At 44.5% G+C, this 63,051-nt stretch overlaps 2 protein-coding genes across 3 annotated transcripts; one reads left to right on the top strand and one right to left on the bottom strand.

Annotated features, from left to right (window-relative positions):
- Window positions 1-6,332: 6,332 nt before the first annotated feature.
- On the bottom strand, window positions 6,333-18,170 carry IGFBP4 (insulin like growth factor binding protein 4). Its single transcript, XM_080924258.1, has 4 exons — window positions 17,344-18,170; window positions 11,083-11,228; window positions 10,194-10,328; window positions 6,333-8,174 (listed from the first exon to the last, which is right to left on the bottom strand). The coding sequence occupies exons 1-4, from the start codon at window positions 17,690-17,692 to the stop codon at window positions 8,040-8,042; spliced, it is 765 nt and encodes a 254-aa protein (XP_080780384.1). The 5' UTR covers window positions 17,693-18,170; the 3' UTR covers window positions 6,333-8,039.
- Window positions 18,171-34,763: 16,593 nt separating this feature from the next.
- On the top strand, window positions 34,764-62,841 carry TOP2A (DNA topoisomerase II alpha; the record flags this gene model as incomplete). 2 transcript variants are annotated; one of them, XM_080923671.1, is made up of 35 exons in its annotated part: window positions 34,764-34,784; window positions 36,084-36,236; window positions 36,600-36,690; window positions 37,272-37,335; window positions 39,455-39,600; window positions 41,093-41,190; window positions 41,389-41,601; window positions 42,729-42,902; window positions 43,022-43,123; window positions 43,252-43,389; window positions 45,047-45,185; window positions 47,254-47,411; window positions 47,653-47,778; window positions 48,108-48,218; window positions 48,349-48,454; window positions 48,540-48,649; window positions 48,913-49,005; window positions 50,670-50,784; window positions 50,885-51,006; window positions 51,840-51,988; window positions 52,986-53,217; window positions 53,355-53,489; window positions 53,605-53,805; window positions 54,225-54,420; window positions 56,304-56,395; window positions 56,603-56,755; window positions 56,868-56,951; window positions 58,293-58,475; window positions 59,115-59,210; window positions 60,053-60,191; window positions 60,874-60,997; window positions 61,135-61,178; window positions 61,487-61,624; window positions 62,260-62,456; window positions 62,710-62,841. In XM_080923671.1, the coding sequence occupies 35 exons, from the start codon at window positions 34,764-34,766 to the stop codon at window positions 62,839-62,841; spliced, it is 4,575 nt and encodes a 1,524-aa protein (XP_080779797.1). The 2 variants fall into 2 exon arrangements, with proteins under 2 accessions (XP_080779797.1, XP_080779798.1); XM_080923672.1 differs by lacking the exon at window positions 61,487-61,624 and having other exon boundaries at window positions 59,115-59,202; window positions 60,039-60,191.
- Window positions 62,842-63,051: the final 210 nt, after the last annotated feature.

Below are 63,051 nucleotides of genomic sequence, written 5' to 3'. Positions count from 1 at the left end.
CAGTTATGGCTGAGAAATGAAGTTGGAAAACAAGTCAGCCAAAAACGATTGGACTTCTCTCTTCATTTAAAAAAGAAGAAGAAGTTTTGAAAGGGGAAAAAAAAATACCCTATTGTCCAACTAACCTTCCACGATGCTAGAAAATTGCACTGATTTCCTGAGCAGTCTGGTCTAATTTCCCCTGGGTGGAGAAAGGCCCCTGCTCCCCTCCCTCCCATCTCCTCCAGCTTGGAAGGTCTGGCTCAGACTCCAAGAGGAGGAAGCAACCAAAAGTTCCCCCACTTGGCCCCTGCCTATGCCGGCCAGCTGCCTGCCTGCCAGGACCCAAGCCTGCCTTGGGCAGTCCCCTGCAGCTGCTGCAGGCCAGGGCAGCTGTTCTGCAACTGCACCTCACTCAGCAACCTGCCTGAGTTGAGCCTATTGCTTGCCTTAGTTTGTTCACACCCAGCTGGGTCACCTCAGTCTCAAGGCCCAAGGGCAAGCCCATAGACAGAAGCAACTGCTCTAAAGAATTTGTTGGTTGTAGCTGCCAGGCTTCTGAGGCAGCCCCGTGCAGCTGGGGAAGCTACCAGGCCCCAGATCTCCCACCCTGGCACCCTGGGTAAGAACCTCTGTGCCAAAGCCAAGGCAGCCAAAGACAAGGAGTATGATCTTAAGCCACACCAAGGAACCAGGGGACATGAGTAGTCAGTCCTACTTAGCAACCTGCAGCTGAGCTGTGCCTGGGGGGTGGGGGTGGGGGCATGAGATGCTGCTCCTGGAAAAGAAGACTAAGTTCACCCAAGCCTCCAGAGAAGATATTCACAGCTCCACCTCCTGCCCCCAATACAGCTGTCCTTCAGCTAACAAACACTTCTGGGTGACCAGGGAAAGGGAAGTACCATCCCCTTCTATCTCCCTGCCCCCACTTCCCTCAGGTGTCCCCTGCCCTTTCCTGGGTTTGGAGGACTGACTTTTCAGACAGGTCTCCAGTCACCGTGACAAATGGTGTCTGATTCCAACAGGGAGAACAGATTCCCAGCTCATGAGGAACACAGGTAGGGATGTTGGAGCTGGAAAGCCCAAAGGGGAAATTGAGATTTCGTTCTTGGGGGTTCTTAGTCTCATTGGTAAGAGAATTTAGGAATGGATTCAAACAGAAGCTCAAGGACAATTTTATAAGCATTTGCAAGAAAACTGTCCAGAGCAGGTGAGCTGTAAACCTCAGCAACTGCCCAGGGAATGGAGGAGGGAAAGACCATATCCTTTAAATTAGCGATGGAGGTCAGACACATGGCTGACAGGCAAGGCTCAGGTGAGAATGGAGGCTTCAGAGGAAGAGTAAAGAAGCCCAAAAGTATGGTGGAAACCCAAAGCGTTAAGGAAAGCGAGCTTAGAAAGGGGTAGCGTGAAGACAAGGGAGAAAACGCAGGCCAACGTTCAACCCAGACCATGGGTGTGTTGGGGTTGGGCTTCTGGGGAGGAAATACACAGCATCTCAATAACGGGCTAATCACCCCACTCCTTGTTGGAGGTCTCATCCTCAGCTGTAGGCTGGCCTCAAAGTTCTGATCCTCCTGTTTCAGGTTCCCAGGATGACTTCATTTCAGTTCTGACAGCTTCCTCCCTTGTCTCTGAACAAGATTCTCTGAGGACAATTGCTGATCAACCATCTAGTTATCTGTTTGTCCCATAATGTGAGATGCCAGGACATCACTCCAGGGTAAGTGAACTATCTAACCTCAGTTGCTTGAAGTGATCCTAAAGGGTTCACTGGTACTAACCCCTCAACTTTTGGTACTTACCATCCCCCAGCCTGGGATCAAAATCCTGACATCATCTTTGCCAGAAGCTGTGCTTCTATAGAATGCTACTAGATAAGTGTTTTTAGGACACAACTACCAGGTGATGACAACAGCTTAGCTACACTTCTTTTCTTTTTCTTTTTAAAGAATGTATTTCATACATGTGAATACACTGTCCCTGTCTTCATACACACCAGAAGAGGGTATCAGATCCCATTAGAAATAGTTGTGAGCCACCATGTGGTAGCTGGGAACTGAAGTCAAAACTTCTGGAAGAGCAGTCAGTGCTCTGAACCACTGAGCCATCTCTCCAGCCCCCTACACTTCTTTTCAAAAACACAACCAAGGGGCTTTGAGGGGCTGGAGAGATGGCTCAGTGGTTCAGAGCACTGACTGCTCTTCCAGAGGACCCAGGTTCAAGTCTCAGCAACCACAAGGTGATCAAGGTTCAGTTCCCAGCATCCATAAGATGACTCACAACTGCTAGTAACACCAGTTCCAAGCCTCTGTAGGGCTCAGACACACATACAGAAAAGACACTCATTCAATAAAACAAGGTAAAGGGGAAAAAAGAAGCAAAGCTATTTTGAAAATTAACTATGCAGATTTAAAACATCTAATACCTACCACTCCTTAGAGGGCTTACATAGTTGCCAGTTTGCTTGTCTGTTTGATTGTTTTAGACAGGGTTTCTCTGTGTAGCTTTGGCTGTCTAGAACTACTTCTGTAGATCAGACTGCCTCAGATTCACAGAGATCCATTTGAAGGCTTACATAGTTTAAGAGGCATCTATACACAGAGTCAGTGTCAGCAACAGTTAGCTTCGTGGCTACAGATAAAACATATAGAAGTTACTTCTTTTGTGTAGTTAGTCCCGGATGTCGTGGAACTCATTATGTAAACTAGGCTGACCTTGAACTCACAGAGATCTCCCTGCTTCTGCTGGAATTAAAGGCACACAGCACCACATTCTGTCAGAAGCAATTTCTAAAGTAAAATTTAGAACCTTTGGCTTAGAAGAATAAGTCTATAGCTCTGTCTTAGTTTGGGGTTATTATTATTGTGATGAAATACCATGACCGAAGTGACTCGGGGAGGGAAGGGTTTATTTGGCTCACACTTCCACCACACAGTTCATCATCAAAGAAGTCAGGACAAGAACATGGAGGCAGGAGCTGATACAGAGGCCATGGAACGTACTGGCTTGTCAGCCATCTTTCTTATAGAACCCAGGACCACCAACCCAGAAAAGGCCCCACCCATAATGATCTGGCCCTCCTCTGTCAATCACTATTTAAGAAAATGGCCTACAGCTTGCCTACAATCTGATCTTCTGGAGGCATTTCCTCAATTGAGAATCCCTTCTCTCTGATGCCTCTAGCTTGTGTCAGGTTGACATAAAACCAGCCAGTACAAGTACCAACAATCACACTCTTAATTCCCTTACAGGAAACACTGCTGGCCATTGTAAATAGATTGCATACACGTGTATCTTCTATACGCAAGAGCAAAATGTTTGTTTTGTCAGAGTAAACAGGCAAAAAAGGCAGCTGATGGCCCTGAAGAGGACAAATGGAGAAGGTGTCCCTGGACTAAAATTACCCCGAAGCTGATTGGAGCTTCCATCTTAACTCTCCACCTGGGCCTAGTCTCCTTCAATATCTCTGTCCTTTTGTGGTTACCAATCCTGGGGTCACAACTTGAGCTATGGCCACCTATCCTCAGTAAGCCAATTACAAGAGCCAGGAAGAGGAACAAAGAGGTGCTGCGAACTCCCCCATGTCTTCCAGGGACCTCAAATGAGATTGCAATTTAGGTAGAGGGCCAAAGATAGGCTTGTATAAGCAGGGCCAGCCAAGATATGGTTCTGCCCACCAGTAAAGCCTTCCCGGTCGGGGCTTCTGTGTGAAGTCTCTCTCTGAAAGTCAAGTTCCCCCTCTGAGTGGAATCTTTTTCTTTTCTCAGCATAAGATTCCTGGAGAAAGTTCTATTGCTTTGGAGTCCATTGTACCAATCAACTGTCCAATTGAGAGACAGAAGTATCTTTTTTAGAATATCTTCATTTCTGCTAAGCCTGTTAAAAAGGTCTCTCACCAGACCGCCCTCTCAGGGATAGTGAGTGTGACAGTTTGAATACACTTGGCCCAGGGAGTGGCACTATTAGGAGATGTGGCCTTGCTGGAGTGGGTGTGGCCTTGTCAGAGGAAGTGTGTCACTCTGGAGATGGGCTTTGAGACCCTCTTCCTAGCCACATGAGAGCCAGTCTTCTCATTTGCCTTGGAACAAGATGTAGACCTCTCAGCTCCTTCTGCGCCACACCTGCCTGCATGCTGCCATGCTCCCACTTTGATGACGATGGACTGAACCTCAGAGCCGTAAACCAGCCCCAATTAAATGTTGTTCTTATAGGAGTTGCCTTGGTCATGGTGTCTGTTCACAGCAGTAAAACCCTAACCAAGACAGTGAGTTATCTGGCCTGTCTCATTCTGGAGTCGGACTCCAAAGCTGTCCCTAGAAAGTCACCAAAAGTCAGTTCTGGTCTCCAACAATCACTACATAGCCCCACCTCCTCTCCAGGTACAGGAGCCAACGATATCAGCTTAAGGGGGTGGGGGAGCAACAACCCAGCATCTGTGGTCATAGCTGGGTGCCAAGGTCCTAATCCTGACTCTGGATTTTCATCTGGGCCTCAACCTTCCCACCTATAGAGCCTGGGCTGCCTATAACTCGGCTGAACAGTGGTACAGTTACTTCCCAACCTTCTGTTCCTCTCATCCTGAGTGTATCTAGAGCCTCCCCCCTTGGCTTGGGTGGTCTTTAGGAAGAGGGTTCTGGCCCCAGTTGCAGAATTTAGAGTTGGGAAAGGGACCAAGAGAATGAAGGGATCGAGCCAGCCATGGAAGCCGCTAATCTCCATTCTCTCCCCCACAACTCCACCCCAGGGGACCACACTGCCGCCTCCGCTGAAAGCAATTTGTCATGCCCTGAATTAAGTGGTTCCAACAAGGGTTTAATTTCAGTTTAATGGCTCTGTTTTTATGTGTAATTAAATACCGTTGCATGGTGAAAATATGTTGTTTGCACTTTAGAGGCTGTGTAAGGGCCTGGGAAGCCAGTCCCTTGGAGCTTCAACTCACAGGCTCCCGCAGCCTGGCTGGGATTGTCTACATGGGGGGTTGGGAGGTGACCTCAAGACCTGAGGAAAGAAGGAAAGGGGAGTGGTGGTCTTTCTGGCGCCTGCCACTCAGAGGAGTATGTTTCTAATTAACTGCATACCCCCCTCTTTTACCCTCTGACCTCAACCCTCCCCAACCCCTGGGGCCTCAGACATTGAATGGGCAGGATCTAATTAGATCCCTGACTGAGGACTAAGGTGCTCTCTGTCCCCCACAATGTGTGTGCCCAAAGGCTGGTTCCTTTGCCCCTCCCCCATCATTCTCCTGTGCTTGCAACTGCCTCTTCCCTCTCACCTCCCGGTGAGGACCCAGCCTCTCAAGCTGCTCCTGGTTTCCCAACTTTTCCGACCTACATCCCTACTCTCTCCTAGATCAGAGGTAGCACTGTCATGAAGGCCTGAAACACAGTGGGAATTTCTTTAGCTACGAATGTTTTTTTTGGGGGGGGGGGGTGGGGGAGGGATGGTCATTTGCCAAACAACCACATGCGTTCCAGGAAGGAGAACTTAGGAGGTGCCCAAGTCCTTGCACAGGTCATGACATTCCTGGAACAGCTTGGTGGCAGAGGGCCAAAGGGCTGAAATGATACTTTTTCTGGAAGGAGCTGGGGAATGGCAGAAGCTAAATTTCGGGACTTTTCTAGATAACAGGGCAGAAGGCGGACCCATCCTCAGCAGATCAGGGTTTGATCCCCACTGAGTGGTGGGGATGGAAATGAAGCACCAGCACATGGATGAGCTAAGAGACCCCCATGCTCAACCAGTAGTTTTATGTGTTTGTGTGTGCAAGAGACATCAAGACTGTAATGGGTGAGCATGAGTATGCCACTGCGTGCCTCTGAAGATCAGAAGACAACTTGCAGGAGCTGATTCCCTCCCTCTGCCATGTGGGTCCCAGGAACTGAACTCCGGTCTCCAGGCTTGGTGACAAATGCCTTTACCCCGAGCCACCTCGCTAGTCCAGAAAGAGTAAGTTTCTTGTGGTGGCAGAGCAGAACAGACAGGACCTCAGTTCTCAAGATGCAGTGACCCCCACAAGGACGTTCAAGTTTGGTCCTTGCCTTCTTCCTAAGATGCCAGTCCTGGGACATTCATGGACATGTGTAGGTCAGGTCAAGAGGGCATCTCTGACTCGGGAAATGTCACACAAACAGTGTTGCTTTTTTCTTTGACATAAGACAACCTACACAGGAGAGGAAGTATGACTGTATGAAGTGTGAAACCACTCCAAAGCACATAGCCTCTGTTAACTGGCACTAGACAGTTCTCTTTGAGGCCTACAGTTTATTCCATAAAATAAAGATCCACTTGTGCATTTCCGTGAGAGAAACACACTCTACAGAGGTCACATTATCTCACCTATCACACACACACACACACACACACACACACACACACACACACACACAGGGAGACAGAGAGCGACAGGTGTATACACATGTATATGTGCCCACTCCCATAAAAGCAGATGCTACGGGAACACACCTATGAACCTGAGAAGGGACAAGTTCTGAAGCACAGGCCGACACTGAGAACTTGAAGTCAAAGGTTCCCATTCTCCCAGTTCTTTGGTGTTGGAGCATGCCCATCCCCCAGCGAAGAAAACACTGGTGCCATGGAACTTACTGTGATTTCCCACCACCTTTACCACCACCGTCCTGTCCCTGAAGTGCAGTCCTCTCCATCCCCATCTAAATAAACTAAATGGAGCTGTGAACTCATCCTGTGCACACTCTTAGGTTATACCCCAGCTCCACTGAGTACCCGACTCAGAAGCCAACTAGGAAGCCGGGTGAGGCTTCTTTGGCCTCCAAAACCACAGGACCCCACTCCACTGTGAGGATAAGGACTACAGGCTGGGGTTGCCTGGGGAGAAACCTCAGGGAGAGGGTGTTCGGTGTGCAGCAGTCCTTTGCTAAGCAGGAAGGTTCCGCCTCCCTCCACCCCTGATTCATCCCCGTTTCTAATAGTAAATAAATCAACCAAACACAATTATCTGGATATTTTTTGGTTTTGTTCTGTTTTTTTTTTTTTTTTTTTTTTAAAAAAAAAGAATGAAAAGACACTATAGCCAACAAGCAGGTCTCTAAATCTATCCAGGCAAGCCAGAAAATGTCCAGGGGGATAGAAAGGGTGGGGTAGGAGGTATAAGGAAAGGGAAATATGGGGAGAGAGGCAGAGCCACAGGTGGTGGGCAACTGGAAAGATAGGGTCATCCTGGTGACTTCATGACCAGTAACCACAAACAGGAACCAGTACAGGACCTCCACAGCTTCTAATCCCCCCAGTGTGAGTTTTCCTCTCCTTCACATACACACAATCCAATCTCATATTCTTTTCTCTCCTGCCTGCTCATAGTGATGAGCCCACCTCCCTGCCCCGTCCTTCAGGCCTTCTTCACCCTCCTCCCTCTCCCATAGTGGAGATCCATCTGCAAGGCATTATCAGCTAACTGAATACCCACCCGAAGACGGGCCCTGTCCCTCAAGCTTGTGCCCTGGAGGACCTGAGGAATGCGATCTACATAGCACAGAGCAGAGGTGGGTCTCTACCCCACACCTTCCTACACTCTGGCCAGATTGAGAAGGTGGGTGTTCAATGTTCACAACTGTCTTTCTCTCTGACTCCAAGAATGAGGTTTATTTTTTCCCATAGGCCTCTAGCTCAGGTGTCACAATCAGAGGAAATCAGAATGAGGCTTCCTGGGGCTGAAAACTAAAGCTGGCACATAGTATGTTATCAATACATGTTTTCAGATGGCTGGATGAATGAATGAATGAATGAATTCAAGATTGATTTGAAAACACACTGGGGCTTCCTGTTGCTACTACACTCAGACCCCTTGGGCTATGTAAGTCCATTATGGGCACTCCAAGGCTCAGGCTTACCCTGTGGGGCACGTCCCATAAACATACACACACTCACACGTACGTACGTACACACTCACCAAAGGAAACTTTGGGTAGGGCCAGAGGCAGAGAGCCAGGACTCAGACCAAGACTCCATGGCAGGTCAACTTATAGCCCCCAGAGCATAGGGGCCTAGTAGGGGGCGCTGAGTCCCCCACCTGCTGGCAGGTCTCACTCTTGGAAGCTGTCAGCCAGTTGGTGGCAGTCCAGCTCCCCCTTGGGTTCCAAGCCCCCTGGAAGCTTCACCCCTGTCTTCCGATCCACACACCAGCACTTGCCGCGCTGTCCATCCAGGGCAGGGTGACACTGTCAAGTTAAAGGTATGGGGTCAGGTCCCAGGCGACAAAGAGCCCAGGTAGTCCCCACCAGCTCCATCCTAGCCCCCAGGTCAGACAGTTGCTCCTTCAAGATGATACCTGAACACAAGGGCTCTTTATGAGCAACAGTCCCCAGAGCTCACTGTAGCGGGGAGACTTGTCCAAGGAGACATCTACAGAGCTTCTAGAGGCAGGACCCAAGAAGGCTTAGACTTAAAGGTATAGATGATTGTAAAAGCTGAGCTCATTGGAGATGTTCCAGCTTGTGACTGGGATCTGAGGCATGAGATTACAAGCTGAGAGCAAAGACAGCATCAGGACCACAGATGAAGATGGGTTGGGGTACGGTTAAAACAGGAGCCAGGTAACATTGAGAGCCCAAGTCAGAAGCAGTTGGATCAGATGTGGTGGTACAATGCCTCTAACCCTGGTACTTAGAAAGCAGGTTGTTGCAAGAAGCTTAAATCAGAATAAAGACAGAAGTCAAGGTCAGAAGAATTGACATCAGGCTAAAATTCAGGTCAGAATTAGACTACGGGGTGGGCATAGGCAGGGCACAAAAGTATATTTCAAAGACAGACTCAAAGTTAGAATGAAGGTTGGCTCAAGACTCAGAAATGTGTTTTGAGATAAAGGGTCAAGGGGTCATGGTCTCTGTTTGGTTTGGTTTTTGATTTTTCCAGGCAAAATTTCTCTGCATAGTCCTGGCTATTCTGGACTTGCTTTATAGAGCAGGCTGGCCTTGAACTCACAGAAATCCACCTGCCTCTGCCTCCCAAGCACTGGGACGAAAGGTGTGAGTTACCACTCCTGCCCAGCAAGTGTCAGTTTTTGCTGCGATAAAAATTAGGGGTAAAAAAAAAAAAAAAATACATGTAGCATTATGTAACCGGAAAAAAAAAAAAAAAAAAAGAATCCTGGTATACATGCTGGACCTTAGTCAATAATCAACTGCATCAAATACACTCCTTTTCGGCGTTAGTAATAAAATAAGATTCAATGCAGACAACGGGATACAATCATTCTGCACTCTCTCCTCGCTGTTCCACTTCCCCGATGGCCAGGCCTGTCAGTTTTGCTTGTTTAACTAAGGATGAGGGGTATTAAGAATTGAGACGTGGAACGTGTGTTGGGATGAAGGCTGAAGATAGGTCAGGCGCTGGTTCTAAGGAGTCTCCTCTGACCCTTCTTCTCTCTTTGAATACAACTCCACACCTTCCTCTCGCCCCGTACAGACTGAGGACAGTTGTGTCATCCTCCTGATGAGGCCTCTGCTGCTTAGCTGGCAGCTCACTATGGGGATGTGTCCATAGTGGGAAAACAACATTCTTTACGCTCATGTAACCTGGAGAAGCAGGACAAGGCTCACCACGCCACATTCAGCACAAGGCACTTTAACTCCAGTGCCCTGCCCAGATCTGCTCCTCACATGACGGGCCAGAGATGAGGTGCTCTGTTCCTGCTGTACGTGAGTGTGACGTGAGTGTGACGCTGCTACCTGCTCTCTTCTCTTCTGACCCCTCTCTCCACATGACACTCTCAGGCCACCAGACCCAGCTCTACCTCCTTCTCCTCTGCACCCAGGGAGTCTGAGCTCAGCTGCAGACTGAATCTCATAACTTGGAATCCCTAAACCCAGATGAAGCTTCAGATGGTCAGAGACCGTGAGCACAACTTTGAGGAGAGGAGGAGGGGGAGGGGAAGCACAGGGAGCAAGGTTCACACCATCAATGGGGGGAGGGGTTCTTTCTGAGTCTGAGAAGCTGCAAAGGGCTCTGGAAGGAAATCAAGTTCTGCCGGGAATTCATTCTGTGGTGTGGGCTGGCCAGGGTCCTTTCTGAGTCTGTCTCTCATCTCCAAAAGGAATGAGGTGGACAGGCCATGCCAAGAGTAGAACAGAGCTTAGGGAGACACAAATGGTTGGGCTGGATTTGGAGAGCTTCCCTTCCTTTGAGAGCATCCTTCCCAGGGCTGAGGCCAGGGCGGGGTAGCAGGAAGGGAGACCCACCTGTTTGGGATGGAAGTTACCATTTCGGTCACAGTTCGGGATGGGGATGAGGAAGAGGTCTTCATGAGTACGGCTCTGAGAGGCAGCCAGTCGCTCCAAGGCCCGGTGCAGCTCACTCTGACAGGAACCTTGGGGCTGGGGACAGAAGAGCAAACTGCTCAGCAAATGAGAAAGGCAGGAAGATGAAGCTGGGGCTCTGGGCTAAAGGGGGCTAATGATCCTGAACAGAGACTCAAGAAGCAAACCCAGAAACTTAAGACTCAACACCAACAGTGGATATCAAGGGAAAGGTTTTGACACTAAGCACTCCTAAAAGAGCAGGAAGTAGGGGCACATGTCTTCACTGCCTGCCCTCTGGAAGCAGAAGCAGGAGGGTTGTTGCAAGTTCAAGGCCAGCCTGGTATATTTAGGAAGTTCTAGGCCAGTATGGGCTGCAAAAGGAAACCCTGTCTTACAATAAATAACCATCAAACAAAACAAAACAGGCTGTGGGGGTTCGTGCTTTAATCCCAGTACTAGGGAGGCAGAGGCAATCCAATCTCTCAATTCAAGGCCAGCCTAGTCTACAGAGCAAGTTCCAGAACAGCCAGGGCTACACAGAGAAACCCCCATCTTGAAAAAAAAAAAAAAAAAAAAAAACCAAAGCATCCAAACAGAAAGGACCAAGAAACACTAGGGCGATTGGGCCCCGATTTTACCAGTCAACTTGCTGTGCCAATATTCACGTGCAGCGCGAAAAAGAATCAGAGAGAAATAAGGACTCTCCTTGGGTCCCAATGAGGTCATGTTGCACACAAGGATCTTCAGAGTTTGTTGGGTGAACACAGCCCAGGACTAGTAATTGCAGCAAATCTATTAGCATACACATGTGTGGGTCAGAGGTGCTCACCACAGGACGGGGTTCCTCCCGAGGTGTCCCCACGACCTTCATCTTGCTCCGATCTCTCATTTTGGCCATATGCTTCTGCAGGCATCTGTGATCGTGGGCGCTGCAGGGGTTGAAGCTGTTGTTGGGATGTTCGCTCTCATCCTTGTCTGTAGGGCAATCCAAGGAAGGCAGAAATCAGCATCAGGACCGAAGTTTACGCTCCTTCAACGCCCCCACCACTTCCTCCACCACCTGGAGTCTTCATTGCAACTCTGAGTCTCGGGGGCAGGAAGGAAGAAATATGAGCACACCCCCACCCCATCTCCACACCGCTCCTCTGGATCTCTTTGGGAGCATAGTCCTCTTGAAGTCCTTGGCTTGTTCCTCTCCCCACCCAGGTCACCAGGATGAATCACCAACTGCAGCTGCCCAGATGGCAGGAGGGTCCCTTGGGCCCTGCAGGGAGGTCTGAGGCAGGCAAGGGGGATGGATCTTCTCCCTCTCTGTTCAACTCCTCCCACCGTCCCCCTCTCCATCTGCTCACTCTTCCTGTCTCCTTCTCCGCTCTTTTAGCATCTGGCTGAGCCTGCCGGGGATCCCTAGGGCTAAAATCATATTTTCCATGAGCAAGGAGTCTGGCCCCAAAGGTTCTCCCACTGTCTGCGTCTGTGAGCGTGTATGTCTGCATATGCGTGTGTGAACATTTCTCCAGCCTCTACCTCTTGAGTCTTATATCCTTGAACCTGAACCCCCATTCAATGTCCATATGAGTCAACCTGAAGCAGGCAATGGGTTATCTGGAGATCAGTCCCAGTCTCCACGGTCCCTGGTGAAGGTTCTATGTGAGCTGTCTCATCCAGAAGGCCCTGCGTTGTGGCCTTGCTCATTCTTGGCTGCCAGGGCCAGAACACAAGGCTGAGCTGGAGAAAGAGGCTGGAAGACTTCTCAGCACATCAGAGCCACCTCTGAAATACTCAGACTTGGCAGCTCAATGCGGGCCCAAGTGCAGAGCCCCTGCCAGCATTCCAGATGTTGGCAGGCGGACAGGAGGTTACATCTGGTTTGCGTCAGGACTTTTTTTTTTTTTTTTTCCTGAGGATTTAGCAGGTTCCTTTATACATGGCAACAGTCCCAGAGCTGCCTCTGGGTCAAATGGTATTTCTCTGCCTAGCCAAAGCTGGGGAGTTGGGTTTTGTTTTATTCTTCTAGTTTGGGGGACAAAGGGAAAGAACCACATAAACGAAGGGACGCCAGGCAAGAAGGGATCTAAACCATCCTCTTCCCAAAAATCCTAACAAGACAAAAAAACAAAAAAAAACAAAAAAAAAAAAAAAAAAAAAAAAAAAATCCGTTAAGATTCATACCAAAGTAAAATGGCCTCACTATGGACAAATTTTGTCTCGAGTGAAGTTCTTGTGGAGAATTAAAGACCAGAAATAGACGGAGCAGAAAGATACCACCATCCTGTTCGTGGTGATGAAAGGAGAGACGAAGGAGGCCCCAGAGCCACATCAAGCTTGGGACAGCTAAACTGGACGGAGGAGATTTCTGGCATTCACACGACACATCTCAGGACTGACTCTAGGTACACCATTCCAGTCAGTTTATTCTCTTTGATTGGCTGTCCTTTCAGTCAGAGTGGCATTGCCAGTCTCGGGTTCTTCTCGGGGAAAACATGAAGTCTTTTCGGCAGGAAAGAAGAATTTGAGGCTAGGCAAATATTCTACCCCTAAGCTACGATCCCAACCCTAATAAATATCTCTTTTTCTTTCTCTTTTGTTTTGAGACAGGGTCTCACATAGCCCAGGCTGGCCTCGAATTTTCTATGTAGCTGAGACTGGCCTTTAATTCCTTCTCCTCCTAGCTTTGCTGCCGAAGTACTGGATTATAGGCAGGGGCTACTGCATCTGGCTCCTGGCCATCAAATTATTATTATTATTATTATTAGTTTTGTTTTAAGAGGTTTTTAAAAGAAAGGAGATGCCTCAGAAGATAGAGAGCACCCCTACCCTACAGTCCCAGAGCTATGATACCACGAGCCCTCAAGAGTGCAGACAAATATGGCCCAGAGACTTGACCCCAACGCAGCTTCCCAGTGTGGCATTATCTGTGAATAGAAGCCAACAATAGGAGTCCTTGCAGGCTTATCCATGGGTATTTTAAGACGTTCACCATTAACGAGAACTGAATAGCTTGTTGAAACCTAGAACTTCGTAGGACACAGAGCAAGCCCAGAAGCATAGCTTATGATGATGTCAGAATTAAATGGTCCCATGTCGAAGAAGGCCTTAACTGGGCACAGCTGTGTCAGCAGCCTGCTGGCCTCTGAGTGTGCATGTTCTTCCCAGTGAGCCCTAGTTTGAATCTACACTTAGAAATAACCACCATCTTGGAAGAATAGCTCCTTATTCACCTGGGGTCTTAGGGCAGATGAAGTCCCGACCCACCCACCAACGCAGAATCACAAATGTCTCCCAACAATCACATGTCCAGACATCTGCTCATCCAGGTGTGCACATCTACACCCTCTCATGTACTCTGACCTTGCCCTGGTCAGACACACAGACCAAGCCAGGACACACTCTCATCTGGGCCTCTCTCACCATGGCTTGTTGACTCTCCATTTAATCTGTAACTTGCCCCCCCCCCCATCCATCCGTGCTTGCCTGGTACTGAGCCTTGGCGGGGGAGGGGTGTGGCACTGAGCCTCTCTTAAAACATTAACTTCCTAGCACTGTTCAGCTTCTAATGCCCTCTACTGAGGTTGCAATGACCCCCGAGAGCAGGAGCTGGGGGGCAGACCCCTTGCCCTCTTGTTAGGATTCCAAGAAGCTTGTCTAGAAGGTGGAGTCTTCTCATGGAGTTCCTGCTTAGACCTGGGCAGACCGCCATCCAGCCAGGGCAGAAGTCTTGCTTTTCACTTTACTGCAGAGCAGAACAAGGAGCCCCCAGGGAGAAGCTGTGCACAGCTCTGGCCCCAATAGGGGCAAAGTTCCCACTGCCTAATTTCATCCCCATGATTCCTCTTCAAGACCAGCCCTTGACCCCTGTAAGACACCCAGGCTAAGAACTGAGTACCTCCTGCCAGCCAGACCTAGAAGCGTCAGCCATGTTCCAAAGGGCCACCTACCTGCCCACCCCCCCCCTCCAAAATGCCTCTCTCTTTCTTCATCCCCAAGATCCTAGCTGGAGAATACAAAACGACCCAGGACAGATACCAGGCTGTTCCTTTGAGATTTTGCTCAAGGGCTGCCTCTCACCATTGTTCTCTGCTGCTGACCTCTAATGAGATGAGAGATCCTACAAAGCCAAAGAACCCCTTCTCCTGTGATTCTCCCCAACTTTGCCCCCTTAACCTATGGTTCCCAGCCTCAGCTTCTTCATCTCTATCCTCATTGTCACCCCAATATATGGACCTTGTTCTCTATCAGACACCTCAGAACCATGAGACACCTGACAGGCGGACACTGAAATCGCCTAAGTAGAGAAGATGTGCCTTTGGCCACTTGAAGCACCAAAAGTTTAGGCTATGTCCGTATTAAAAAAAAACTCTAGGCAGCCATGTTCTTCCTCCCCTCTCTCCTAAAGCACAGGAGCTCTGGGAAAGCCCAGTTCCCATGACATGACTCGATTCCCAGTACTGGAGTAGGGACAATATTTGCTATGTTAACTAAAAATTAACCCAGCCTGCCTGTTCCTTAACCCTGTCCTAGAGGGACCTAGAGCCTGGTTTAGGAACTCCCCGTCCCAAGGTTGACCTCTCCATCGAATACCCTCTGGGATTTCCAAAAGTCGAGGGTCAGTCAGTACCATGATGTAAAATTGTAGATTTATGATGTATATATCCATCCCCACCTCTGGTGGTCTTGGTATTGCCAACCTGTCAGAGGGGAGAGCAAGGCAGGCTGAAAAGAGAAGGGATAGCCTGCCCCTGGAAAAAAAATATGAAAAGCTGTGTCAACAGACAGTTCACCTAAGGGATTGGCTGAAGCTCGTCCCCAAGAGCAAAGAACAGAAATGACAGACTTACATGCCCTTCACTACTTATTATTAAAAAAAATAATGGGGCTGGAGAGATGGCTCAGTGGTTAAGAGCACTGTCTGCTCTCCCAGAGGTCCTGAGTTCAATTCCCAGCAACCACACGGTGGCTCATAACCATCTGTAATGGGATCTGATGCCATCTGCTGCTGTGTCTGAAGACAGCTACAGTGTACTGACATAAAATAAATAAATCTTTAAAGAAAGAAAATAATGCCCTTTATTTCTGGGACAGAGGTCTCAAACCTGAAGACCTAAAAGGGACAGTGGCCTGACAGTATAAGGTGTGGGCTGAGGGAGGTTCAGTAATTCCCCAGAGATCCTGCAAGGCTGAGGCACAGCTCTATATGTTTTCCTCCCATGATGCAAAGGTGTCAGGCCATGGCGAGGAAGTACTTCTCTGACGACTAGAAAACATTGGCCAGCTTGCCAGTCAAGTGTCTGTGGTCTCCAGGGCCTTCCTGTTACCGAATTTTCCCTCTTCAGATGGCTGTGACCATTGTGTTCATGGAAGACAAGGTCAAGAAGTGGGAGGGGAATTGGTGTCTTGAGATCTGGATTCCAAGACAGACGTACTGGTACCCTATTCCTAGACACCTCTTGAAGCTGGCTAGCCTCACATCCACCAAGTCATCAGAACCTGTGCCATGCCTTCCAGATCTAGGGGATCTGGTTCTCCTCCACACAGCAGGGATGCAACACAAGAAAAGGCTCTTGTAGCGGTTTTTTCTCTGGCTTGGGCTCAAGTTGGGAAGAGGGGAGATGACCAGCCATCTTCACCTGAGGCTAGATTCCCAACGGCTGGGAGGGAGCAAAGACTCAAAGTGGGCATCCTAAAAATGCAACCCTGTCTCAGGGTCTCACTGCCCCAAGATCAAGGAATCAGTCTCCCGGGACCCTCCTCCTCCACCAATGCTGGTTGCCAGCCTGGCATTTCTCCCAGAATATTTTCTGCTGACCCATCTCTCCTTGCCCCAGGAGCAGGAAGGGCAGAGAGGCACCCCTGGGGTCCACCTCCTTCCTGTTTTCCCTGCGCCCTGCTTTCCTCAGACTAACAAGCTGTTGAGGATTGAGGAAGTGGAGTGGTCTGGGACCCAGAGCAGGAAGCTTGGGGCTGAAGTCCCAGCATCCGGGCTGCAACAATGGAGGATTCAAAGATCAGGAAAGAGAGAAGCTCCACCGTGGTTTAGGGAGCCTGGCTGTCAGAGAACGGACAATAACCAGAGTCAGGGACACAGAGAGGCAGAGAAAGAAAGAGCAGGGCATACAGGAGTCACTGTGGAGACTACAAAAGAGCAACAGCAACGGAGGTGGAAGGGGGAGGACTGCAGAAAACCAGAGAAGGAAACTAACTGGTCAAGCTCAGGAGACTGAGAAAAAGAGAACTCAGGGCAGTTTGATAAAACTGGAAGTTGAGAGACACCGCAGGAAATAGAAGGACAAGAGAAGAGTCTAAGAAGAAACAGAGAAAGGTCCACGGGCAAGTGGACAAAGGAGAGGGAGTAAATACAAGATCATGCTATCCCTCCTCTCAGTCCCATATACCCAAGGACTGGCAACCAACACTTCCCTCCAACCCCCTCAAATGGCACCTGCCAGAAGGAAGGAAGAAACCTGGATGTGCCACCCTGGCAGAACGAGCCCTGCTTCCCTTCCCCTGCTTTCCGAGCCGTTGGGGAGTTTAAGTCTCCCGTTCTTCACCACTGTAGTCCTTCTGATTTGTATGTTTCCCACGTCATCACACCGTGATGAGTGAGAGGTCCAGGCCTGGCTCCTCACACCTCCTCTGCCTTTCACCTGAACCTGAGTGCGGATCAGGCTCTGGATCGAGAACAGAAAGGAACCGTCCCAACGCGCGCGCACGCGCGCGCGCGAACACACACACACACACACACACACAGAGCATCCTATAGCAGTCTTCTAGCTCTAGAAGACAAATGTAACTGAATCAGGCCATGTAGCTTACCACAATCGCCTCAGGAGCCAGGCTTACCACTGAGGCCAAGACCCCTCTTCCCAAAGAAATACTTGAGAGGTTTGAGATGAAGAGGCTCCCCTTGACCGGTGGCAACTGGTGTTGGTTGGGATTAAGTGCCAGATATCAGGCTCTGCCACGTACCTCCTTTCTCCTCAACTCACAGGGGGCGCATTGACGGGCCTTCCAGACCGGCCAGAATGGGAACCAAGTTGCAAGGAGGAGGGTGTTTGGGAAATGTGGCAGAGGGAAAGTAGGTGTACCTTACCAGAGGTCTGCAGGCTTTCCTGGATGGCTTCGATCTCGGACAGCGCCGTGCACACGCCTTGCCCGTGCATCAACGTGCGCAGGGGCTTCTCTACCCCCCGGGGCGGGTAGCAACGCAGGCCTGAGCCACAGCGTGGGGTATACACCCCGCAGGGCATCCCCAGGCCCAGGGCGCAAGTGGCGCAACAACCGCAGCCAGGCTCCCGCACCAGCTCCTCGCAACCCACTGGGGGGCGGCAGCGCGCCAGCTTCTCCTCGGAGCAAGGGGGGCAGTGGATGGCTTCGTCGCCCAGGCTCGGCCGAGGCCCTGCGGCCAGCAGCAGGACGGCCACGAGGCCGAAGGGCAGCATGGTGAGGACGAGGGTGGGGTGCAGGACGGGAGCGCGGACTCGCGACTGGGCTGCAAGGGACCCCGGAGGCAGCTCCCCGAGAGCTTAGAGAACCAGACCCGGAGAGCGAGAGGACACGGAGCGGCCCCGGCAAGCTGGGACGGAGCCGGGAAGTTAGCAAGCACACTGGAGCGGAGCAAGCCTGGCCACCGAGGCGCTGCGCTGCATCCTCGGCCGGCCCAGCAGGCGGCGGGGGGCAGGGGGCTAAGCGGCTGCCCCGGACCAGCTCCCGGGACTTTATACCGGCCCCCTGGCCACACCCCCAGCGCCGTCCCCGAGGTGGGAGAGCAGGGGAGGGCGAAGGGGAACTGGAGCAATGGAGCGGGAGAAGAGGCCGTTAGGGGGAGGGGGCGCTGGCCTGAGTCGCCGCCACTGCTACAACATCTGAAAGTCCTTTGCTCTGCAGAAGAAAGCGAGGCACTTTGGAAGCGGTGGCCCGCGCGCAGAGAGCCTCTGAGCGGAACCCTGGAGAGAAAGCAGGGCGAGGGGAGGGAGAAGGGGATGTTGCTGGTCTCCTCCCTCGACCTCGAAGAATTCCTTCCCAGACACCTCGTGCTGACACTGAGAACCTAACCTCATAGCGGACTCAAGATCCTCTCCTTCAGTCCCCATCCCCCGGTCAGAGTCCTCCGGCCACCCCCACCCACCCCACCCCCTGGCACGTCCAATCTCAACCTCTAGAGACCGCGGGCAAGGCGATCAAGCACTCTTGCAGGGGTCCAGAAGAGCTCTGGCCTTGAGGTGCTAATAGGCAGTCTTCTCACTTGCCCCGTGAACCTACCTCTACACTTAGTCCCCCGCCCCAGGTTCCATTTGGGCCTTGCTGCACCCTGCTTCCAGAACTCCAGTGCCAAGCCTCTTCCTCCTTCCTAGATGTTTTCCCCTCTACCGCCCTGCTTAGACTCTGGAAGTTGACTGCCGTTGGCTTTGTACAAGATGTGAGTTGAACAACTCCAGGGGGCACCACTCCTTGTATTCATTGTGTATTTGTTTAATTACTGTAACAGTTTCCCAGTAAATGGCAGCCAAAGATTTCCAGAAAGGGAAGCCTTCTTTTAATTTTCCCCCGACGCCACTTTGCCCCTGGGTGACGTTTCTATTGATAAACATAACCCTTCCCCTCGCAGCAATTCTGTTGGAATTGATCTAGAGTCGCGTTTGGAGGAGAGACCCTCCTCCTACCTAACCTTCCTTTTTGTTTCTTCGTACCAACCTCCCCAACCAAGGAGTTTGCTTCGGTGTCTGTACAGGCACAGACGGAGGTCTGACGATTGGGGGTGGATGGGGTCGGGAGGGGTTGGGCTAAACATCTCAGGAGCAACCAACCTCAAGACTTCCTAGACCTCTTCCGGTTCTTTGTCCCAGAGTCAGGGTCTTTCAGCCTCCGGGGAATTAGGCCACCTCCCACTTTCTGAAACACAGACTGTTGGCGCGGTTGGAGGGAGAAAGGCACCAAGACCCGGACCTGGAGGACAGACCAAAAAGTTGCGAACTGACGGCACCTACTGGCAACCTCTAAGACTGCAGGAGGCTCGAAGTGTTAGGGCCAGAGTGTTCCCTCAGTCACATCTCAAGGATAAAGATGGCTCTCTCTGTCCCATCTACCATAGAGAAAAGTGAACAGACCAGGTTCTTCAGGCTCCCGGGGGAAGCCAGCGGGGGTTAGAGGTAGGGGTTGTTTGGTTTTGGTTTTGATTCGGAAGCCAGTCCCTGCCCCGTTCTCTTCCTTAATGCACAAACTTGAAGGAAAGCTGGTGGTCATCACCTCTGCCACTTCTTGGAGCTCCTGTAGCAGAACAAGGTGGACCAGTTAGGACAGTTCTGAAGCCCAATACCCAACCTGCCAACCCGACAGCAAACCCAAGAATAACAGAAGTGGGTGCTGGTGAAGATGGGGGTTCTGTACAGGTTTCTAGATGAGACAGATGCCTCAACCCCACGACCCCAGCACCTGCTCTGTCCCCAAACCTTTCTCCAGTGTCCTCCCCATCACTGCCTAGACCCATTCCCAGGAAGCCAGAGTGGGAGCCTGGCTGTCCATATAAGGTACATTCAGTAAGCACTTATTATTACTCCAGGACTTTTGCCTCAAGGAGAGAGAAGACAGTGTGTAAGGGAAATACGTTTTCTAAGACATGGGCAGGTGCTCCGGGAGATATTTATACGGGACACATGGAGACCCAGCGGCACTGGCAGCCTTTTCTACCTCCAGGGCATGAGAAATATTCGTTGAAGAGGTGACCTGAGGCATGGTCAGACTAGATCATTGTCGAGCTCTGTCATTTGGTCCTCATTAGGGACCCTGAAGCTCTCTGAGCCGTCAGGACTCGTCTAGCAAAAGGGACTTTGCAAGCATCTGTGGGAAGTGCCTGGGAAGATATAGACACCAAACATTTTGTCCTTCCTAGACTTCCCCCTGCTAGGCACTCATCCCAGATTTCAGGAGCTCTCCTGATGGTGTGACCTGGGTCATGGTTTGGTGTACCTCTCAGCAGCAGACGCTGGTTAAGGAGCACAGGAGGAACAATTCAGAGCCAGGGCTCTGAGTGTAAGTTGTAGCAAAACACTTTGAAGTTAGACATCTGCTACTTAACATCTTTATTAAAAAAATGTGTTGGTATTTATTTATTTTGAGATGGGGATCTCATTATGTGACCTTCGCTGGCCTAGAAGTCACTGTGTAAACTAGGTTAGCCTCGAACTCTCGGAGATCCACTTACCTCTGGTTACTGAGTGCTAGCGTTGGAGACCCACAAAGGCAGAGAGGCCAGGGTCATCAGATCTCTCAGAGCTGGGGTTATAGACGTTTGTAAGCCACCTGAGAACACAGCTCGGAACTGCACTGGGGTTCTCTGGAAGCTGAGCATCTATCTCCAGGTCCCCATTTAACATTTAGATGGGTAATTTTCATCACTGAAGAAATGAAGGAAGGGAGCTAAAAAGGAAGTTGGAGGGGGGCAAAATTCTGGGGCTCAACCACAGAGAATGGTTAGAAGAAAACATGAGGTGATGATGACAGGGGTTCTGGGAACTGGAGAGATAGCTTACTTGTAGAGTACTTACCTAGCATGCATAAGGTCCTGGGTTCAAATCTCTGTAGCCCCTGAAGATCATTTTACCCAGGCATGGTTGCCCAGTACTTTAGGAGAGGACAGCCTGAGCCATACAGTAAGACTGTTTTAAATCACTACCCTCAAGAAGAAAGGAAGGAGTCTGAAACCCACAGGCAGAGTTACTGGCATTGGTTGGTTCCTCCACTTGGCTGTGCCTCCTGTGGACTGGATGAGCCTCTGAGAAGCAATTTTCCGTTTCCCTGCTCTTGCTTGGGCCAGAGCCTGGACAGCCTTGCCAGTCCCTGCTTCCTGGGACCTGGGAAGACGCTCTATGGGTCCCCTACTACCTTTCAGTCAACCTTTTCCACTCCATTCTCTCTCCAACTTGTTGTTCAGCCAGTCTCATTAGCTGTCTGCCTTACTGGGACAATTCCAGACTTCTGCTGACCCAGAAGACGATCCTCAGAGAACAGATTCGGGGACAGGGTTGGGGCTTTCAAGGCCAAAACAGACAGAGTTGTGCACGGTGGTGCATATATTTAAACCCAGTTCAAACAGAGGCAGGAGGAGCTCTGTGAGTCTGATACCAGCCTGGTCTGTATAGTGAGTTCCAGGACAGCCAGACCTACATAGTGAGACCCTCTCATAAGTAAATAAATTCTGTTATCAGGGAACTCCCAATCTGATAAGCTCCCTGGTGGGAGGGGAGCAAGCAGTCTTGTCTGATGGAATAGACGAAATGTATAATTATGAGAATTAACCCTTTAACTACCACTGGCCGTGTCACATGGAGCTCCATGAAGTCAGCATTATCAGTGTTGTCTTTTCAAGACAGGAAAAGCGAGACACATAAGGATTACATCACTTACTCAAAGTCGCATAGCAAGTAGAGGGACAAGGATGTGAGAACCTAAGCTGTCTGTCTGGCTCCAGTCTACACAATTAACTCTTATGTCTCACTATCCCTCGAATCAGCCATCAGAAACATTCTACATGGACATCAAGGGCAGAAGACTGTGACACAGTTTAAGCTGAGCATAGGCGGGGTGTCAGGTGAAGGTGGCATCGATGTGGGACTATGCCCCAAGCCTCCTTGTAAGTTCACTTTCCAGCCCACTCCTGACTGTCCTGGACTTCACTGTGTCTACACTAATCCCCTTCGTCTCCGTTGATATCCAAGTACTGATGGGGCAGCCCCATAGTTGCCCCCATGTGTGGGTCAAGCAAAAGAATATCAGGAGAGCCTTCTTCCTGCCCACCAGGGCTTCATACTTGCAGAGATGTAATCAGGAGAGCCAGGATCTTCAGAGAGGCCCCACAATGCCTAGAGACCAGCCTATCTCTAGTGATTGCATTTTCTTCTCCCCCTTCTATCCTACCTCAGGACCGGCCAAGACTCCAGGCCGGGGAGGAGGCACAAAGAGGGTGGGTGGTCAGTCCATCCACACTTGGGCTGATGGGCATCCTGTTTCCAGCCAGTTCAGCCACTTGCTAGCTTTGTGACCACTTCTTTTCCTCACTACAATTTCAGTACAGTGGATTGGGAGAACCCATTGAATTTTGAAGCCTGGCTTTTGAATTCAGAAGTCCACCTCTGGCAGTCTTGGGATATTAGAATTCTGGAGGGTTTTGTTTGCTTTTGCCCTTGCTTTTTGTTTTTTTGAGACAGGGTTTCTCTGTGCAGCCCTGGCGGTCCTCAAACACAAGAGTTCCTCTCGCCTCTGCTTCTCAAATGCATGTACCACCACCACAACTACTGGCAAAATTCTGGAGTTCTTTTGTGGAAGTAAAAAGCACCTTCTGACATAGCTCCTAACCTCCCTCCCCCAAGTCTGCAATGTCTCCAGGTCAGTGGGCAACAGTGAAATCTCTTTCTCACTTCTCTTCCTACATGGAAGGTAAGCCAAGTGAACAATGTTGTACTCCGTAAAAGCTCTGTTACCACCCAGAAAATGACAAGACTCACCCAAAGGCATGCAGGTAGCAAATGATCCAGCAAGTCCTGTGTGTAATAAGTCAACTTCCTGTGCACACTCCAACCTCTGTGCCAGAGCTGTTACCACAAGTTCAGAACTCAAGGTAGGAAGGAAGGGGGAGAAGAAAGTGCAATCTAGAAGAGTCTACAGGTTCTCAGCATACAGAGCCATGTACTAGCGAGAGCAATTGCTTTGTCTTCCCTGACCCCTGTTGTGTCAAGAGAAGGGCATCCACTCACCAGGAAGGTCAGAAACCCAGAATCAATGTGAAATTCCTGCCCTTTCTCCTCCGTACACTAGAGGGCCCCCAGGCCCTCCTAACCTCCCAACTCTGGGGAACAAAGTGCTTGTTACCTACCCACTAAAGAAACTCTACCAAGGGACCACGGAGCCAAAAAGAGTACCCCACAAAGGGCTCCAAGCTCAGAGAAACCCCCACAGAGGGTCACTGGACTCAGCAAACCACAGAGAGTAGGTTGAAATGCAGAGAAATCCCAACACCTATACACACCCATATATCCCTTATCTCATAGCCCTATGGCTTCTCTTTCCCTGCTAGCACTAGGAGTCTGCACACTGCCCCCTGCTGACTTCCAGACCTCTTCGGTCACCAACATGCTAAAAACTCTAAATGCTGACAATACCAGGCTATAGAGGAAAAAGGGCTTTTAGCTCACACTGATAGTAAGAAGATAAATCTATACAACTGCCTGGAAGCAACCTGTAATTCCACCCTGAGATGTACATTCCCAATAAAGATATGTGTGTTCTAAAAAGTGTTCAAGTGCCTTCACGAAGTGCCGTTTAAAATATGCGCAGTTGGTACCGGAGAGATGGCTCAGTGGTTAAGAACACTGGCTGCTCTTCTGTATAAGCTTCAGTTCCTAGCATTCAATGTAGTAGCTCAAAACTGTCAAGAACCCCAGTTCTAGGGGATCCAAGACCCTCTTCTGGTCCCCAGGGCACCAGGCACACACGTGGCACACAGGCATACATGTAGGCAAACCACTCATACATACAAAACTTTAGAAAATATAGTCACTAGTGGGTAGATGAAGTGCCTCATAGGTAGGGGCACCTGCCATGCAATCCTGACAAACTAGAACCACAGTGGAAGGAGAGAATAAACCCCCAACAATCCTCTGACCTCCACAGATATATATGTAGACAAAACACCCATACACTTGAACTTAAAAAAAAAAAAAAAAAAAAAAAAAAAAAAAAAAAAAAAAAAGGTTTAATGGTGAAAATTACCAAAGTGGAAACTTAAGAGTTCTTTGGAGAGTCAGTTGTGTTGGAGGACATTGTGCTGAGGCAGGGCACATGGGGGGCATGTGTGATGGTCGGAGGGTATAAATAGGACTCCAGGGAGGACTCCATGGGGTGACAGAGACAGAGCTTGGCTGTACCAGGCTGTGTGTCTCACACCTTCACTGATCTTCGCTTCCCTGAGAGACACAGCTGTGAACTTCTGGTGTTCCTATTAGTCCCTCCTGCTGAGGCCTGGCGTCTCTGCTAGGTCATGTCACTGCTGTTGCTAACCCGACTCTACTGAAATGGACTGCCCTTGTGGTGTATCCGTGAGGTGTTTGAGAGTAGATGGAGCTGCTGCAGCTAACGGTGAACCAAACTGCCGATTTCCAGCCAAAGAACCTTTCTAAACAGGTTTACTTCCCCCCATATCCTTTCTTTTCAACTACCACTGGTGGGTAGTGGGCTAAAGGGAGGTTAAAACATTTAAGAACCATCATTAAAAAGAGGATTTGAAAAAATTAAAGTTACAAATTACCATCAGGAAAAAGAATGGGGACAAACTTATTAACAACGATCACTTATTTATCTGGTACAGACACTCACTGTGTGAATATTCACTGAGCTAAACGTTTTTCCATTTCTGCACACTTCTCTGAACATACACTATGTCGGAGCACCCATTGATACACGGTGAACAATGCCTTGGGGAACTGTGAGAGAGGCTCCAGGAGAAAAGAAAGGGCCTTTCCTCAAGTTCCTCAAGTTCATTTTGTTCCCTGATTGTTCTTGGACGTGGTTTTGTGCTCCTGCGGCAAACATTTACGTTCAGTTTACAAGCCATGTTTATTCTTGTTGGGTGTCGGAACACAGCTATGGAATGCAGTCTGGTGAGAGGCTGTGCTGAGTGCTGTCTTCAGTGTGCCCTGGATCTGGATCTGGCCTTCTGCCTCGCTTCGCGCTTTCCCAGACATAATCTCTAGCACGTGCCAGGCAATCGTGTTTAAGTTGGTCTGCCGTGAGGACGTTCTGGGAATGGGCTGCTCTGTTAATATTTAGTATGTTTTTACTGGCATTTATTTACATGGCTTTCTGAACTCAACCTTCCTTTGGATCACAACTTTCTTTGTCCCACTCATGTATAAATGCACACTGGAACCGGAGTAAAGTTGCCTACAGTATTACAGACTGTAGTCCACCACATTCTTTAAAGTCCTCAAATCCTGGGTCTCACAGACACAGGTCTGCATAGGTTGAAGAAAGTCGACAGGTGCTATACTTTAATGGTTTGGTGTACATATGGGTGTATCATATGTGTGTCTGTGATTGCAATAGCATGTGTGAGCATGCAGCACTCTGCTGAAAGGGTGCATGTTGGTTAAGAGCATGCAAAAGCAGAGGCTGGTATCAGCTGTCTCCCTCTCTCACTCTCCACACTAGCTTTTGAGACAGGGTCTCTCCCTGAACCTGGTGTCCACTGATGGCTAAACTGGCTGGTTAGTGTGGTCAGGGGATCAGCCTACCTACCCACTGTTCACACCACCTAAGGTTAGAGATGCAGGTGACCACACCCAGCTTTTACATCGGTGCTGTAGAATCCTAATGTGTGTCCTGATGTCTGTTCAGGTACTTTACCCACTGAGCTAGTCCCTCAAACCTTATACTTCATTAAAAAAAAAAAAAAAAAAAAAGAGGTTAATGAGACAGCTCAGCTGGTAAGGATGCTTGTTGTCAAGTGTGAGGACTTGAGTTCCATCACCCAAAACCTGCCTGGGAAAGGAAGAGAACCGATTCCTGAAAATTGTCTTCTGACATCCACTACACACGAGTGCACCTGGACACGTGTTTGCATGCGCACGCATACACATACATACGTGCACCTGGACACGTGTTTGCATGCGCACGCATACACATACATACACACACATACCCCTAAATAAATCGTTTTGAAAATTAAATCTTTTGTTTGCTGTTTTGTAGGGATGACTTTTAAGTCAGCCTGCTGGGGCTAGATTCCTGTCAACAGAATCCAAATGTTAGCCTGTGCCTCAGTGTCCCTGTCTTTTATAGGAAGTGAATGTCACCTAGGGTGATGAAGACTATTAAATTTAAAAAAAAAAAAAAGAGTTTGGGCAAGGCGGTAGGTGGTGCGTACCTTTAATCCTAGCACTCAGGAGAAACAGATAGATTTCTGTGACTTCAAGGTCAGCCTGGTCTACAAAGTGAGCTCCTGGACAGCATGTTACACGGAGAAACCCGGTCTCAAAAAAAAAAAAAAAAAAAAGAAAAAGAAAAAAGAAAAGAAAAGAAAAGAAAAAGAAAAGAAAGAATACTCAAAATGGTACCCAATACATAGTAAGTGCCCAGTGAGTATTATTAACTATGACTGGCCAAGCCAGTTGGAAGCCAAATGCCTAAAGTGGTCTTGGATCTGCTCTTAACCAGCTCGGAGATTTGGCAAAGTGATGTCTTCTCTCTATCCTCGGATGCCCTCAGTGGTAACTGAAGGATAGTGTCAGCACAGCCCGAGCAGACTGGGCAAAGCTGCAGGATGACACTATATCTGGCAGGGTTGCTGTTAGTACACTAGCCACTGTGGTCATAGTTACCATGGTAACCCTATAAACCCACTTATAGGTAGAGCTCCAGGCAATAAAAAAACTGGCCTAAGGTCATTGCAGCTAAATGTGATTTAACCTTTTTGTGAGACAATGGAGCTTAAACTCCATTCACATCCGGCCTTCAACACATACACATATAAGTGACATACACATGCATGCATATGGGCACATACACACAGACTTGTATGCACATGGACAGGTGCACATATACATACACATTCATGCACATGCAGATGCATACACATGACACATACACACACAAACATGCACACATACATACACACACAGAGGTACCATAGCAGTGTCTATTCCATCATTGGGCAAAGCTGTTAAGTGTTAAGCCCCTGCCCCTGGCTGCAACGACCAAGGTCCCTGTGTCCAGGGCTGATGTGTCTTCCCCATGAGCCAGCTGTTAGAGCCAACCTGACAGTTCTGATACTCTCAGTCAGGGTGCTGAAGACACAGCCCTGGAACCAAGATCTAAGCCCAACTGTAAAATCAGGCTCTCGGAGAGAAACCCTAGGACTCCCCTCTCACACTGAAATCTCTTCTAGTCTTGTCCTTGGCCTAACAGAGGAGCCATACTCTAAAGCTGGAACTGGAGGGTTAAAAGCAGAGGACAAGACTTTGTGGCCCCAGAAACAAGACCTACTGTGCCCAATTCCCTAATCATCTAAGCCTGTTCATTCCTGAAACCTGGCTACGCTCCCTCAGCCCATTGTGTCTCCAGAGACTTGATGTTTGGGGATAGCAGATTTCCAGATCTGTGCAGCCAGCCAGATTCTCATCCTACCAAATCACAGTGCCAGAAGGGCATCAGAAACTGGGCCCAATGCTAGAGGGAACGCAGAGAGCCAATGACAGAGATCTCTGCTCCCAGATTTGTATGCCCTAGTTGTAAGATTGAGGACCTTGGTGTCCCGCAGTCAGAGCCAGGGTTGCAAGGCCAGCTTGTGCCCTGTGACCTCCCCTCTTCAGGGTGGTTGACCTCAGTTTTGACATCTGTAACAATGATTCTGATCTCTAATTCACTCTGTAAGACTGTTGAGAAGGACCAAAAGGGGGCTGGAGAGATGCCTCAGAGTTAAGAGCAACAGTGCTCTTGTAGAGGGCCCTTTTTAAGGGAATACAACTCAAAATTGAATTGTCTTTTTACATAGCCTGACAATATAAAATATATTTACTATATAATCTCGAGATATGGGTATAACAATTTGATGTTAACAAAAATATGTATTGTCCCATTTCTGCATACTAGATATGGTCATTTAAGGTAATAGTCCTAATTTTTAAAATTTCACTTTCTCAAATTGTTTCTAACCAAAAATGATGTTTTACTTAAAATGCTGCTTTTAATTCACTAAACAATTGTTGGTATTAATATTTTAAACAAATATACAGAGTTCATCATACTTGGAAACAAGTAATACCACTTAGACACTCTGTTCAGATCCATCCCATAGGTACAGACCTTAATTCTACAAAGTTCTCAGGTGCATGTTCCTTAAGTAGGAGTCTGACACAAACGGTTTATTACAGTGACCTACCTTATCCTTCTATAGAACTCTGGTAGGTGGTCCAGCCAGTTGTACAATTGGCTTTAACCTGATGTTAACTTAATATTGAATCTTACTTTATACTGACTGATGTTAATCTTGATGTAAAAGTTTTCCTATGCCTCTTAATGTTACCCACAAAGTTGCACAGTTATTACTTCCTGCTTATATTCTGGATTTTTGCCAACTGTTAAGTTTTGTCATGACCACTTGGATGGACCCTCTCCTGCTGCTCCCCTTGTCCTCTGTCAGCCTTAAAGAAGTTTACTAAGGAGCCAGGTGGTGGTGGCACACACACTTAATCCCAGCACTCGGGAGGCAGAGGCAGGTGGATCTCTGAGACAACCTGGTCTACAGAGTGAGTTCCAAGACAGCCAGGACTACACAGAGAAACCCTGTCTCAAAAAAGAAGAGGAGCAGGAAGAGGAAAAGAGAGGAGGAGGAGGGAGAGGAGGAAGAAGAGGAGTAAAAGGAAGGAGGAGGAGGAGGAGGAGAAGATGTTGTTCTTAGTTGTTACTTGGAGACCAATACCCCTGACCCCCAAATCCCTGAAAGCAGTTCAGGTAGCCCCTGAAAGCAGACTAATAAGACCAACTCATCCCTCTTCTATCTGCCCAGGGACATGGACATTGTTTTCAGGATTCAGAACTAAAACAGCTGGACTGAAGCCTTCTTTGCAGCAATTAACTTCTCTTTTTCACCAGCTCAGATCGGCCTAACAACCTTGGGACCAGCTGGACTCCTTGGCTGCTGCAGTGTTCCACAATGAAAAGGGACTAGCTTTGATTGCTGCTAAGGATGGGACCTGTGTGCTCCTCCAAGAACAATGCTGCTTCCACGCCCGACTGATCCTAACTGGTTTGAAATGGGTCTAAAGACACAGAACTAGGCAAAATTCTTTCTGGTTCCCTCCCACTCTGGCTCTTCCTCCCGTGGGAATCTCTCGGCCTCCTTATCCTCATGATGGTGTTTTTACTCTGTCTTTTAAACATTTTACTTACTGAACTTCACCCTATACACAAACAAAATGTCCCAGGCAAGCTCTCCCAATAACTCCCATCCTACAACAGTCTGCTTCTGAAACATCTGCAAAAAGACCTTTTAGATGCTGTGGAGTGAGTCAAAGGGACCCTCTTCCCTTTCATCCTGAGCCAAATACAATTCTTTACATGAGTCCTCTATTTTTCTTGTTCCCTTCCTTGGATGCTGTGGCTCCCTGCCACTTCTGATAGCTCATTTCAGTGTAGTAGTCCTAGTAATAGGACTAGTCACGGTCACCCTGAATCACCTGTTTGCTCTGTTTCTCCAGCCTCTGTTCCTCCCTCATCCCTAGTCTTCCCAGAAAAAAAAAAAAATCTCTGATTTTACTTTGTAACCAAATTACACAGACCCGTGGGGGGCTTGAATAGGAATGCCCCCCAGAGATTCATGTGTTTGGGTGCTTGGCCTTAGGGAGTAGCACTATTAGAAGGTATGGTCTTATTGGAGGAAGTGTGGCCTTAGAGGAAGTCTATCACTGTGAAGGCAGAGCTTTGAGGTCTTAAATGCTCAAACTCTGCCCAGTGTGGCACACATCTAGTCTCCTCCTTACAGCTTTCAGATCAAGATATAGAACTGTCAGCTTCTCCAGCACCATGTCTGCCTCCATGGTGATAATAGACTGAACCTCTAAACTGTAAGCCAGCCCTAGTTAAATGTTTTCTTTATAATATTGGTGTGGTCGTGGTGTCTCTTCACAGCAGTGGAAACTCTAAGACAGCTCTCTAATAATTATTTCTCATTATCTTCAGGAATACAGGATGGTAATCACCTGACTCATTGCAGTCAATCAAGTTTTGGTTTGGTTTGTTGTTTTTGTGGGTTTCGGCTTGTTTTTCAAGACAGGGTTTCTCTCTGTAACCCTGGCTGTCCTGAAAATCTGTAGAACAGGCTGGCCTTGAACTTACAGAGATCCATGTGCCTCTGTCTACTGAGTCTTGAGATTAAAGGATTTTGCCACTACCACTTGGCTGCAATCAATCAATATTCTTCACCTGTTACATGGCCAGAGGAACCACCCCCCTTCAATGGACTCAGAACTACCCCCTCTGACAAAGACCCTCCCCAGCAGAAAACAGCTTATAATACCCCTGCTCTGCATTTTTATCTCCTCTTGGTGTTAAGAATGCTTGCTTCCAGGCTGAAGAGATGGCTCAGAGGTTAAGAGTACTGTCTGCTCTTCCAGAGGTCCTGAGTTCAGTTCCCAGCAACCACATGGTGGCTCACAACCATCCATAATGTGATCTAGTGCCCTCTTCTGGCCTGCAGGCATAATGCAGGCAGAAAACTGTATACATAATAAAAATCTTAAAAAAAAAAAAAAAAAAAAAAAAAAACCAAAAAACTAAGAATGCTTGCTTCCTGCTGCAAGACTACACTTCCCAGCTTTCCCTGTGGACTACGGAAGTCATTTCTGCCCCCGAAAGAAGCAGCATCTTCCCCAGCAGACATTTTGACCATCCACACATGTGGGTGACAAAGACACTCCTTCACTGTGGGATATGTGTGAATAAACACGATCCCACTTAAGCTTAGTGTCTCTTTCTACCTTCCATTTTCCTTCAGCTGTTTTAATACTCTAACATAAACAAAAAGAACTACAGCTCAGCAAGGTTGCGGGACTGAATTCATGATTCCCAGACACTGAATTGCTGAGTATATGCATACCGCCAAAGGGAACTGCTCAGTGGACTTGAGAATTAATGGTCCTGAGTCACTTCCCTATGGAACCTCCCTTATTCTTCTCCCAGGTATGTGGTCCTCTATCTCCCTTTGGGGCAGGCCTCCCAGAGGTTGAGCTCTGTAGGAGATCTGGGGATCCAACTCCTGGGTAGTATTCTCAGTAAATGGGGGAGGGAGGATACAGAGATGGAGTGGGGGAGGTAAAAACAAAACAACCCCCCCCCCCCAAGCTCTCACTCAACCAGCTAGTTAATCTCATTGATGGGAGGAGAAAAACTACCAACCCAAATCATCATGACCAAATTAATTAAAGCAAGCTTTTTAAAATTCATATACACCGGCAGCCTCCCCCTTAAGGCAGGGTTTGAGGGGTCAGCCTTGGATGTGAGGAAGACAAGGTTTTTATAGCTCAGGAGTAGGAGTTTCCAAATGGGGGATTCAGTGGGCAAAAGAAGTGGAATTACAGGAGCAGAAAACAAGTATAACAAGTTAGTCAAGTTCCTCCTGGAACCAAGGCAAGATTGCAAGATGGCTGAAATAGCAGGTAATCACAGCATGGCAGCTATAATGACCCTTTTGAAACAAAGGTAGGGTCACAAGATGGTTACTAACTTTAAAAAAAAAAAAGATTTATTTACTTATGAGTACACTGTTGCTATCTTCAGACACACCAGAATTGAACTCAGGACCTCTGGAAGAGCAGTCAGTGCTCTTAACCACTGAGCCATCTCTCCAGCCCAGTTATTAACTTTTTGAAACAAAAACCAGATTGCCTTTCTTGGAACAGGCAATATAGAACCATTTTCTGTCAAGGTTACAGGTAGAGGTTTCTCAAGCCCAATCCTTGAGAAACACAAGTTTAATCATAAACAGAAATAAGCCTAGTTTGTCTTTATTGTAAAGAGGGCTTTCAAGCCTAAGATGGAGGCAGGCTGGTTCTGCACAGTCCACCACAGGGAAGAAGGGCAGCTCCTTCTCCAGGAATGCCCCAGATTGATAACGGAGACACAGATAACTTTGGGACCTCCTAACCTCTTGTTGCTGCACTGGAAAGACCAGAAACACACAGGGGAAAATAGCCACACCCCCCTTATTAAAGAAGTGCACATGCTTATGCAATTACACTTCAAGAGAATCTAACTTCCATCTAAAAAGACCGAGAAACTCCCTAGACACAGGACTGTTAAGGCAGGATTGGGAGAAGGGGAAACCAGTCCCGAAGAGGAGCAGAGGTGAGCATTGTGGATATATGTCAAGCAACTCACCTTTCCTAGGTTGTGCATGGAACACTTTATGAGTCTTCACCCTAAGAGGAGGAGCTTTCAGCACCATTTTAGATGAATAACCAACCCACAACACAGCAAATCAGCACAGCAAGATCCAGTGGCTTGCCCAAGTCTGAATATCTAGCAAGAACTCAGTCACATCCCTACAGGTGGACAGACACAGGTCTGAGGCTGATAAGAAACCAGTTTAGGCCCTGTAGAGTCAGGAGAGAGAGGATAACACGGATGGTAGCCTCCCCCTCTGCAAACACCACAGCAATCTGGAACTGAGTCCCAAAGCCTGACCTCTCAAGCATCTAGGGGCTGGAGAGATGACTCAGCAGTTCAGAGCACTGATTGCTCTTCCAGAAGTCCTGAGTTCAAATCCCAGCAACCACATGGTGGCTCACAACCATCTGTAGTGAGATCTGATGCCCTCTTCTGGTGTGTCTGAAGACAGCTACAGTGTACTCTCATATAAAATAAATAAATCTTTTTAAAAATTAGCATCTAGCTAATTTTGGAATTCTCTTTGTGGGCAATGCCTTTCAGTTCTGTCATTCCTATAAATGCCCTCTCCCCCATCACCTACTTCCATCTTCAGTGGATGCTATAAGTCCTGTAAGACATCCTAACGGACTTCTAGGAGGAGGGAGTTCTGGCAGAAAAAAGGGGAAAAAATAAAACAAAACAAACAAAATAAACAAACAAAAAAGTGTGTGCTTGGAAGAGAAAGAAGGGAGTTAATAACTAACACTAAGCCAGCACTTGGGAGGCAAAGGCAGGGAGGGGAATCTGAGTTCGAGGCAGATCTGAGTTCAGGAAGATCTTGAGTTCAAGGCCAGCCTGATCTACAGAGCAAGTTCCAGAGCAGCCAGGGATACATAAATGAATTAATTAATATCACTAAGTGCCTCCATATCTCATTTAGCTCTATGTGCCTTCAACAATAGATAATGTCACTGGGTGGGGGTGTTTGGGGGTTGGTGGTGTATTCAGTTGGTGGAGTGCCTGTCCAGTATCCATGAAGATCCTGAGCACTGCATAGTCAGGTGTGGTGAGGTTAGCCTGTGATCTTAACACTCAGGAAGCAGAAGCAAAAGAATCAGAAGTTCAAGGTCATCATCCTTAGACACAGCAAGTCTCAGGTCTAGTTTCTTGCAGGCTTGGAGTTGGGATGAAGTACAGGACAGAGGACAGGGGTGAAAGAGCATCCTTGGGAAGCATATCCACCCAGCTTCTGTGCTCCAAGATGGGGGGAGGTAGCATGCTGGCTTCTGAACAGTTTTTCCGCTGGACAGAAGTCCTAATTGCTGAGTCTTTGAGGAAAAATATTTCAATTTACCAAATTCCTTGTTGATAATAGTTTTTTTTTTTTAGGGTGGTGGTGGGGTTAGAGACAGGGTTTCTTTGTGTAGCCCTGTCTGCTCTGGAACTCGTTCGGTAGACCAGGCTGGCCATAAACTCTGAGATCCGCCTGCTTCTGCCTTCCAAGCGATGGGATTAAAGGTGTGGAGGTCACACACTAGCTTCTTATTTTATCATTCCTATGTCTTTTTTAGCACAGGAAATTTAAGCTTTCTCCATTGAGAAGTCACCAGGCCCCAACCTCCCATGTCAAACTGAACGGTGCTCTAGACTGCATTGTATATCGGGCAAATATAAAGTCACTTGTAGGTTTCCCGAGGGAGATGTTCCGGTCTCATGACCGCTTCTCATTTCCACCGAAGAAGCAAGAAAGAATCTTTTTATCAGTGGTGACCCTCAAGGGATGTTAGCGCTGTTTATGATTGTGCTTGGCGTTTCTACACTCTTTGTGTATGGAAAGCTAAGTCCACAGCGGAACTTCCCCGAACTTTTCCAGAACTCAGTGCTTCTCAACTTCCTAAGGTTGTGACCCTTTAATTCAGTTCCTCATGTTGTGGTGCCCTCCTACCACAATCATTCTTTTGCCACTTCAATAGCTGTAATATTTGCTGCTATTATGAACTGTAGCATAAATATCCAATATGCGACCCACAGGTTGAGAACCGCTGCCTTAGCCAACCTTGAGGGAGAGTGGGCGTTGTTTCCTCCGTCAGAAAAAAAAAAGAAAAACTCATCCCAAGATTAAGAGAGAATCTCTGTAATCTCAAAGGATCTGAAATAAAGAATAAACATTTCCGTGTTCTAGTTTTTTTCAGGACAGCTTAGTCAACCGCTTAGCACTTTCAAAATGCCTTCTCCCGAGTTTCTCTCAGAGTACATGAACCTTCTTCATTGGTCAGATTTCCTGTCAATCCCGGATACAATTGCTATTGGTCCATTTTGAGGATTGTCCCGCCCCCTTTTGCCTGATTGGTTCATTCGAATAAGCCGCCTAGTCAACCGTATGAGTAAAAGACCGTCTACGATTGGTTGCTGTAAACAGAGCCAATGAGAGCGAGTTGTTGATTGGTTCCTCTGGGCGGGCTAGATGAATGTTCAAATGCAACTAGGGAAGCTCTCCTAACCGACGTCCGTCCGTGGAGCAGTGTCTCGCGGGGCGCCTGGCGTTTCCCACTGATTTTGTCGCTTTCAGGATTCTCGAGCCCTTTCAGGACCGTCACCATGGAGTTGTCACCGCTGCAGGTACAGCTCGCGGATGGGGCGGTGTGGTAGAGCCTTTACGCGGCCTCTGCGTTCATGGCTGGCGGCGAGAGTTGAGGTTCCTGGGCCGAGGGCTGGCCGGCGACTGACTGGGATCCGGTCAGCTCCTTCTTTTGAGCCTTGAGGGGTCGTGGACAGGGTGAAGCTTTTTACTGAATATCTACATGGATTATATCTACAATCTAGTCTGGTTTCTTGGGTGTTGTGTTTTTATTGCCTGTGGGAGCAGGTTTAACTCTTCGTGTGATCGGTCTGTAGTCTAATGGCCCCTGTGTGACTTCCAGCCGGCTTATACTTGAATTCAGTGGTCCCCTTTCCTTCCCTGGTTAGTTTGAATAACTCGTGACGGAAAGTGCAGAGCATGACAGTTCCCGTTGAGGAGCTGGCCGGCCGAGTGGCTCCAAAAAGTTCAGTTTCAGGATGTGAATGTAGCCAAGGGTTTGCATTCCTAGCATCCCAACTGCTACAGCTGGGTAACACCATCTGCAATGTGCACGAGACTGTGTGGGCACTCAGTAAGTATTTTCCCATTAGATGAAAGAAGCTGAGTATAGTTTATCGATGACAAAAAATGTTATTCAAGGCAGAACTTTCCATATTGCTGAAATAAAATACCCATTTAAACAGGCACCTGTAGCTAGACCTAGTGGGGCAGGCGTGGAATGGCAGCTGCTCCAGAGACTGAGGCAGGAGGATGGCTTAGGCTACTTATTTATTTATTTATTATATATTAATACACTGTATCTGTCTTCAGACACACCATTAGAGGGCATCAGATCTTATTTACTTATGTATATAAGTACACTGTACTGTTGTCAGACACACCAGAAGGGGGCATCAGATCTCATTACAGATGGTTATGAATCACCATGTGGTTGCTGGGATTTGAACTCAGGACCTCTGGAAGAGCAGTCAGTGCTCTTAACCACTGAGCCATCTCTCCAGCCCAGGCTTAAGCAACTTAATGGAACTCTTATCTCAAAAACAGCAACAGGGGGTGAAAAACAGGTCTGGGGATTTTTGCTCAGTGGTCAGAGCATTTGCCTATCATGCAAGGAAAGCCTTGGGTTCCATCCCCCGCACTACACATACTCAAACCACAGAACCTAGTTACAAGGATTTTAATTGAATTGTTTGTTCAGAGCTATGCAAACTCTACCAGTACCTACAGAGGACAGATTGGGATATAGTGTATTGGCTTTATCATTATTGCAGATATTTTGTTGACTACTTTTGATAAACTTGTGATTAAAAATCAGTTCTCCTTTCCCTAATGACTAGCCCGTGAATGAAAATATGCTAATGGGCAAAAAGAAGAATGAAGATGGCAAGAAAAGACTGTCTATTGAAAGGATCTATCAGAAAAAAACACAACTGGAACACATACTGCTCCGCCCAGATACCTACATTGGTTCGGTGGAGTTAGTGACTCAGGTACAACCAAACTAGCTAAGTGCATTTGCTTTATTGTTACAAGGCATACTTTGTCAGGTTAATGTTTTCTACTTACTGTTACTGGAACTGACCCATCATTGATGCATATACAGGTCGTTTGTGTGTGTGTGTGAACATTTATTCTAGAAGACATTACTCCTGGATGTATTAGTGCATGCCTTTAATGCACTCAGGAGGGGAGTGGATCTGAGTTTGAGACCAGCCTGGTCTGTGTAGCCAGTTTCTGGCCAGTCAGTGCCACATAGTGAGACACTGTCTCAGAAAAGGCGAGAGTATTAATGACAAAACAACAAATGAATAAATAGATAAATAAATAAGAATAACTTTCTTTGCCTTTTTTAGCAAATGTGGGTTTACGATGAAGATGTTGGTATTAACTACAGGGAAGTCACTTTTGTTCCTGGTTTGTATAAAATCTTTGATGAGATTCTAGGTAAGTAAGTATTTTTATATAAAGATCTACTGGTTAAGTTCCTAGGTATCGTTCATACCAAACTTTCTGTAGACAAAGCTCCTGCTCCTGTCATTTTAAGTAATTAGCGGACAAAAGTGAGTCAGTCAAACTGCACGTGGCACATCACACCTTTTATTCTGTCACTTGGAGGTACAGGTGGGCAAATGTCTAGATTTAAAGTCACCTTGATCTGCATAGTGAGTTTCAGGGCACTTAGACCCTACCTAAAAAAAAAACCCAGTCTAATAAAGTAGAAAATTAAGTTTTTCTCTGGAAATAGCACTATGAACAGAAATTAGTATAATAAACCAGCAAGGTGTTAATTCCAATGCTGAGGAGATAGATTCAGGAAAATCAAAAGTTCAAAGTTATTCTTTACTCGTAGCAAGTTCAACGTCAGCATGAAATAAGTGTGATTCTGTCTCAATAAAATTGCTGCCAACTAATGCTTTGTTAATGGTGTTTTTTTGTTACTTGTGAATGTGTTTTTTTTTATTATAGAGCAAATGTGTTGTAAAGCACTTTAATGCCTTCTGAGTGTGTATTTTATTTTCTTACAGTTAATGCTGCTGATAACAAACAAAGGGACCCAAAAATGTCTTGTATTAGAGTCACAATTGATCCGTAAGTGGAAGCTCATATTTTTTTGTTGTACTTGCTTTGATTACTAGTGAAGATAAGTTTTTTAAAAATTAAGGTTTCCTGCTGGTCGTGGTAGCACACACTTTTAATCTCAGCAGCTTTGGGAAGCACAGGCAGACTGATCTCTGAGTTCAAGGCTAACTTGATCAAAAAGCTAATTCCAGAAAAGTCAGGGCTACACAAAGAAACCTTGTCTCAAAAAAACAAAAAATAAAGTTTGAATTAGTACAAAAAGACAGGATTCTAAAATGAGTAGCCTGTGGGTACCCAACAATTAAAACTAATAGTTATTGGTAATTTTGTTTTTTCCCTTTGGTGTTTTTGCTTGTTTGTTGGTAGACAGGGTCTCACTGTGTAGCTCTAGCTAATGTGGAACTTGCTACGTAACTTCAGTGTGCTGGCCAAACTCCGGATCTATATGCCTCTACCTCTTAAGTGCTATGATTAAATGTGAGCACCACCACACCTAATGTCAACAGTTTTCTGTTTGGATCTGGTGGTAGAGGCCTGTAATCCCAACTACTTGGGAGGCTGAGGCAGGGACATGACAAGCCGAAAGCCAGCCTGAGCAATGTACTGAGACCATGTTCCAAATTTGTTCCAAAATAAAAAGTTTAAATTTAAAAAAGGACTGAGAGGGCTAGAGAGATGGCTCAGCAGTTAAGAGCACTGACTGCTCTTCCGGAGGTCCTGAGTTCAAATCCCAGCAACCACGTGGTGGCTGATGATCCCATGATGAGATCTGGTGCCCTCTTCTGGCCTTCAGGCATACATGGATGCAGAACACTATATATAGTAAATATATAAATCTTTAAGGGAGGTCATGAGTGTAGCTTGGTGGTAGCATGTGTGCAATGCAGAGGAGGACTATAAAAGCAGGATACCTACCAGTGTCTTGGTGGCATAGCCACTTCATTCCATCAGGAAGAGGCAGGGGCAAACAGATATCTGAGTACCAGGCCAATTAGAATTACGTGGTGAGAACCTGTCTCAAAGCAAAACACATTTCCGTGTTTGTTCTGAACCATTTCAAAATACTTTGCAGACCTGTAATGGTTGCCGTGCAGTCATGGTTGGTCTGGTGCAGAGCTTCAGCTGGTGTTTGCAGTAATTGTTCCGTCATCTGAAAGTCTAGAAGGGTTTGGGGATTTTTGTTATTTCTTTTTTGATGATGCTATTGAAACAGCAAGCCAGCAGCTGGTAGTAGAGAATAGTTTGGGTTTATATTTCTGGTTTTAGATGCTAGTGTTCCTTTGTGGGTAGCCAGGATACCTGGTTCACAGTTTTTATTACCCTGATCAGTGCTGACGAAAACTATGTTTAAGGCTCCTATAGGGTGTATGTATTGATGACCAAATACCTGAATGCACTTAAGAACTTGGTAACAATCTTTTCAAGAATGTTGACCTAGTTTTAACTGGTAGTTTTTGTTTGTATTTACAGATAATATTAAACCAGCATTATTTGTATTCTGAGCATTAACCCAAAATAACTAAAATAAAAGTCATAGTAACTGAGCTGAGGACATGGATCAGGTTAGAGAAGTTGGTGTTCTTGGATAGGCACCTGAGTTTGGTTGCCAGCACCCACATTGGGGTGAGGGTGGAGTCCAATGCCTCTAACCTATGTGGGCATTTGCACTTATATACAAATAGGTACACACGCCTATAGACAATTTTAAAACGTCTAAGTGACTTTAACATTTTGTTAATAAGCAGAGAAGTTTGTTTATTACTGATATTTTTCCTCTTTTAATGCTTTTCAGTGTGCTTTATTGGGTGGTAACACTAAAGGAAGTAGGAACTACAGATGGTCCTCTTGAATGAAGATGGTATTGTTTCCTTTCTGTTAGCATAGTTAATTTTCTTTTGTTTATCCTAATATTTTTAAATTTTCATGTTTTTTCAGCATTATCAGTGTCTACCCAGGTGTTGGAAAGGTTTTTGTTCCCAACCCCACATGGTGGGAAAGACTGACCATGCTAGCTAGCTTCAGATGGGGAGTCAAAATGAAATATACTTGTAGATTTATGTATTTTATTTTTTAATATTAAGCATTAATTTAACATTTGTTGTATAATAAAATTTGGCATCTTTTTCAGAGAAAATAATTTAATTAGTATATGGAATAATGGAAAAGGAATTCCTGTTGTTGAACACAAAGTTGAGAAAATGTATGTCCCGGCTCTCATATTTGGACAGCTCCTAACCTCCAGTAACTATGATGATGATGAGAAGAAGGTGACAGGTAGAGTACTGGGAGAAAAGAATGCTGTGGCTAAGAAAAAAACTCATCTTTTCAATCTTTCAATCACTGTCTGTGGTGTGAGGATTAAAAATAGAGAATTAGGGGACTAGAAAGATGGCTCATTGATTAAGAGAATTGGTAACTATATCAGATGTCCTCTTCTAACCTCAGTGGAACCACACGTGTATATGGTGTGTTGACGTACATATAGGCAAAACACTCATGCAATTAAACCTGAATACAAATTTTAATATGGGAATAAGCTGGATATAGTGATCAGGAGGCAAAGGCTTACTGTAGCTCTAGCTGGCCTAGAATTCTACTATGTATCTCAGTCTGGTCTCAGGTTCAAGACAGCCAGGGCCACACCAAAAAAAAAAAAAACCCTGTCTTGAAAAACCAAAGGGAAAATATAAATGTGTTAGAGTTTTACTGCTGTAAACAGACATGTCTAAGGCAACTCTGATAAGGGCATCATTTAATTGGGGCTCGCTTACAGGATCAGAGGTTCAGCCTGTTGATCATCAAGGTGGGAACATAGCAGCATACAGATAGGAAGAGCTGAGAGTTCTGCATCTTTCTGAAGGCCTCTAAAGAAAACTTGCTTCCAGGCAGTTAGGGCAAGATTATGAAATCCCACACCCACAGGGACACACCTACTCCAGCAAGGCCACACCTCCTAATAGTGCCATTTCCTGAGCCAAGTATATACAAATCATCCCAAGGAGATAGAGGGACAGAGGGAAATCTACTCACAGATATTCCTGCCTGTCGCCCAACTGCTAAGATTAAAGGTGTACCACCACCCAACAAAGGGAAGAACTTTCTTAAAGAAAAACTTAAAATGTTTGTAAAGACTCTAGTGTTTTATGTATGCTGAGTCCAGCCTAGGCAAGGGCTACATAAAGAAACTGACTCAGAATGAGAAGGCTGAGCTTGATGATGCACACCTTTAATCCCAGCACTGAGGCAGAGGCAGGTGGCACTGTGGGAGGCCAGCCTGGTCTAAAGCCTGAGTCTTAAAGCCAGCCAGGGCTACACAGAGGAAACCCTGTCTCAAAAACCAAGGGAAAGGGGGGGGAGGAGGAAATTGATTAGTAAATAAAGTAAGCTACATTTAATAGTTTTGCCAGCAATAAAGAAAACTGAAGAACTTGGAGAAATGGCTCTGCAGTTAGTGCGTTTGCCAGATCCACTTCCCAGTACCCAGATGGTGGGTGCTTCACAACTATTTGACTCCAGTCCTAGCAGATCAGACACCCTTTTTGGGTTCTGCACATGCTAGCAAAACTCCACACATGCATGCGTGTTCTCAGACACCCACCTCAAATACTGAAGCTGTGTGAGCTGAGGAAATACGGCTCAGTAGTAGATTGCTGGCCTGCCATGGGCAAGGCAGTGTTCCCATTCTAGTATTTAAAAAGAAAGTAAGCATAAGAAAAGAAATGTAGTTGAGTAATAATAAAATGCTGTTCTATATTTACTTGCCCAGGTGGTCGAAATGGCTATGGAGCTAAACTATGTAACATATTCAGCACCAAATTTACTGTGGAAACAGCCAGTAGAGAATACAAGAAAATGTTCAAACAGGTAAGTAAATAAGTATCTTGTGATTTGATAAATTGTAGAATAGTTATTTATAATGATATCATTAATGTTTGGCTAAATTGAACAATTTTAAGCTATATAAAATTAGTTTCCAGAACCTATACTCTTACATTATTATTTGCCTCTAGTTTGTTTATGAAATGAATTGTCTCTCATCTTTCCTGTTCTTTACTACCATAGACATGGATGGATAACATGGGGAGAGCTAGTGACATGGAACTCAAGCCCTTTAGTGGAGAAGATTACACATGCATTACCTTCCAGCCTGACTTATCTAAGTTTAAAATGCAAAGCCTGGACAAAGATATCGTTGCACTGATGGTCAGAAGAGCATATGATATCGCCGGCTGTACTGCAGATGTCAAAGTCTTTCTCAATGGAAATAGGCTGCCAGTGAGTATTTTTCTGGGATGGAAATACGAGCTGCAGAGGAATTCATGATCATCATTGTCAACTGCACAATTTGTTTTCCACCCACATTTTTCTTATTACTTCTCAAATAAGTTCCTGAAAGAAAAGCACAATTTTAAAAAATTATCTTTTTTTCAGCTTAGGCAAAGAACCTTTATTGTTTTTGAGACAGGCTATCACTATGTAGCTCTGGCTGGCCTAGAATTCCACTATGTAGACCAGGCTGGCCTTGTTTGTAAAGATTGTTTTAAGTTTTTGATGTGTGTGGGCTTTGGACTCTGGACTGCATAAGTATATATACAGCATGTATGCACACATGAGACTTTTTTATACATTTGTGCATGCATGTGGTAGCACATACTACATGCCATAGAAGTGTTGGAGGTCAGGGACATTTTTTTAAAAGATTTATTTATTTATTATATATAAGTACACTATAGCTGTCTTCAGACACACCAGAAGAAGGCGTTAGATTATAGATGGTTGTGAGCCACCATGTCATTGCTGGAATTTGAACTCAGGACCTTTGGAAGAGCAGTCAGTGAGCCATCTCTCCAGCTTCCAGAGGACAGTTTTGTACAAATCAGTTCTCTTCAAATGTGGGTCCCAGGGATTGAACCTGACCACATGAGTTCTATTCACTGGAACAGATAAGGTTAAGATTGACTGAATCCTGAAATTCCTTTACTTCTGTGAATACCATGGCACGTGCATACCCTGTTTATCTCTCCCTGCTCTACCTCTTTCACCTTTCACATACACAAAAGCTAAAGTTTCAAAATAAAAAATTACAATCCTCATTCTCTTTATTTTAAATGTATTTATATGTGTGAAGGTTTTACTTGCATACACGTATGTGAGTCTCATAAGAATGCCTGGTTACCAAGAAGGTCAGAAGAGGTCATCAAATTTCTTGGAACTGAAGTTAAAGATAGTTGTAGCCTTCTGTATGGGTGCTGAGACTGAAATGCCGATTCTATTCGAGAGTAACAAGTACTTTTTGAACCATCTCTTCAGCCCTCTCACAGCTTATTTTTTATTTTATTTTCCATTGTTGTTTGTTTAAGGTTCCCATTATTTTAAGACTCCTTTCTTTAATTCCTATACAGGTAAAAGGGTTCCGTAGTTATGTGGATATGTATTTGAAGGATAAGGTAGATGAAACTGGGAACTCACTGAAGGTGGTACATGAACAAGTAAATCCCCGGTGGGAAGTGTGCTTAACAATGAGTGAAAAGGGCTTTCAGCAGATTAGCTTCGTCAACAGCATTGCTACTTCTAAGGTAAGTTTTGAGAATTCTTACTAGTTTTTTTTACTATATAATGTAAAGTGGGTTTAGACCTTTGTCTAAATTATGTTTGCAATTATAATTTTGAGTTTTAAAAATATTTTTTTCTTTAGGGTGGCAGACATGTTGATCATGTAGCTGATCAGATTGTGAGTAAACTCGTTGATGTGGTGAAAAAGAAGAACAAGGGCGGTGTTGCAGTGAAGGCTCATCAGGTATGCAGTTTTCAACTTCCCTTTCCTAAAATTGGGAGGATGAAGTGCTGGATGTAGCTTAGTGTAGAACACTCGCTTAAATACACAACATAAAGACATTTCCATGACTATACCATTTTTCATTACAGGTGAAAAATCACATGTGGATTTTTGTAAATTCCTTAATCGAAAACCCAACTTTTGACTCTCAAACAAAAGAGAACATGACTTTACAAGCCAAGAGCTTTGGATCAACATGTCAACTAAGTGAAAAATTCATCAAAGCTGTGAGTACTGACATGGAGATTAAAATAGAAATCTCTACTCTGCTGAAACAGATTGCCTGCAGAACTATACTTCTTTGGAACTTCTGTCTTAGTTTGGGTTTTACTGCTATGAAGAGGCACTGTGACCACAGTAACTTTCCCTCCAAACAGGAACATAGTCAAGCCTGTCACAATAATGCCCTACTCCTGGTTTCAACTTGTCCTAGTTAGAGTGTTTATTGCTCTGACAAAAAAAACTATGACCAAAAAGCAAGTTGGGGAGGAAAGGGTTAATTCAGCTCATATAATTTGACTTCCAGATTATAGTCAGTCAAATCACAGGGTCTAGCTTTGTAGCCCATGCTGGATTCTAACTCAAGGTCCTCCTACCTTGTACCCCACTAGTGCTAGGGTTAAGCCTAGCCTCCATGCCTAGCCCTGATCTGACAGGTTCACCAGTCTTACCATCAGCCTCCCTGTATTCCCCCCAAACACAAACTACTTGTCCAGTTCTCACCCTCCTACAAGGAACCCTACTCCCCACCAAACAAAACTTAGTTAAAAGCATCAATAAAAAAATAAAAGTAGGAGCGTCCTCTTTCCTCCCCTCCAATCTAACCAGTTTTTACCACTATTACCTCTTCAGATTACTGTAACAGCTTCTTAACCTTCCTGTTGCTTGCAGTCTTCGCCCACAATGCTCTTGAATGACATTTCTGGTTTATTCTTGATCCTTCATTGTTTTTGAATCAGGAAAAATCTAACTTCTCTTACTTTTGAAAGCCTTTACATTCTTCATTCTTTCAGCTAAATTAGTTCCAGTATAATATTTAACTTACATTATTATTACATAGCAAACTTCTCAATGATAACTCATCACAATTGTATTTCTTACTATTTTTTATTGTTTTGTTCTTTTTTTTTTCCCCCTAAGGCAGGGTTTTTCTTGTAGCCTTGACTGCTCTGGAACTTGCTCTGTAGGCCAAGGGTGGCCTCGCACTCAAAAGTCTTTCCTGCCTCTGCCTCCTGGGTGCTGGGGTCAAAGGCCTGCACCACTTGTAACTTATTTCTGTCCTCCATATTATGTCATCAACTCATGATGACACAGACACGGCTTGTTTGCTTTTTCTGTTTTCATGTTGTGTGCACATGAGTGTTTACGTTTAGTTTCTGAAGGCAAATGTGTATGAGAGATGTGCACGGATGTGGACATCTGGGTTGAACTTGGGGATTATTCTGGATCACTCTTCCACCTAATTCGATGAGGCAGGGTCTCTTGATCCAACTTAGAGCTGGCCAGGATGGTTAGTCTCACTAGCCAGTTGGCACTGGAGATTGCCTGTCTCCTCTCCCAAGGCTGGGATTAGAGGTAGATGGCCATACCTCTCTGCTCTTTATTTGGGTCCTATACAATAAGCCCTTATACTTCTATCCACTGTATCACCAACAAGTTGCTCAGTGCCAGGCACAGCATAAGTTGATTAAAAACGCTGAGTGTGACTGAGCCAAAAGGAACCAGTTTTCTTACTGATAACAACTAACTACAGTGTCATTATGTCATACACACCACACCCAGTCTAGAAATATTACAATGTTTTTGAGTCTTGTTTTTTTAAAGTATTTTATTTTCCTGTGGACTTATATATTCTATATTTAACTAGATCTTCTTTTCTTGAAGGCAATGAGTTGTGGTATTGTCGAAAGCATACTAAACTGGGTGAAGTTTAAAGCCCAAATCCAATTAAACAAGAAGTGTTCAGCTGTGAAACAAAACAGAATCAAGGGAATCCCCAAACTTGATGATGCCAACGATGCAGGTGCATATTGAACTTTTTTTTTTCAACAACAGCAGTACACCATTGGTGTTTTTCTCTTAACACTTAGAACATTCAGCAGAATATCTCTCTCTCTCTTTTTTTTTTTTCAAAGATTTATTTATTTCATGTATGTGAGTACACTGTAACTGTCTTCAGACACACCAGAAGAGGGCATCGGATCCTCATTACAGATGGTTGTGAGCCACCATGTGGTTGCTGGGAATTGAATTCAGGACCTCTGGTAGAGCAGTCAGTGCTCTTAACCACTGAGCTATCTCTCTAGCCCAGAATAGAGAGATTTTTTTAAGTTAATATTTAATTTCTTTTAAAATATTAAACAATTTCTTATTGAATATTTAGGTTATTTTAAATTTATGGCATTTTAAATAATGATGATTTTATAGAGAATATAGTGATTTCACGAATAAGTATTTATAATGTTATTCAACAGCAGCATAAATATTATGAGGCATTAGTCTAAGAGAGTAAGGTGTTAGACCTGGGAATGGTGGCCCTTGGTTTTAATCCCAGCACTTGGGATACAGTTCAAAGCCAGCTTTGTCCACAAACAGTTCCAGAACAGTCAGGGCTACAGAGAAACCCTGTCTCTGGGGTGGGGATAAAAGGTTACAATACTCAGATTACATACAATACTCCATTATTTGTATAGGGATATATTTCTAAAGCCTCAGTGAATCCCAGGTACAACCCCTGTTGTACCATGTTTTCCTATACTTATGATAAAAGCACAGTGATTGTAGCTGATAGAACAGTTAAAGCAATGTGCGCTATAAAAACTATGTCATTGTGCTGCTCTTAGCGTATGAAGGAAGATTCTGGGAAATGTTCTGTCATAAGAGATGAATAAGTTCATACATGGTATTACACACTTTTTATGTCCAACATATTCAGAAAGGTCTCTGCGATCAAGGTCAGCCTAGCTTTACACACTGTGTTCTAGGCCAGCCACAGCTGCATAAGAAAGAAGTAATGCAAGCATTGTGATGTTACATTTATTTACGACATTAGTGATCATTTGAATTCAAATTTAAATACTGTGGTACCAAGACACATGATTTGATAACTGAGAAATCTGCTAAGTGACTAATGGACAAATAGTGTATGAGTACTTTGAGAAAGTAAAGACTACTGTTCCGTGCAGAATTCATTAAGTTTGGAAACATCAGACAAACCTAATGAATTATCTTTTTGAACCTTTTAAAATGTGTATGTATGCTTCAGCACATGTGCAGAGGTCAGAGGGCAGCTTGCAAAGTGGTTTTTCTTTTGCCATGTGGGTCCCAGGCTGTCGGGTTTGGAAGCAAGGGGTAACTAGCTGGCTTTATTTTAGGTTTTTTGAGGCAGAAGTATATTCTATAACTCAGGCTGGTTTTGAATTTATGATCTTATTCTCTGACTGTTAATTGAAAATGTGGAAAGTAAAACTATAAGGCCTCGAAAGATAGTTCAGCTTTAAAGAGCCTGTACTACTCTTATAGAGGAGCCAAAATGAGTTCCCAGTTCTTATGTTGGATGGCTCACACCTTCCTATAACTCCAGCTCCATGGGAATCCATTGCCTCTGACTTCTGCGGGTACCTGCACTCACACATATAAATAAACCCTCACAGATATAATTTAAAATATAGAAATATTTTTAAAACAAACCATAGGTAAGGTGTACTACTGTATTGATTTACTATGATCCTTAACTGGAAAAAAAATGTGTATATGAGGGAGCAAGGGTGGAGAGTTGGCTCTACAGTTAAGAATACTTGATACTGTTAGAGAGGATACAAGTTCAGGTTCCTTGCACCCAAATGGTGGCTTATAACCATCCACATCTGCAGTTCTAAAGATCCATCACCATTTTCTGATCTCTGTGGTGCACATACATACATGCAGGCAAAACATTGTTATATATAAATGCATTTATAGTTCTTGGGTCCATTTCTAAGATAATTTGTTATACATTATTTTACTTTATTATAGTTTGATAGTGTATTTAAATGATTATGTCTTAAATTGAGTTAAATGTGCTAAAATTAATTTGTATGTCTTTATTTTAGGGAGCCGAAACTCTGCAGAATGCACACTTATCCTGACTGAAGGAGACTCAGCCAAAACTCTGGCAGTTTCAGGCCTTGGAGTGGTTGGAAGAGACAGATATGGGGTGTTCCCTCTTAGAGGAAAAATGCTCAATGTGCGAGAAGCATCTCATAAACAGGTCAGTGATCATACATTTTAGGATCTGAATCTAGGCCCGAGCATATAACTCACTGGAACAGCACTTGCCTGCAATGCTCAAGGCCCTGTGTTTAATCCCAGTACTGCAAAAGTGCTGGGGGGTGGGGGGGTGGGAGCAGGGTCTGTATCTGCTTTACAGTGCACTCCATAAACACTTGAGGTTTATAAACACTCAAGCAAAACCTATGATTATAGCTCTATTCTTTTCAAACTCATTTCAGATCATGGAAAATGCTGAAATTAACAATATCATCAAGATTGTGGGTCTTCAGTACAAGAAAAACTATGAAGATGAAGATTCATTGAAAACTCTTCGTTATGGGAAGATCATGATTATGACAGATCAGGTCAGATTTTTCAGATTTTTAAACTGCAGTCAAATGTGTGGGTTCAGCTATCCACATGCCACAGCCCACAGAATGGCTAGAACTATTATACTACTTCCCTGCCATAAAAAAAATATATATATATTTCTAAAAGCTTTGCCCATTATCTCTAGTAAATATCCAGTCAGATATGCTAACATCATAATATATCACATGTACAAGATAAATACGTTTGCTTTTGAGTAGGCTTTGTTTTAATTTGCATAGAAGAATTTTTGAGAAATTGCCCATCAGTGATAAGAATTTTATTTCTAAAACTCTTTGTGCTTTGGCTTTTCAAATATTTGTAGGACCAAGATGGTTCCCATATCAAAGGCTTGCTGATCAATTTTATCCATCACAATTGGCCATCTCTTTTGCGACATCGTTTTCTAGAAGAATTCATCACTCCTATTGTAAAGGTATAAATGTTCAGTGCTGCAAAAAGACTCTAAGGCCCATGTTCAATACTGGGTGTGCCTGTAACTCTGACAATGTTATGCAGGGGAGCCTACAATGTACAAAGCCATAGAGATGTTTTCTTTACCATAGGTGTCTAAAAACAAGCAAGAAATAGCATTCTATAGTCTTCCAGAGTTTGAAGAATGGAAGAGTTCAACTGCAAATCATAAGAAATGGAAAGTCAAATACTACAAAGGTTTGTAATGGGACATTCATAGAAATTCTCGGGTTTGTTATGTAAGGTTATATGGGGAACTTACCTGTTTTGTTTGCTTCTATAGGTTTGGGCACCAGCACATCAAAGGAAGCTAAGGAATATTTTGCAGACATGAAGCGACATCGTATTCCGTTCAAATACTCTGGCCCTGAAGATGATGCTGCAATCAGCCTGGTGAGTTGTCGCACTTGCGTTCTGCTTTCAGGGTCACTGTCAGTGTCTCAGTTACAGCAGATCAACTCCACAGAAGAGTGTTTGTGCTCAGTCTCAGCAGTTACCTTCCCAAAGAGGTTTTTATGAAATAAAGTGGTTTTAGTAAGTGTATCCTAATAACAGAACTAGATACTTTAGAAAACAGGACCTTTGATGTTTCTTTTGTATAGAAAAGATGGAACCAGTAAGTACCAGTGACATCTTTGCCACCTTCTAATTTGTAGGCCTTTAGTAAAAAACAAGTGGATGATCGAAAGGAATGGTTGACCAATTTTATGGAAGGCAGAAGACAACGGAAGTTACTTGGCCTTCCTGAGGTAACAGTTTTAAATATGTCTCACAAAATATGCTATTTAATTGACTTTAGAATTGATGTTACACCAAATAAAAATTACTAAATAGTATTTTCAGTAAAAAAATTGATGTAATATCTATAGTATATAAAACTGGTCCTCTGAGATCATGAAGGCATTGAAAAAATATTGACTTTTTTTCCCCAGACAGGGTATCTCTGAGTAGCTCTGGCTGTTCTGAAATTTGCTCTGTAGACCAGTTTGGCTTTCAACTCACATAGATCCCCTTCCCAGTATTGGGATCAAAGGCAAGACCACTGCCTGGCACTAGGGTCTGAAAGTTAAATGGCAAGACATTTCTCACACGCTTATGCTTGATGCTCTTATAAACAGTTATGTGCTCAGTCATCAGCAAGTACATGCCTGCCATTGTGTGTAGCAGTATCACATATTTTTGTGACAAGCAGCCAGGCCAGGCTAAAGAAAAAGTTGAAAGGGGGGCGGGGGGCCCTGGAGAGATGCTCAGTGGTTAAGAGCAATGGCTGCTCTTCCAGAGGTCCTGAGTTCAAACAGCAAGCACATGGTGTCTCACAACCATTTGTAATGGGATCCGATTCCCTCTTCTCATGTGTCTATAGACAGCTACAGTGTGCTTATATATAATAAATAAATCATATATAATAAATAAATCTTTAAAAAAGAAGGGAAGGACCTGCTTCTTAAAAAAAAAAAAAAAAAAAAAAAAAAAAAAACCATGAAACTTGAAGGGCTGGAGCTATAACTGAGACTGGGTGCTTGCTGGGCCTTGAGTTTAATATTTAATACTACTCCCCTTCCCTACAAAAGAAGTTTAATGTTCTACACACTACAAAGTTAGGCAGCAGCAATATACACCTCTTGTTTTTCTTTTTTGATTATTTGTTTCTCTGTCCCTGTCTGTTCTGCACCTTGCTCTGTAGAACAGGCTGGTCTTGAACTCACAGCAAAGAGGCCTATCTGTCCTCTGCCTCCTGAGCACTAGGATCAAAGGTGTGTGCCACAACGTTCTAGCCCATCTGTTGGTTTTGTTTTTAATTATGGAGTATTCATTATTGCAGTGAAGAATGTGTGCAATATAAATAAGCAAATGTAATTAATTCGTACAATATACTGAATAGAGTTCAAATCAGTTAAGACAGAAAACAGAAATTTTAGAGATAGGATGTTCTCAATTACAAAAAGACAGAAGGAAGCATCAACTCAGATGCTTCTCTCATTTTGTGATTGATATTTTGAGTATTTTCTGGAGGAATTCACTTATTTCTGTACAGATAGGATTTAAACTAAGTTCTAACAAATCCTGCCAGCATTTTGAAAAGGAGTTGTCAAAAGAATACTCAAAGAAAAAGTGAAGAAGGAAGAAATATGTGGTTGCAGGGATTCTAATCTCTAATTAGTGAAAAGATTTACGGACAGCTAGCTAAACAGGCAGGTCCTGAGGAGGCCTCAAGAGAGAATACTGCAATTGTCCTTCTTGGGAAACTATGGATTTAGTGATCTTGTGCCAACTCCAGTTTTTCAAGGACTGAAGAAATGATCATTCTGACAAATGATAGTTCTAAGTGTTTTTATTTTTGGATTAAGTGTTGTTACAACCAGTATTTTATTTTCAACCAGGCCCTGTAATACTACTGTCTTTGATCCCTTAGGATTATTTGTATGGACAAACCACTAATTACCTGACCTATAATGACTTCATACACAAAGAACTTGTCCTCTTTTCAAACTCTGATAATGAAAGATCTATCCCATCTATGGTTGATGGTAAGTGCCAATGCTTTAGTCTGTTTATATCATAAAATGGTGATTTATGCCCAGAGATTGCTAAATTGAAAATGCTAATGATTGTTCTTTCATTTTAAAGGTTTGAAACCAGGTCAGAGAAAGGTTTTGTTTACTTGTTTCAGAAGGAATGACAAGCGAGAGGTGAAGGTTGCCCAGTTAGCTGGTTCAGTGGCAGAAATGTCCTCTTATCACCATGGTGAGGTAAACCCACAATCTGTAACACTCCCACAATGCCTTAGAGCAGAAACACTTGAAAGTTATTCTTGAAACACATTTGGTACAGTGTAAGTTGTATATCCACAGTAGAGAACAGCTTGGTAAAATCTTTCAAAACTAAAATATGATTACCCTTTGACCAATATTTCTATTTCTAGAATTAACATTCCTACTAGGATATTTGTCTACCAATTTATGTTCATAGATTTTTAGTAAGACTTAGTATTACTATGTGATGTAAAAGTTTAGACACTTTGAAGTCTTATGTTTGGGTACTGTCTTAGTCAGGGTTTCTATTGCACAAACATCATAACCTAGGAACAAGTTGGAGAGGAAAGGGTTTATTCAGCTTACACTTCCATATCGCTGTTCATACCCAAAGGAAGTCAGGACTGGAACTCAAGCAGGTCAGGAAGCAGGAGCTGATGCAGAGGCCATGGACGGATGTTACTTACTTGCTTCCCCTGGCTTGCTCAGCCTGCTTTCTTATAGAACCCAGGCCTACTAGCTCAGGGATGGCACCACCCATAATGGGCTGTACCCTCCCTCCTTGATCACTAGTTGAGAAAATGCCTTACAGCTGGATCTCATGGAGGCATTTCCTTAACTGAGGCTCCTTCCTCTGTGATAACTCCAGCTTGTGTCAGGTTGACACAAAACCAGCCAGCACAGAGTCCCTTTCTGCCATCTATTTATCAGTAAACATCTAGATTCACAACCTTATAAGACTGCACACCTTAACTGAAGCAGTGAAAACACAGACATAGGTTTGTTATGATCTTTGGATCGGAGTAATGATTGTTCTTTTCCCTCCACAGATGTCACTAATGATGACCATTATCAATTTGGCTCAGAATTTTGTGGGTAGCAATAATTTGAACCTTTTACAGCCCATTGGTCAGTTTGGTACCAGGCTACATGGTGGCAAGGACTCAGCTAGTCCTAGGTACATCTTTACAATGCTCAGGTGAGTTTGCTTTTAGTGCCTTGAAGCGATATGAAGCCAAATGTTATGAATAGTCAGTCAGTTTTCAACCTCAACTTCACCTTTGCAACAACACCTAGCAGTTGTCAACCACTGTCCACACTGAACACTGGCTATGAAAGGACTCCTTCATCACACTGGTCTTTAAAAAAAACAAAACTTCCAACCAAAAAAAAAAAAAACAAAACAAAACAAGAAAGAAACTCTACATACATGAATCCTCCAAAACCAAATCCTGGGCTAAGATTAGCTTAGCTTGATATACAAACTTGTAGATCTGAGTTAATACCCAACAATTCATATTTTTAAAGAAAATGTCAGGTGTAAGGGCCAGAGAGATGGCACAGCATTTAAGAGCATTTGCTGCTCTTCTAAGACCCAGTTTAACTCCCAGCCTCCACATGGTGGCTCACAAATGTCTGTAACTCCAGTTCCAAGGGATCCGGTGCCCTCAACTGGCCTCCTTGGTCACCAAGCCATATGTATGGTATATAGACATACATGAATGTAAAACACTCATAAATTAATTTCTTTCGTTTTGTTTGTTGTTTGCTTTTTGAGACAGGGTTTCTCTGTAGAGCCCTTGCTGTCCTGGAACTTGCTCTGAAGACCAGGCTGGCCTTGAACTCACAAAGATCTACCTACCTCTGCCTCCCAAGAGCTATTTTTTACAACTTATACTTACTAATTTATGATCCCAACATGGGTAAAGTGGAAACAGGCAGGATCTTGCTACGCAGCCAGCTAGGCCTAATTATGGAGCCTCAAATAAGGAACATTGTCTCAAAAATAACAAAACATCTTGAGCTTGAAAGGTTTTTGTTTGGTGTTGAAGCAAGGTCTCACTGTGTTCCCTGACTGGACTAGAAGTCAGAGAGTTCTGTCTTTGCCCCCCGAACGTAGGCTTGTGCCACCATGCCCAGCTGAGTGTGAAAAGTGTCAGGGCCATTTTCTAAATGATGCTCTTTGCTTTCTATAGCCCTTTGGCTCGGTTGTTGTTTCCACCAAAAGATGATCACACATTGCGGTTTTTATATGATGACAACCAGCGTGTTGAGCCTGAATGGTACATTCCTATTATACCCATGGTGCTAATAAACGGTGCTGAGGGAATTGGTACTGGGTGGTCCTGCAAAATCCCCAACTTCGATGTTCGTGAAATCGTAAATAATATCAGACGGCTGTTGGATGGAGAAGAGCCTCTGCCCATGGTGAGTGCTCTGGGTTAAAACTGTCTCTCCTCAAGCACAGTAAGAGGGTATTAGTGGGAGATCTACTTCACAGTTTAGATTTGTTGGTTGAACATATATTTGTGATGTAACACTTAGAAAACTTTTTTGTTATTTAGCTCCCAAGTTATAAGAATTTCAAAGGTACTATTGAAGAACTGGCATTAAATCATTATGTGATTAATGGAGAAGTAGCTATTCTGGATTCCACAACCATTGAAATCTCTGAGCTTCCCATCAGAACATGGACCCAGGTAAATAACTATTGATTTCTTGGTTTTTGGAGAAAAAGATATTTTTGCTGTTGACTGTTCAAGAGACTCCTTAACAAAGAATTATTGTGGTTTGGTTTTGGTTTTTCTTTTTTAGACATATAAAGAACAGGTTCTAGAACCCATGTTGAATGGCACCGACAAGACACCCCCTCTGATAACAGACTATAGGGAATACCATACAGATACCACTGTGAAGTTTGTCATAAAGATGACTGAAGAAAAACTGGCAGAGGCAGAGAGAGTGGGACTCCACAAAGTCTTCAAACTCCAGACTAATCTTACTTGCAACTCTATGGTATGTCTTACTTTGTAAGAGATATTTCAAAGCTATTATTAACATCATAATCCTAGCACTCAGGAAACAGAGATACGGAGATCCTTATGAATTCCAAGGTTATCCTGGGCTGTGTAGTCTGACCCTGTCTCAGAAAGAAAGGCTGGAGACATGGCTCAAGGGTTAAGAGCACTTGGTACTTGTACGGTGGATCTGTGCTCTCACATGGCAGTTCACAACTTTCTGACACAGTCGTAAGTGACTCAGGGTCCTCTGGTCTCCGTGGGACGGGGCTACAAGCACAAGTTGCAGATACATGCAGGCAAGCATCCATATACATAGACCTTCTTAAGTATCAATTTTAAAGGGTATTTCAGGCAACCTTTATAAAGGTTACTCAATTTATTGATCAAGGCTTGCATATTGCTTTTCTTTTCCAGGTGCTTTTTGACCATGTAGGCTGCTTAAAGAAATATGACACTGTGTTGGATATTCTCAGAGACTTCTTTGAGCTCAGGCTTAAATATTATGGATTAAGAAAAGAATGGCTTTTAGGAATGCTTGGTGCAGAATCTGCTAAACTGAATAATCAAGCACGCTTTATATTAGAGAAAATAGATGGCAAAATAGTCATCGGTACGTAAATACCTACTATATACCTAAATGTTTGAGGTAGTTGTTCCTGGGTTGTTTACTGTCATTTGAAAAGCTTTAGTGGTACTGGGGCATAAATATAGGGCCTTGTACTTGCTAAGCATATATTCTGCATTAGCTTCATCCCCTAGAATGACCATCTAAAGAAAGCAACACTCAGTTTATGTTTACACAGGAAGAAACATGAGAACTAAAAGACCTTGTATGGGGCTCAGTGTAGCTCTGAGAGGTAGAATGCTTTCCTGACATCCACAGATTCTAGATCCAGCCCCAATACCTGCATCACCTTCATGTGTTAGTGCATGCTCTGGGAAGGGGAAGCAGGAGAATCAAGGCTGTCGAGCACATGAGACCTTGTATAACTAATTGATCACAATAAGACTGATCTGATCTGATCCTAAAGAGAATGAAGGTTATAAATGCCTTTTAAGCACAGAAGACTGAAAAATGGTGAATCTTAGTGATGTTTGCCTTTTGTTTTTTTGGAAATTTCATACGCAATAAACAGGGCTTATGTGAGTCTTGACTGAAATGGTATAAGAAGGAAGATTAGAAGATAGAGCCCAACTCTGCCTGATAACTAAGAAAGCCAACAATAATAGTAAATTATAGGAAGTCCCAATATATGATATCATTAGGTGCTGGCAATCAGACTAATTTTCTCTTAGTACACAAAAAAGTTTAGCTTAATAGTGTTTATTTTCATACCTATTTAAAATCACTAACATATCAGTCACCATATTTCACAGATGATTTTTTTTCATGCAAGGATAAGTTGAATGAGACTGGAAGAAAAGGAAGTTGTGTCTGGCTAAGAGGAATTAGGAAATAATAGGATGGCCAGTCTTCTTACCGAATAAATATGGAAAGTCTAGAAGTGTAATTCAAGGAGAGACGGCTCAGTGGTTACGGCTCTTGTTACTCTTATAAAGAGCCCAGGTTCAGTTCCCAGCACCCACAGAGTGGTTCTCTATCATCCATAACTCCAATCTTAGGGGATCTGATGCCCTCTCGTGGCCTGCATAGGCACCAGACACACACGTGCACATATATAAATGTAGGTAGAACACATACTGGGCGATGGCTGTCATGTGCCTTTAGTCCCAGAACTCAAGAGGCAAAGGTAGGCAGATCTCTCAGTTTGAGGCCAGCCAAGCCTACAGATCAAGTTCCACACAGAGAAACCCTGTCACACAACAAATAATAAATAATAATAACCTATGTCAAAGTAAGTGATGAAGGGTGGTACTCTAAAACTGTATTGCTAGTGATTTTGACTGTCTTTCAAAGCATGATTGTATGCAACAGACACTGAAAGTGAAGTGCTAGAGAAAGGGAACAGACATGCCCTGTGCTGCTGTAATTAAGAGATTCAGGCTTTGAGCAAACTGTCCTAAAACCTAGCCAGTGAAGTGTTGAGATAATAGCCAGAAAGCATGACAGAGTTCCAGGCTCTTCAGAAGTGGAAACTTTCTTCTGTTCTGAGAATTATGTAGATTACAGCCTCATCTATGGTTTAACTGTCCCCTGGTAAATCCCCTGTCCTGGCTTACAGAAATTTGTTTGATTTGGACAAAATACAGGCAAAACAAACCATTTTGTAGGGGTGGGTGTTGGGGTAGGGGAATTGTTGGTTTGTTTTTCGTGACAAGATTTCTCTGGATCCTGGCTGTCCTGGAACCCACTCCTTAGACCAGGCTGGCTTCAAACTCTGCTTGCCCCGCCTCCTGAGTGCTGAGATTAAATGTCTGTGCTGCCACTACCTGGCGCAAATTTTCCAGTTTTAATCTTTGACTTAATGTAGAAATAACTTGTTTTTGTCTAAATCTTACTCAAAGCTTATCTATCTCTCTCTTTTTAAATAGAAAATAAACCTAAAAAAGAATTAATTAAAGTTCTGATTCAGAGAGGATACGATTCTGATCCTGTGAAAGCCTGGAAAGAAGCTCAGCAAAAGGTAGTTTGTTGTTGGCCACTTGCCAAGCTCCACATGTGCTCCTCTGTGGTTGTCTCTCCTGTGACACTCATGCAGGCGGAATGAAAATGGAAAAGATTTAGTCTAAAAGATGTAAAGTTTATTTGCTAACATTCTAGAGGTCACAAGTACAAAATGAAGGATCCTGTCTGTTTGTACTTCATGGTCTGTGTTTCACTCACCGTTTAGGTTCCAGAGGAAGAAGAAAATGAAGAAAGTGACAATGAAACCACTGACTCTGCCGCAGAGTCAGGACCAACCTTCAACTACCTTCTCGATATGCCCCTGTGGTATCTAACCAAGGAGAAGAAGGACGAACTGTGCAGGCAAAGGGACGAGAAGGTCAGCAGCAGATGGCTGATGTTAATGTCATTCTGATGGGGGGGAAATCGTTCTGTTTAAAAACAGTCCCTGTACATATTTACTAGCTCCATTTTTTGGTAATCTTATGAAGGATCAAGAGCTCAACACGTTAAAGCAAAAGAGTCCATCAGATTTGTGGAAGGAAGATCTGGCTGTTTTCATTGAAGAACTAGAGGTATGCATTTTATAAAGCCTATATATATTAATATTTATAGCCTAGCAACATGCCCTTTCTTATTGTACTTCTAATCGTGTATGTGATGACGGAGGGAAAGTGAGTGCAGGTGCCCACAGAAGCCAGTCTCCTAGAGCTTTTGGTGCAGGCAGTTGTGAGTCACCCAGGGTGGGAGCTAAGAACTGAACTCATTCTTGGCAGGAGTAGCAAGGGCTCCTAAACACTGAGTCATCTGTCCAGCACAAGCAACATATCTTTTTTATCAACAAAGTTCACTTTGGATAAAAGAAAAAAATACATAGAAAGAGAAAGAATGCATGACAAAATAATGACAAGACTGGCTGTGGTAGCCATGTAGACAGTCAGCCCTCAGACTAAGGTAGGGACATATCTAGTCTGAGGAGCCTGAGCTACCCAGTGAGCTCAAGGCCAGACTAAATTATAATGTAGTAAGACTGTCAAAAACCAAGGACTAGGATATAATATAATTATAGAGCACTTCCTATACACATATAAGCCTTTGCCCTCTATGCTTAGCACTTAATAAAATAATAACATAGCATATGGCTGGGTGAACATAGAAGAACCCTGGCTCGGGTGGCACATGCCTTTAATCCCAGTACTCAGGATGCAGAGGCAAGCAGATCTCTGAGTTCAAGGACAGCCAGGGCTACACAGAACCTGTCTGGAGTGGAGGAGGGAGCCACACATTAGGCAGGATGAGGCACACACAGGGACTTGGAGGCTATCCTGCACAACATGGAAACAAGCAGAGGGCAGTCAAGATGGCTCAGCCTGGAAAGCCTGGCGATGTGAGTTCAATCCCCAGAGCCCAGGTAATGTGGCAGGAGAGAGGCAACTCCACAGAGTGGTACTCTGGTTTATAGGCTTGCTGGGACGTGTACATGACCATATACACACACATTCAGTAATTGATAATGTACTTTTTAAAAGAGAAGGAAAAATGGATTATTGAATAGTAACATGAAGCAAATGATGGTAAGAAATAAACTAAAATTAATATTTTTACAAAGGAAAGGGTGAGAATTAATTGACTTCTAGGGGTGGTCCCTCAGTTTCAGAATGTCCTTTGTTGCTTAAATGCCCTGAACAGTACTTAGTTTCTGGAGATTAGAAATATATGTATATGGTTTACTTTATAGCATAGTTTCAGAAAGGGTAAGTGATGAAATTAGACATAGGCACTAAGTTCTTCTGTGTCTGCCTTTTCAGAGTAAGCCCATAGTGTATCTTCACCAAGGCTGATCACAAAATTACCTTAACTTGTGAAATTCTAAAGTTTGCTTAACTGTTATTCATTCTCTCTCTTCCCTTTCATAGGTTGTAGAAAGCAAGGAAAAACAGGATGAGCAAGCCGGACTTCCTGGGAAGGGAGGGAAAACGAAGGGGAAGAAAGCACACATGTCTGAAGTCCTGCCTTCTCCTCGGGGAAAGAGAGTCATTCCCCAAGTGACTATGGAGATGAAAGCTGAGGCAGAGAAGAAAATTAGGAGGAAAATTAAGGTAATGCTTTAAGCAAATTTCTCTTTAGAATTTGAACAAACTAGGACCAGTCAGATGGCTGAGGTGCAGGCTTCAGTCCCTGGGACCACATGGTGGAGGAAGAGAACTGACCTCTTACAATAATAATAAATAGGTTAATAGCATTTTTAAAGATTTTTTAATTTATTATATATGAGTATACTGTAGCTGTCTTCAGACACCAGAAGAGGGCATCAGATTTCATTACAGATGGTTGTGAGCCACCATGTGGTTGATGGAATTTGAACTCAGGACCTGTGGAAGAGCAGGCAGTGCCCTTAACCGTTGAGCCATCTCTCCAGCCCTTTTTAAGACTTCTTTTCTTTTGTTATGTTTTGTTTCCAGACAACCTCACTGCATAGCTCTGTCTGTCCTGGAGCTTACTATATAGACCAGGCTGGCCCTGAACTCTGTCTGCCCTCTCAAGTGTTGGGATTAAAGGCTGGCTTGTTTTAAATTGTTTAACCAAAACCCAAAGATAAATACATTCTTTCACTGTATTTGTGTCTGTGTCTATCTATATATGTGAATATTTGACTTTATTATTCCAAACAGAAGATAGAAATTGGGTGGTTTTGTCTTGCTGAGTTTTGTTATTTCTTACATGTTGCTGTCTTCTAGAGTGAAAACACTGAGGGCACTGCTGAGGATGGTGTGGAACCAGGAAACCTACTGGAAAGACTAGAGAAGAGACAGAAGAAAGAGCCAGGTACTGCAGTGTTGGGCGAGATGGTATAAACTCACGTTTAAGTTGCTAATATAGTCTACATAGATATCCAATGGTTTTGTACGGTTGAGCTAAGTATTTGTAAAGGAAGGTGGCTTTGTGTTGCCCTTGATGTTTATTTTAGAAGTAAGTGTCCCTTAGAATATAGTTATTAATTTAGTGGCTTGAATTCCTTAGTTGGATCTCAAATAGCTTCCACCCTCTTTCCAGGAAGTCCTGCTTGTTCTTCCTTGGCCCCAGCAGCCTACAGAGAGATGTAAGAACAGATTAATAACTGTTAAAGCATAGCACCTGAAACTGACTTCACACTCTGTGGGAGCAAACATGGGTGACAGAAAAGGAAGGATTAAGTCCTAGTGACTCTGAGACCTCAGCTCAGGCACCTATTTCTCAGGGAACTTTGATGTTTAAACCTTTCTATCCATTACTTACTTTAAATACATCATCATATTCTTGTGGGATTAAATAACGAAACTCTTTAAGAACAGGAAATGCATCTGTTTCTACTCATACCTTCAGCCCCTTTGCAGTCTGTAAGCAGTGATGAAGAAACCAGAGTACATCAATATAGTTAGTTTCGGAGCCAGTGGAGTGGCTTAGCGTGTGCAGGACCTTGTTAAGATAATAACCTGAGTTTGATTCCTACAACCCATAGGGCAGAAGGAGAGAACCAGTTCCCCATAAGCTGTCCTCTGACCCCCACTTAGTGCACACGCACGCTCACACACACACACACACATACACACACGCACACACACACAGAGTTAAATGTAATAATAAAAAACCTTTGTAAAGAATAAATTCCTATTTCCTTCTAGGTACCAGGGCAAAGAAGCAAACTACATTGCCATTTAAACCTATCAAAAATGGGAAAAAGAAAATCACCCGCTCTGATTCTGAATCAGATATGAGCAGTAACGAAAGTAATTTTGATGTTTCTCCACGAGAAAAGAGGACAAGAACCGCTGCAGGTAAGGAAAATTACAGAAGGCCATGCTAGTGGTGCTATAAGCTTTGGGCGGCCATGGATGGGTGGTGGCATATACCTTTAATCCCAGCATTCGGGAGGCAGACAAATCTCTGTGAGTTCAAGACCAATCTGGTTTACAAAGTGCATTCCAGAACAGCCAGAGCTACATAGAAAGGCCCTGTCTTGAAAAAAAAAAAAAAAAGAAAGAAAAGAGAAAGAAAAAAATAATGTATACATATTCCCAAATGTAAAGTCAGTGGCTGGAGGGGTTGCCCAGTGGTTAACAACACTAGCTGCACTTGGCAGTGGAATATTCCTTTAATCCCAGCACTTGGGAGGCAGAGGCAGAATGATCTCTGTGAGTTTAAGGCAGGCCTGCTCTACAAAGTAAGGTCCAGGACTGCCAGGGGAGTTTCGCAAAGAAACTCTGTCTTAACCCCACCAGCACCACTACCAAAGAAAAAAGCACTGGCTGCTCTTCCAGGGGGTCTTGGTTCCATTCCCAGCACCCATGTGGTAGCTCACTACCAACTGACTTCCAGACCTGGGGATCTAATCTCTGTCCTCCACTAGAATCAGCCATCTCCATAGTGCAGACACACATGCAGGCTATACACACGCACAACAGATTTCCTATGTTTTATGTCTGTTTCCTCTTTGCTTTTCCTGTATGTGTTCAACAGCAAAAGCCAAATTCACAGTGGATTTAGACTCCGATAAAGAGTTCTCAGGTTTGGATGAAAACGAAGAGGATGAAGATTACTTCCCATTAGACGATACTCCACCTAAGACCAAAATCCCCACAAAGTGAGTACTTTATCTAACATTGAGTTGAGTTAATTATAGCTATTTGAATATTGGTCTGTTTATTGATCGTTGATGTTCTACACATGTAAAGTTGGTTGGCGGGATGTCTTCTGAGTGATTTTGTTTTGTTCTTTTAGAAATACTAAAAAAGCACTGAAGCCACAGAAAAGCTCCATGGCAGGTATGTATTTAGGTAAAATTACTAGGTGTTTGGAAGATGGCTCAGTCAGTGTGTGCTACACACGTGAAGACCTGAGTTCAGCCCACAGTACCTGCAGAAACCTTAGTGCTCAAGACTTAGAGGCAGGAGGTTTGTAAGTTCAAAGCCAACTTGGGCATAGCCCTGTGCCCCAGAAAGGAAAAAAATTAAATTCAACTAAGTTCTAAAATTATTTAAAATAGTCCAAGAAAGTTAAAATGGGAATACATAGCAGCAATGGACTGTTTTACATTGCTATCATGACCGACCATTTTTCTTCCTCTTTGAAGTAGTTGATCTTGAAAGTGATGCTAAAGACAGTGTGCCAGCTTCTCCAGGAGCTCCTGCTGCTGACTTCCCAGCTGAAACTAAACCCTTAAAGCCACCCTCCAAACAGACTGTGGGAGTGAAAAAAACAACAACCAAAAGTAAGCCTGGAAATTATGAGCATTAACTGATTTTTCCAAGTCAGTCTTAATTTATCCTGAAAATGTCTGTTGATCATGAAGTAAAACATTATCCAAATGGGAGTGGTAGCTTTTACATCTTTATTTTCAAATAAAATACAAAAAATAGTGGGTGCTGCAGAGACCACATACTCTTCCAGAGGACCTGGGTTCAATTCTGAGCACCCATCTGGCAGCTCACCACCATCTGTAATTCCAGTTCCAGGAGATCTGACGCCCTCACACAGACATCATGTAGGCAAAACACCAGTGCATATAAAAATAAGTAAAGTATTTTGAAAATAAAAATTCAAAGTTTAAAATCAACACATTACTTAGACTTCAGACATTATTTAGTTCATTTCTTGGATTAAGGGAAGAATGTATAAGCTGCTGGAAGCAATCCGTGTAAGATAACTTAGAAATTAAGGCTGGGATGTGGCTCAGTTGGTGGATGGCTAGCCTAGAATATCTGAAGATTTGAATTCGCTCTCCAGCACAGCATGAAGCAGGTGCAGCGCTATGTGACTAATGGCAGTGCTGTGGTGGGGAATAGAGTTGACAATGAGGAAACTCACCAAAGAGTGATTATAACTAACATTCATGTTGATTTACAGGCCAGTCTTCAATCTCCACTGCTGGCACCAAAAAGAGAGCTGTCACAAAGGGAACCAAATCAGATTCAGCCTTTAGTGCTCATGTCTCTGAAAAGCCCGCTCCAACCAAAGCCAAGAACAGTCGCAAAAGGAAACTGTCTTCTGACAGCTCTGACTCGGATTTTGAGAAAGAAATGTCTAAAGGTGCCATAAGCAAGGTATTTATCACTGCTTAAATCATTTGCTCTAGACACTTTAAAACGCCCAACTTAGGATTTGCTCTTAATTTTGCATATTTTTAAGGAAGTAAATTTAAACCTCAGAGTTTATTCCCATTTTACTGTAGGAAAGTTTAATCTGTTAGTCTGTGGGACATTTGCTTTGGACCTTTTTCTTAATACTTAGTCAAAGGAGGTGGAATGGTACAGAACTACCCTTTTGCATTAACAAATTACTTGGACTTTCTTCTAGAAATCCAAGGGAAAGAAACAGGATTTCCACATGGACACAGACGACACTGTGGCTCCTCGAGAAAAATCTGGACGGGCGAAGAAGTCAATTAAGTACCTGGAGGAGTCAGATGACGATCTCGATCTCTTCTGAGGTGTGAGGAAGCATTTCAGAATGGTTTTACTGAGCCGGGTTAGTTTTAAAGTTCTTCCTTAACCTCCTCTGAATTTAAGTTGGGGAAGACTTTTTTTTTTTTTTAATAAGAGTATCCAAGTGAGTAGGGCCTGTGTGGCTTTGTTCTCAACATACTGTCAGTAGTGACCATCTTATGGTTATTAGTTTCTTCTCTTATTTGTCTGTTTT

The sequence above is a fragment of the Micromys minutus genome (assembly GCF_963924665.1).
Source record: "Micromys minutus genome assembly, chromosome: 10".
Lineage (NCBI taxonomy): Eukaryota > Metazoa > Chordata > Mammalia > Rodentia > Muridae > Micromys > Micromys minutus.
The sequence above is the reverse complement of the archived record's forward strand: the minus strand, read 5'-3'. Positions and strand labels throughout refer to the sequence as shown.

Excerpts from the sequence above, each read along its gene's own strand:
- IGFBP4 (XM_080924258.1), bottom strand. The coding sequence starts at position 17,692 with ATGCTGCCCTTCGGCCTCGTGGCCGTCCTGCTGCTGGCCGCAGGGCCT. Across the intron at positions 11,229-17,343 it reads GGAAAGCCTGCAGACCTCTG|ACAAGGATGAGAGCGAACAT; the intron begins GTAAGGTACACC and ends ATTGCCCTACAG. Across the intron at positions 10,329-11,082 it reads GGGAGGAACCCCGTCCTGTG|CCCCAAGGTTCCTGTCAGAG; the intron begins GTGAGCACCTCT and ends TTCTGTCCCCAG.